Genomic DNA, 71556 nt, shown 5'->3' with positions numbered 1-71556 from the left:
CAAAAGTACGGAAGGAGGTCTGGTTCGTTCTCCACCGAGAGTGGCAGCGCCTTGGTGCAAAGAAGTTCTACGAGACGTGGCACCGTCCGGCAGTGATTTTCAGTGAGGCAGGAGGGCAGATAACCATCAACTTTTAATGATGGCTTTCTCTAAGGCTCCACGACTAGGCCTAGTGAGCCAGTCGCCCCCGAGTTTGGTCTGTATGGTCTTTCACCCGAGTTTTGCATGTGCTAAGGTGATCCTGTCACCTTGTCGGGCTTTACCCGCAAGGTCCGTGTTGGCCCCTTCTGTAGGCTCGGCTACTTTACTCGTCGAGGCGGAAGGTGGTTCCCTTCTTCGAGAAGGACTAAGCCGGCTTTCAGCCGTGCCGGTTTCCGTGGGTACGTTTGGTTTGTGTGCAGCAGCACTGGCCTCTGCACCAAATAGTAGTCCCGTAGACCCCACAGGACGGATTGTGTCTCACTGCGCCCTTGTGGTGAGGAGACGGGCCATGACCGCAAAACGCCTCGCGCTGAGCGATAGCCCATCCGCACTGTGGGGGTGTTGTCGCAGGGTCTCAGCCGCGCGACAGTGTGAGGGCACGGGCACTTTGGTTGTGGTGACTGAAGTTACCGCGACCGAAGGCAGCACCGCTGCCACTTTTTTGGGTACGTCCGCTTTGCGTGTGGTGGCGAGAGCTACCGTGCCGAAGGGTAGCCCCTATGTCAAGTCTCGCTGGGCCCTAGTGGTCAGGAGACGGGCCATGACCGCAGCGCGCCCCATGCGCCGCGATAGCCCAACCAGCCAGGGTACGTTCACTTTGCGCGTTGCGACTGAAGTTGCTCCGCCGGAGGGTAGTCCCTTTGTCGGGCCTCCCTGGCTCGTATGCCGGGAGGCAGGCCGCGTCTGTTGGGCGCCTGGCGCCGAACGGTGGCCCCCTTGCCAGGGCATGGCCGTCTGCCCGAAACAAATCTTCCCCCCACACAGCCCTGGGGGGAGGGAGAGCCGGGACAGACGTAGGATGATGATGGGTTGATGAGTTAAGTGTGACTCTGGGACAAAGCGTTTCGGCGCCGCGTCTCCTTCCTATCTGACAACGGCTCCTCCCGCGCCCACGTGCTTGTGTATTCATGGAGCCGCCGGAATTCCAATATTTGGTGTCATTTCAAGGCCGCAAGAAGATTATTTCTGCTCGTGGACCGACGGAGGCGGACATTTTGGAAGCCTTGAAGACGACAGACTTTGGCCATTCTTTGCAAGCATGCCGGATTGAGGTATGTTGTCTCTATCCTGAAGTGCATCGAATTGCATTGTGACAGTGGCCCAAACAGTACTGATTATATTCCGTTGTTAGCACGTGCTTCAACAGTTTTACCAAGCATGCGCTCGCGCTTTTCGAAGCGTGGGGCTTTTCTTGCCCTGCTCTCTCACTGGAGCTGTCGGCCCGCGAAGCGTGCACGTGGTCTCGGAGTTGCTGATGGGAGATGTAAACCAGGTTTAATCTCCGCTTCGGCGGCGCGCAACCACCCTTTGCTGGCATTCGCAGTGGTTGTGTTGCGATAATGTAATGGTGCGAATCGGCTATCGGGGTGGTTTTAAAAAAAAAGTGAAGAAATAAGTGTGGCCTCGTAACTGTGGCTCACTTCGGAGGTCAACTCAACAACACTGCACCGAGGATGGGGAAGTGGGAATGACAGATGTAGAGGATGAGAGGTGAAAATGGTAAAAAAAAATGCGCACTCGATCTGTCTCTCGGAGGCACGCACGAACTTTCATTAGCGGAAAGTGGGGCAGCGCGCTTGGTCATCCAGTTATCGAGCAGGCAATGCACCAAGACACGGCGTTGGTAAGATGAGTGGCCGTCGCTGAGTTCGTTTCCTGGTGTTCAAATTGAGCGAGATTGTTCACGAATAAAGGCATAGCTAGGATGTTAAGAGGTTAGGTATGTAAGGAGATCAGCAAAAAAAAGTAAGACTTTTGTACCGCACGTAAAACATGAAATCAATAAAATTGGACTACAAGAAAGACTTATTATCAATTTCGAAGGACATGGAATAGGCTAATTTCTGTGGTTACTGCATGTATCTTCCATAGTGAAAATAGCGTGGGTGCAGAAGCTGCTTGTTAGCATCGGCATGCGCAGGGTTCCCCTCTGAAGAGGGGGGCTGGGTGAAGGTTGCACGCCGGGCACGTTCTCTCCCCCCACCCCGAAATTTTTTTTCGCTCTGCCTACACAGAACAAAATGAACGTTTACCTGCCCGGTACCCACTATAGATCAGAAACGTGCCCTCCCCTCTGAAAAAGATATCTGCATACTACCCTGGCTGACTTTGCGCTGCCTTCTGAAACTCAGCACCCCTCTCCCTATTGTGTCAATGAGTGGGGCAAACATGGCGACCCCCTTCTACGTCTTAATTGACAATAGGGTGAGGGGCGGGGGGACCGCCAGCTGTGCTCCCAGGTATGCTCGTCAGAAACTGAAAATTCTCAAAGCTAGCGTAAAGTGTTGTGTGTGTGTGTGTGTGTGTGTGTGTGTGTGTGTGTGTGTGTGTGTGTGTGTGTGTGTGTGTGTGTGTGTGTGTGTGTGTGTGTGTGTGTGTGTGTGCGTGTGTGTGTGTGTGTGCGTGTGTGTGCGTGCGTGTGTGTGTGTGTGTGTGTGCGTGCGTGTGTGTGCGTGTGTGTGCGCGTGCGTGTGCGTGTGTGTATGTGTGCGTGCGTGCGTGCGTGCGTGCGTGCGTGCGCGCGCAGTCTTGTGTTCTGGATGCTTGTTCACCAATGCTGTACGTTTGCCCCACGGTCGGCATTTCTGTCTCGCAGGTGTCGTTAGGTGTGTTTAATGCTTTGTATTCTTTGATATATTGTGTTGCTTTGTGTAGTGAAATCATCAATAATTATTAGGTGTGTGAGTATTCAAATTACCAATGGAATAGCGACGGATCCTTTATCTCTATTTAGCTATTTCATTGCCGAAATGTGTGCACTCGAAACATTAATGGGCTATCAACACTGTATTTATTAGCGCATGATTTCGCTTCTGCAAAAAACTATGGTGTTGCCAAGCGGTGGTGTTGGATGTTGAAACACAGTTTGAATTTTAGCCATTTTTGTAAAGGTGATAGCTGCCAGGTAAAGCCAGCTACATAGGTCAGAGAAAGTGTTTCCCAGAAACAGTCTGGAAGATAGAAGTGCAGCATAGCGTTCTTGCAGAGTAATATGAGAAGCACGATCATAAGATCGACTTCGACATCGCTTCTGTTCTTGAAACAGAAAGGAATCTATGAAGGAGGCTCTTGTTCAAATGCTGTTACATTCAGAACACACCTGTAAACATGAACCGGTCGTTAGGAACAATTCCCTCTGTATACGTTCACAGCCTCCGATACGCGAGAGAAAGAGAAAGCAGGGGCCATTGTCAAACAAGACGGGGAGATGCTTCCATGACCAATATAGTCATCTCCTTAGGAAAATACCGAATTGGTTCCGAAACGTCGAGATCTCTACGAACTTGGCTAGAGCCATTTCTAATTTCTAAATTGTGATACACTGTAGAAGAAAAGTTTGACGACAGAGATAACAACAGAGCTAAAAAATTTGCTTCAGCTTAGCGCACGCAAGAAATGCAGCCTAATAATTCCTTCAACGTGCGAAAATATAAGGCTCCATGGTCTATTGAATGAAGACTTGTGCCATTAGCGTATACAGTATTTTATAGATAGCAGATACTGTGAGTGTGGTTTTTCGTTGTAGCACAGTGATTATCTTCTGCTAGTACAGCAATCATTAAATGCTTTTGTTTATTTCTAATTGATGTTATGAAACAGTGAAATTTCACAAGTTTAATTGTCACTATTTCACAAATCTGAACTTACTGATACCGAATGTCCAGACGAGTAATTTACAATGCTCTTTACAATACATACATTAAGGGTTTCTCGACAATACACACGGCATCATGATAATAATAAAAAAAAACAGGACAAGTAAAGTGATTCTAGGGTGCTATTGAATATAACATTGGTAGTCTGCTTACTTCAGGTTCTGTGCCTATTGAGGTAACTTTATGGGAATTTGAACATCACATCTGAATCTCTTTCAGGTATACAACGTCCGACATGATGAATTTGTGGACCCACCAGCTGGCCATGTCTTCTCTGAGAAAGATAAAATCAGGCTTGTGTGCAGTGAAAACTTCTTAATGAGCTGCAGGTCAGTACCTAAATTTCAGGTGCCAAGTTTAATATTGCTTTTGGAAAACTGCATCACTTACTAGCCTCTGTTTTCAGCACAACTGACAAAGTGACAGCAGTGCATGAAGGTAGCCTGCCCAAGACCCTTGAAAGTAATGAGCAGTCACCTAGTCAGCAGCTTGCCTGCTGTGAAAATGATTATAGGCTACCACCTGTGCCCTTAGATATTAAGGATGCGATTGAAAGGACACAACCAGGAAAAGTGTCCAGTCACACTAAATCCCGCATTGTAGGGTGGATTGCAAATCATCTCATGACTATAACAGTGTAAGTATAGGCATGTATTTGCATGTGTTTAATTCAGTACAGGTTTTAAAGTTGCTCTTTTTTACAGCTATCCAGGAAGCCTCTACGAAGCAGCTGCAAAATCTCTCGTGTTGGAATATCCAGTGCTAAGGGACACTATTGGCACAGGCTGGGTAAGCACTAAAGCAATGGCATTCCTATAACTTTATTGGGATGTCATACATGTTGGTGAGCTAGACTGCAGGTGCCCTTCAAGTTATTTTGTTCTTGGAGAGCATTCAAGAAGTTTCAACCCCATATTTATTACATTTGAATAATTGCCATGCATGTTCTTAGAGTCGTTTCATCGAACTCTGATAATGGCAGACATTAACTTGAGGGTTTGATAATAATCATCAACTAGGTGCCCATGGCCAATATATTCATATCATGCATTAATAAAGTTAAAAACTGGCCCTGGTTATAAGCTTTAACACCGGTTTAAGAGGATAAATACAGATGTAATGCATCGCTTCTGGGGATTGAATATTACCACTAATGGTATATGTAGTTTCTAATCACAGCTTGAATAGAGGCTCACACAAGCTCAGTTCTGCGACTGAAATGCCACGATCTTCGCCATGCCGCATGGCTCCAGCACATACATAAAATGCAGGAACCGGAGTTTGGAATGAGCAGATAAAGCTAAAATACAACAGATATGCTGATATTACTAGGAACAGCTAAATTTGCCAGGTATTGTCACCTGAATCTGCTTCTGCCCCATAGCAGGTTAAAAGCAGTGTATCAAGGTTCCCAAAGAATCATTTGCTTCAAAAGTGACCATGTTCAAAGAGGACAGTGTCCACTGTGCGGAAATTTGAAATAATAAAAAAAATTGTTGTTTCCAGGACTCATGGAAAGTCTCCTTGAAATACAAATTCGCATATATGAGGAAGTCTCTGTGCACAGTTCCAGCTGTTCAAGCAGCGAGAGCAGCTTACGGAAAACGCAAAGACTTAGAAGAAAGCACCAATACTAAGCGGCACTGCCATGTGGTAAGTGAAACGTCAAATGGACTGGTACATAGAACTCAACTATGAAGTCACTCTTATTTTATGTGTGAGCTACTGAAGTAAAACATTATTCATGTTTTTAACGATATAAGCTCTTCATATCAACACATTAAGAAGCCAGGCAAGTTTTCAGGGCCATATTGACAGTTAAAGTATAGTAAATGCAAAATAAGACAAAATAAATTTGGTAAACAAAAAAATCATCTTATCTCCTATGGAGAACAAAACAACAACTTTCACAGTTTTCATGCAAGGCTCTATTATTTGAGTCAAGATGGTAACGCTCTATCAAACTTCTATGTGTCCCTGTATGTTTAAAACTCGGCGTTTCAGCAAGTGCCGCGGGCATGTTGCTCGATTCCTCATTCTTTTCTTCATTTTGTAGCTAGGTTCCCGACTTGGCTGATTCCATGCTCCTTGGTTAGCAAGTAGTAGATTTATTGCTCGGTATCAGCTTGTTATTGACATCATGCATCATTCCAGCTTTAAATATTGTGTTCTACATTTTGCACCATACTTATCACTGAAAGTGACTGACAATCCTTTGATTCAACTATTAAACTCGCATGAGTACTGAAATAAGTGGACAGGTGAAATCAAACTACTGCAGCTCAGTGAGCATGTGATGTGAAAGCTCCAACCAGCGATAATTAATGCCCTTTCAGTGGCCACCATAAACAATGCCCATATGCTATGCTTGGCTTCAATATCTGTCTGTCCTCTACATTAGAAAAGCTCCTTATTGCTCTTTATTTGTTGACTACACCATGTAACTATACATAAACCAATGTTTTTCCAGAAGCTTTTTAGAGGTGAACATTTTTTTTTGGGGGGGAGGCAAGATACATATTAGGTTCGAAATTTCAAGTTTTCAAACTTTCTTTTTATATGAAAGAACAAGCACTACTAACTAATATCTGGTCAAAGTTTTACATATATGACATACATATAAAGGCAACAACTCTTGTATTCTAACACCGACACCGCAGTTGGCAATATTTAAAATCAGTGTTACCTCTTCAGACTCCTTCTGATATAGGTAGGAGGCGTGGTTCACTGGTTTTACACACACATTTGCGATATGCTGGTTCACAAGGTGTAAATTTGGAAGTGGTGAAGTGCCGAGGTGGTCGACATTGGAGAGAATCATTGTGAGAACTTTGATATTAACATAATTTATGACACACTCGCAGAGCAAGATGGTATCAGTACACACTGCTTCAGTTCTCTTACGTAAGTCAACCCTGTAATTGAGTTCTCTACACATGTCCAGTTCAAAAAAATGCCAACATTCTTCAACTGAGCTAGCAAAAAGTTGAGTTTTCATGTCTGCCTATTTCATGTCATTTGTCGTGATCTTTCACTGTGCAGTACCATCTTTTTTTTGCTGATTAGATTGTAGATCTCTCCCAACATGTCGCTTCTCAGCATGATGAGGCTACAATTAATAGCCATATTGACTACATGGTGAAAGAAATCAAGCGGCCTATTCCTGACATGCAAAAACTCGGTGATTCTATGGAGCAGACAAGACCATCTAGACAGAAGTGGATGAAGGAAATGAGGCCATCAACAGCAGATGTGGTGCTGAAATACCCTGCTTTGGCAAAGGCTGAAATGGTGAGCAGAAACAGCTGTGGTTTTGATCCTGCTGCAGAAATGTATGTGAGAGAACTTAACAATGAGTTTTTTTATGTTATCGATAGTTGCAAATTTGTTGGTGATTCGGTACAATTTTTTTGTCGTTCTAGCTTCATGAGGAGTTCATTGCTCTCACTGGCGTTAACTTAGAAAAAAAGGTCCTGGAATTTATAAACCGGTATGGAGACCGGTGTTTTGAGCTTGCGAAGTGTCGTCGTTGCGCGAAGGAAGCTGTGAAAGCAATTGAAGAAGAAGTCGAGGCACTGGATGGTGACGAAAAGAAATGTACGTGTAGAAGCTTGCCAGCTTTTCCAGTTTTCCCAAATTTCCAAACTTTTATAAGTCATTTTCATAGGAGTATTACTGTCAATGCCCTTATATGTGAAAGTTTGATGTGCCTAAAAATATTTCGTCAACAGATCGCTTTGCCGTTGGCATTGTCGAGTTGCTGCCCATGCTCCTAAAGGAGCAGCCGCGATTTCTGCAGGGACCGGTGAGCTTATTTGCTTTACCTTTTTTTATATCAGCTAGTATACTTTTCATCAGTGATGCTGATTTTATGTATTACTCATTTTACAGGACACCTACCCTGCCCTTTCGCTGAAGGGCAAAAATGCCTCTGAAGCTACAAACATAGTTGCGAGCTTTGAAGGGCTTAGTGTAGAGGTGCTTGATGTAATTGCAGGTATGACGGCGCTTATGGAAATATACTGGATATTCGATGTCAAGTACAGTGGCGCCAACAAAAAAACATTCACTCTACTTGAACATTTCTGTGGCTTGCCGACAAGTGCAAAGCAGATGCCGCTAGTCATACGGCAAATATCATCGCTTGAAAAGGCAACTTAAGTTATGCCTACAGACGTGTGTTATCAATAAATGTTTTCATATAAAAATGCACTGTGTGGCATATTTCATTGCTCCCTGGCTTTTGGAACAATGCATTGTTTTGTTCCTGACAATGTCAGCCGCATAAACCTGTGGTTTTATACGGCCGTTGACACTCAGCAGTGAATTTGGAGGTGTGTTCGTAGTGTCTTTCATGATAATATATTTCGCAGTGTGGAACAGAACCAGGTGTTTTCCAAGAAAAAGTGCTAAATACCATGATGCAATACATTGGCAATTATTCTGATTTTATATGTATAGTGCATATCTATATTATTGGTATATATACCCGCATTTTCGTCGCATTCATTACAGCTACAATGTTCTCGGTAAAATATGGCCATCAGAATAATCAATTCAACTAACCTGGTGTGCACACAATTGTGTATTCGAAGAGTCTGTCGTACCTCCATACCAGCCGTAGCTAGTAAGAACGTAGCATCGATTACTAACATATTAGCTTCGTAACTTTGGAAGAAGGTAGTGGAACTTGCTACTTTTGGGTAGCAACGGCTTGTCACATATGTTACAACCATATTATAGTAATGGGAGTAGTAGTAACTATTGCTACATATGCCGTTACTAACAGGAAGTAGTAATGGCAAGGCCAGTAACAGTTACTACCCTTGTTGTTGCTACCTGCTGTTAGTAACAGCAACGGTAGTAAGGATTCCTACCCTTGCTTTTACTAGCTGCTGCTAGGAACGGCAAGAGTAGTAACAGTGACTACGCTTGCCGTTACTAACTCCCGTTACTAACAGGGTTGTAACATATGTGACAAACTGTTACTACCCAAAAGTAGCAAGTAGCACTACTTTTTTTTTAAGAGTGTACGAAAGTGGTCGCATTGAAACGCTACTTATAGAGCTATATAGCGGCCGGGCAGAAACCTGGAGACTTACAAATAGGGTTCAGCTTAAATTGAGGACGACGCAGCGTGCAATGGAAAGAAAAATGGTAGGTGTAACCTTAAGAGACAAGAAAAGAGTAGACTGGATTAGGGAACAAACGAGGGTTAAGGATGTCATAGCGGAAATCAAGAAGAAGAAATGGACATGGGCCGGGCATGTAGCGCGTAGACAGGATAACCGCTGGTCGTTAAGGGCAACTAACTAGATTCCCAGAGAAGGCAAGCGGGTTAGGGGGAGACAGAAGGTTAGGTGGGCAGATGAGATTAAGAAGTTTGCGGGTATAAATCGGCAGCAGCAAGCACAGGACCGGGTTAACTGGCGGAACATGGGAGAGGCCTTTGTACGGCAGTGGGCGTAGTCAGGCTGATGATGATGATGATGATGATGATGATGATGATGATGATGATGATAGCGGTCGGGTATACGCTGAGTTAAGACAGAAAGTTGGGCCAGTTGGTTAGGATTCATCGTGAACTTATTTACAGCGCAACACCAGAAAAACACAGGACAGGGAAGGAGCGAAAGAGAAAGAAAAGAAGCGCCGTCTTTTCTTTCTCTTTTTGCTCTTTCCTTGTCCTTTGTTTTTCTGGTGTTGCGCTGTAAATAAGTTCACGTTGGATATACGCTGAGTGTTGACGTGTGGTTTCGGAGAGAACCTTGTATACTAACATATACTAACATTTCTTGGGGTTTAACGTCCCAAAACCAAGATACTATTACGAAGAACGCCAAAGTGGGGGGGTTCCGGAAATGTCGATCGACCTCCTGGGGTTCTTTAACGTGCTCCCCAATCTAGGCACAAAGACCTCAAGCACTTTCGCCTGTGTCGAAAATGCAGCCGCCATGGTCGGGATTCGATACCGCGACCTTTGGGTCAGCCTTCTACAGCACCATAACCAGCTATAGACCACTGTGGCGGGTATAAAAATCGTGGGACTATTGAGCTTCGCCTTTAGGAATTGAACATGATAGTGATGTCCTGTTCCTATAGTACGTATACTTCAAACCCTTATAGTGCATCAAATCTTTTTCGAACTTGGTATATGCCCCCACTTATGTGGCTTTGACGGAATAGGCGCATTAACGCGTGTGCATTTTGTTGTACAGACCGGCTTTGTACCGTGAGGTCATTGTGACGATCACCAGTTCTGGCGCCCGATGGCAATGCGGCGCTTGTACCACTCATTGTTACTGCAATATTTCACGCTGTATTGTGGCGCACGTACCCTGCAGGACGCGTGTGTTTGTAGATCATGAAAGTTACTCGCAATGCATTGCCAAACAGAGAGAGTTACTTTCACTGTATTCACAAGCAGATGCATGCGTGGCTGTGTGTGGTCGAACATCCGCATGCCACATGAACGACGCGGGCTCGTTCCCCACTCTGACTGACGCCGACGCGGGAATTACTGCGAAACGAGCTATTCAGCGCGGGAGCGTTGAAGCTGCATACTGCTGCGTGACTGTGTAGAGGCTTCACTGAAAAGTTACGAAGGCGAAAGCGTTATAGATGCTTCATGTAACGTCAAAAGTGACTACTGGTCTCAATGCGAGTGATGCAGAAAATTGTCATCACTTTATGACGTCATCCCATGAAACAGTCGCTTGATCTGAGAGGTGCGTCGATCACGGAGACATTGCAAAACCACGTGAGGTGCAGAAAGCTTCTGTTGCATCCGATCCCGGAGGCTATGCGACTCCGTCTTGGGTGCAGAAAACATCGGTTGGTGGGGTGGGGTCAATACGATCACCTTAGAAGACAAAAAAGAAGACGTCTTTCGCCATCAAGTCGGCTTATGCAAGTGTATCAGGGAGTGTGGTATATTTAAGAACGGATTCAATAAGTGAAAAAAAAGCAACTATAATTGAAGCCCTAATATTCGATTCCGATACTTTGCACGACTGACAGATATCGCAGTATGCTTAAGCACGGCCTGTTGTAAAAAAGAGCGATGGCATGTCTGCACTGCAGCCGACGCCCAATTGTCGCGGCTCATTCGAACCTTTTTTTTTGCAAATGTTTTGCTGACAAGTTGACACAGCTTACATAAGAGCGGTGTAGAACGCTTCATATTGGTTCTCTTCAGTAGTCTCAAGAGGCGATTTTTGCAGAGTCGCGATAGCTACTTGTGATAACTCCTGAGTTACAAATACTTTACATTGATACCCCAGTTCCTAAGATTTCGCAATGCTTTTATAAATTTGCGATATTATACTTGCGCATAATTAGGAAATTTCCCTCATAAACCGGTTTATTACAGTGCTTACTTTCGCGCACGCATATATACGAGAGGGTCATGGACCCGATTTTATGTTGCTCAAGCATCTCTGTTGTACGCGTTTTCGTTTAGCGGCGTTAATAAACTTTGGCATTGACTGAAGCTCACAAAACCGAGCAGCAACAACTAGAAGCTGCACTCCGAAAAGTTCGTAGTTTTGTCACACACATGACGAGTGGTCCCGTGGTACCACCTTGAGGAAAGACATATATAGAAAACAGCGTCCACCGTACCGAGTGCTTTGTATTTTCGCGCAGGCGACAAAAGCACGCACAGAGAGGCTCTTCTTACGCGGCCTAAGTACGGGACCTGCGAGCAGTCGATAACGGCCAGTCAGCAGCTCCTCGCCGATTCTCTTGTCAACCGCAATATACCTCGTCCTTATGCTTCTTGCTTCTTCCCTAATCTATGCAGCGCACTCAACCTTAAACACCCCGAGGGCAGAAGGACACTGTATACCGAGAGGCAAAGAAGGCCCTCATCATCTCGAAAAGGGTTGCCATCACCCCGCGCAATATTGGCTTCCGACGGCCAAAGACAGAACTCCTTCGTCACTTGACTGGCAGGCGAGAGACGTCGATAGCGAGAGATTGTTCGCGGGTTGGCCGGTAGGGGGCTGGACGCGTTCGTTCGGAAAGAAGAAGAGTTTTCTCTTCTTCGAAGTGGTGTGGTGGTGTCCGGGCACATAACGTATATAACGCCTCTCGAAAGCATTGACGCGAGTCGTCAAGCCGAAGACGACCAAGAATCCGAGCGGGCCACTGCGCAGTGTTTGCGCGCGTCGCCGGAAAAGGAATGGTGGAGGAGAAGGGGGAGTTCGAAGAGAGGTGTCACATTGGGGTACGAAGGAAAGAAGGACGGACGGACTCCTCCGCCGCAACCCTCTTGTGTGAGTTGCGTATAATCGGACCATTCTGCGCGCTCAAGCGGCACGAACGGGGTGCTGTCCGTCTGGAAACCCTGACTTTCCTTTGATTTGTTGGCTGCAGTGCGTGGCTGAGCTGCACCTGAGTCACGTGCGCGACGGGTGGAAGTTCTGACTGAGTTTACGCGAAAGTCATTAAAAAAATATTGACCACAGGCCATGTAATCAAAGTGATATGTAACGAATGTAACCTTGCGTGCCGTTTCTTTTTTCTGTGGAGTTCCTTTCCAGTGATAAACACATTTGTAATCATCCTTACTTGCGTTCACGTTTGAGAACTTTCGATGTTATTCCTCTTACTAAGGGACACTTATAGGGGACGTCAGTTGTATCAGGCTTTATAGATTGGGTGTTGGGTTTACTTATAGACTTTTAGCCTTGTTAGGTTGGGGTTAAGTAACGCCATGTCAATCAACATTGCGTCCGTATGAATAGGTTGAAAGAAGGTTTGTTTGGGCAATATCAAAAAAAAAAAAATCCATCAAAGAACGATTCATCGTAAGAAGAAGGATCGAGAACGTGAAAGTTTGGGTAACAATGAATAACTGATACACAAAATTCAATGACGCTTCCAAATTAAGGAAATCTTTTCGCATTTGATACTTCTCTCATTAATACGCAAGTTTCCGGTGCACTTTTTTCACTGCTGCTGCTGTATTGATGAGAACTACATGTTTTCAAGTACATGGTGGTGCCCACAAGTGACCTCGCATACTGGATCTATAACCATCAGACAATGATGCCAAGGCATCATTGTCTTTCTTGGACATCATTTTTTGTTGGTATCGTTGATAATGATGCCAAGGTATCATTCCTAGCATCACTGTTTGTAAGTTTTCATTATTACCGTGTCGAACAAAGAAAATGAGCCCTTAATTAGGTTTACGCTTCTTTCCTTCACACTGGCACTGAAGTTGCATGAACTCCTCGTTCAGTGCATACCAGGCAGTGCACAGAACTGCGCGCCCCCGTTTGTACGGCTAGAAACTTTTTGTGTGCCTGTTTGTTCCTCGAGACGCGAAGGCGCCTTTGGGTCTTTTGTGTGCAGGAGGGCGCGATGCACGGATTCACCGCACACGCTCGGACTAGCTTGTCTGTGCGTCGAGGACCACATACATATCGACGCCCACGGCCGTCGCACGATCTCGAAGGCCTGCAAGATAGAGCGAGGTAAAAGCTCGAATGACCGGTCACCGGCCAAGTGGACGGCCTTTGCTAAACGAAGTTGTTGGTTCTTCTTCGCATAGCCTCCGAATCGTTGCTCACAGTCATGCGAAGGGGTTCCTCAAGAAGGAAGAGAACCGCATCATCTTCTGAAATCCTTGTGAGAGCAAGGGTAAGAAGAGGGGACAGGGGGGGGGGGGGGGGGGAGTGTTTTCGAGGATGTACTCACCACCAAATCTCGCGAGATTTCGCGAGAGGCTTTCGCGAGAGGCTTTCGCTCCAATCTCCCCCTTCTTACTGGCAAGAGGATAAGATGTGGAGCCCCTGCGTTTGCCTTTCCGATTAATATTAGTATAAAAGAAAAAGAAATTAAGGTGCCTTTTCCTAAAAATGGAAGCATGGGAGCAATGCTTGGTGAGTGCTATAGACTGACGTGTGCTACTGACGATCTGACGATCTCCTCCAAAGGGAAAGATTGAGTGGCCGTGAAAATACCCTCCTACACGTTCCCGGTAAAGATTAAGTTGCAGCTTCTTGGCACTTCACGCGAGGGTTTCGAATGACGTCAAACGATCCTTTCTTCTCCCTATACGCGCGTTCGCCGCTTTCATGCATAAAAGTGAGACCCGTCATAGAAGTTAGAGCGCGGAAATAAAGGCAGAATACATTGCGCGACGACAGAAACGAATTCGTTTTGCTGAAAGTGGTCGCAGAACAAACCGTGATATGCCATAGCAACCACAAGGCGATTATCACTGTCATCGGATGGGTGGATGGATGGATGAAAGTACTCTATTAAGGTCCAATAGGTCGCGCCAGTGTCCTATAGCCCTGAAGCGGGCCGCTCCCACGTTGAGACCGAAAGACCTATAGCTTCCCGGCCGCTTCGCTTGACCGTCGCACTGCCTATAACTGTCCCTTTCATGTCGCCCTAGCAAAGGGCTGCGTCCCACTCTTCTTAAATGTTTTTTCTTGTCGCTGCGTAAAGCGTAGCAATGATAGATATGAGCGAAGTTTATGGATTCGTGGCTTTATCACATGTTGTGGGAATAGAAACTCCGTATTAACCTTGTTATATTATCACTATTGCCTTTGAATACCTCCTTCTCTAACCCTCCCCCCCCCCCCCCCCCCCTGACAGATAAGCATGTGTCCTGTTTGGTACTCCGCTGGATATTCATGTTCGTAGAGTGGCATGGTTGCTATCATTTTTTCACATATAGCTGGCTTATCTAAACAACGCAAAGCCTGCAAGTTTTGTCGTTATATAAAGAAAATTTGTTTTTTTTCTCCTTTCGTACCGCCCCGCACCAAAACATTTTCAACTAGTTCGCATGCCACACTTGCAAGTTTTCGCCAAACAGTCCCATCTGTCCTCGCAAACGCCAAGGGCAGCTGATGTGTACCCCACTAGTCGTCGACAAAGTGTTTGCGCGCTAGCGCAGATTTCGAGATGTTTTTGTTTTCTTGTCGTTTGTTTTGACGTTTCCACGGTAAGCACGAACTGCCCACTCCGCTGACCGCTTGGGAAGCGTCTTGAGAGTACGGGGATGAAATGGCCGTACCTGGCGCATGCCGGACCATCACTCTCGACCAGTGGTCAACAATCGCCGTCACTGCGGGAGACGTTTTGAAAAGCACAGGCGGTGCAGCAGCTTGACCGTTTGGAACCCGAGCAAAAAAAAATAAAAGTTAAGGGTTTAAAAAAAAAGTCCGAGGAAAGGCCGTGCCTCAGTAGGGCGTTTTTGTTGGTCCTGCTGACCTACAGAACTATCGAGAAAAAGCAATAAACGAGGGTCAAAGAAAAAAAAAAGCAAACTGAAAATAACGTGCAAACCTTTGAGTCTCGTTGTATGGACGGGAAGTCCTCAGTGTCCGAGAAAAGTGAAAGCCTGTCAGGAAGGGGTAAAAAACGGCTTCCTTCGCGGAGAAAAGGAAAAAGACAGGAGGAAGCCGCTCCCAAGGTGAAAATCCTTTCGCTTTCTTGGGAAGGCGAAAGCTTTTCCCTGTGGCGGCGCACCCCGCGGCAGGCAGGCTCGTTTTTTTTTCTTTTTTTTTTATTGACCAGTGTCCACTTCGCTCAGTTCTCTCAGTTCTCGATCACTTTTAAGGGACAAAAATAAAATGGAAGACAGAAAGACCTTCTATACAACTCAGACGTCTGCGTGTTGGATGAAAAAACAAACATAAAGCGAAAACGATGCGATTGACCCTAAAAAAAACATTAAAAGAAAGCAACCCCTGAGCGGGGGAGTATGCCGCATAGTCTTCCATACAGCCGTCACGATTGTTAGCCGTATTTTACCCAATGGGTTTCAACGCTGGGCACGGCACTGTTAACCGATCTTGTTTCCTCGCGGGAACTGGAATCCTCGAACGTAATATCTTCTCGTACCCTTACTTGAAGTGATCTTCTGTGCATCTTGCTCCATTCCAACTCTGCGGTACGATTGGGTTATCTGTGCTGAAATTTAAACGACAAAGTTGAAGTAGAAGTGCTTTTTATCCATAGGTTTTATCTCCAACTTGTCCGTAGGTCTCGACAGGTTTTATCTTGAACTTGTCCGCATCCGTGCTGCTTGTGAAATCACCGATATAGTTGAAATGACTGGCTCCAAGATATCCAGTACACTTGCAGTGCACTTCGAGCTAATAGTGTACCGATTCCATTGCGGAGTATGCCCTACGTGATTATCAATGACCTCAACCCAGCGATGGCATGTCTCGGAGGTCTTCCCAGCGGCGGTCATCAGCGGAGTGTTGCGCCTGCTCTTTATTGCACGGTGGATTTACATTAACACTACGGATTGCAGCAGCGTTAATGTGAGACAGTTGCGGGTTGAAGTGTACTCTGTAACTGTTCCCACTTTGCTAGTTTCTGGGTAATTTATCAAGCAAGAAAAAATAAACTCGGGGAAACGCGGACGAAGAGAGACAGGAACAGCACAGCATTTTTCCTGGTAATGGAACCCCAACTCGCCCGACAGTCCGTTCTTCTGAGCTTCTGGGTACGCATGCATGATGAACGCGGCTGTTTGCCTGCGTGAATTTTTCGTTATCTCTTTCCTTCTTTCTTTCTCTATTATTTTCCTAACCTTACTCTACCACCGTATAGGGTAACAAACCTGGTGTCACCTGCATTAACATCCTTGCTTTTCCTTTGCAATTCTCTCTCTCTCTCTCTCTCTCTCTTTATCTCTGTCTTTGATGTACTTATGCCGTGATTCGTTCTCCTGACGAACGCACGTCAAGCTGCTGGTAACCCGACGTCGGTGTATGGTATCATACCGAAAATTGCGGTATTTCTGAGCAGCACGCTTCTTCCAGACGGCTGCTAGATTTGTAGGCGAGCGTCGGCCGATTGTCCGTGCGAGCACAAAAGCGCCGATGGTCAGCGAGGAACACCCCCCTTTTTTTTTCCAGCTGCCGTCGACGCAGTGGTCAGCGAAGAAGCGCGGCTCCTTTTTTGTGCTCGTGCGCGCAGGAGTTCTCTAGGGCAGCCCTTCGTGAAATGGGTTAGCATTGCTCGTACGTGGAGGAATCGCGCATGAGTAAATTCGGCCACGCCTTTTGAGCCCGAAAGTAATAGTGAACGCATTGCACGAGACTTATCGTGTGAGCCGCGCTAACGCATGAGTCCCACGTAACTTCGTGTCCTCGGGGTGAAAACCGTGCCCGTGCGTTGAGTGTATCCGGGTCACTTTCCGACTCACTTTCCCGTTTCGTGAATGCTTTGAAACGTGGCTCCTTGCAAACCTTTCGTTCTGCCACGAAGGGGTGCATCGGAAGACAGTTGAACAGAAGTCGTGCTATTCGGCCTATAGCCTATACAGATTCTCAAGTTATTTCTTACTTTATTTTATAAGCGGGTTTATTTACAATACCAACAGCCCAGGTTCGAGGGCGTGCAATAGTTGTCACGCATTCTCCGGGCTTTTCTTCCCTGAGCCTATATTCGATGCCATCTCGCTTCTCAGCTGCAATTTATGTACTTACATACGCTGCAGTCCTGTGTCGTGCTGAAATAAAGTTGTTTCTCTCTCTCTTTCTCTCTCTCTCTCGGTCATGCTACAACAGTGAATGGAAACATTAATTATGCTAGTAAGACGCCCAAAAATAGAGGCAAGAAAATACTACTAACGGCAAAAGAAATGCACGCACAAGAGAACAATAATAAAAATGGCCTAGCTTACATGCCAGTAAAATTCTGTTCAATTGTAACTATATATGACATATAACTATATGTGTAACTATGTATCAGCCAATGTTAACTGGGGGAAATAGCTCCCACGTGGAAAGCGTGAGAGCTAGACGTACAACTTTCATTAGTAAATGTGGTCAGGTTACTGCGAGGCCGGCCGGAGAAGGAGTCAATAATTGCATGTAAACATTTCGAATTTTCGACTTGATGTTGATTGATGTTTGCACCTGAATCGAGTCAATAGTCATGCTTCACTGCGCAAATTTTCAATTACTAGCTCAGAACTCGAAGTATGAACGCAAAATTGAACCTTCCCAGACTAACACTGCAGTGTTAGTTTCTGAAGGTTCAATTTATACAGACAAGGCATTTATACAGACATGCCCGTATGGCTACATTTGGGTTATCATTAAAGAGTCCAGGTTGTGGAAATTAATTCAGAAGGCGTGTCGTATAAGTTCGTGCGAAACGCCATGTTTTTTTTTCTCTTCTTTTTAACATTATCTTGCACGCTTTTGTGGCATTGTTAAAAACGGATGAAAGGAGCAGACATTATTCGTCTGAAATAAAATATTTACTTTTGTTTCATCGAGTAAGCGAACCTTTATTGCATTACTGTCACGAAAATAATCAATCAAAAAAGGTTGTGTGCTCAACTGTTGCCTTTTTATATACTGGTATTGAGGTAAAAACAATCTCGATAAAGCGTTGTCAGCCACGCAGCTTTCCTGAATAAACTTATCAACTGTCCACTACATTCATTCTGTGGAGAAATGAATAAGTGAAATGCGGATGCGTATTCGCGGTTATTTTAGCTATCGCTAAATAATTTGTGCTCTTTCTCTCTCTCTCTCTCTTTTGAGGTGTACAAGACCTGCATGCATGAAGCGAATAATAGATTCAATCGCACTACAACAGTGCGTAGCACACTGGCTCAACATTTATAAACGAAAATACAATAAACGTGACATAGTGGGAAACGCCGAATGTCGCCAAGCGCGACCATTCTTTTCCAATGGCAGACTGCGTTTCTCTCACGAGTAATGGCAACGTTCTGAAAGCTCCGGGCATCCATTCGGCAATGTACAACATACATACTAATAGGGCCCTGCGACACATTTTGAACATGGTCAGAAAACGCTGCCGATCGGTAGTATAGAGGCTCCCGAGAACACGCGAGCCAAATGTTGTAGCGCAGCCCGCAATTCACAATGAATTATCAAAGTCGGCTCGAAATTAATTTCTCTCGACAAATGACGAAGGAAACTACAAAAAAAAATCACTCGTAAAAGGCTTTCTATCAGCCATTGGCTGATTTAAAATTGCGCGCTCGGTCGTTACATAGACCGCCGCGGGAGGCCGCGACTTGTCCACACGTAAACGCGTTATCACACTGAAGAAGGTGCGTATTCGAAGGAAAAGAAAAAAAAGAAAAAAGTGCTCAAGGTCACGAGGGGCGCGTGACGTAATTTCGTTGCCCATGCCATCCCCCCGCCCCCCGCTTAGCTTCAAGCGCTTTCGTCAGGACGAGAGAAGAGTGTGATTGCAACGTGCGAGAAATCTTTGTAAACCCGCTCGTATACTGGACGGATTCTTGAAAATTTTGAGGCTTTGAATTCGTGAGGCGATAAGCTTTTTTTAAGTGAATTCGTTCCATTGTTACTTGAAAAAAGTGTTTCAGGGCCCTTTCAAGGATATAGGCTGCAGTCAACGCATTTTATTCGCCCGCAATCGGCTCACACAGCTTACAAAAAATCACCGCTTCGCACAGTTGTATCCATGCCGCCGCCGGCATCCACACTATATAGCGCGGTGACGGTGGGGCCACCTGTAAGTCGATCACGAGGCTGATTGCGAACGGGAAAGGCGACGGCAGCTTCTAGAAGACCCCGAAGCGATGGAAGGTCGACGCCAAAGATGACGCGCTCGCAGATATACGAGAGGTGCGAATGCTCGGTTTCAGCGCGAGTCTCTGAAGTTGGGACAACCGTGTCGTGTCGGAGACTTCGTGTGGTTTGACTTGAATCTCTCTGCGCCGAGAATCAACGCGGAAACAGTTTAGCATCGCCTATAGCTAAAGCCTATCGGCAACCCATTGAACCTGCATCGCAGATAAAAGCGACCAATAAAAGAAACCAGATTAAACTTTAGAATCGCCGGCTTTCATTTTTTAAGCCTTGCGCGACTTTAGCACGCTTCGCCATTTTCTTTTTCCCTCGAGACACAGATCAACAAAGAGCCGAACCCAAAAATCGCACTCGTTTTAAAACACACGCACTGCATGTCGTGTAATAGACTCGGAAGGAAGGAAATGCACAACTTTATTGTGCGTTCCGCCTGTTGGTGGGGTGGGCCGAAGTACTGTTGAATTCCAATGGCGAAGTCGGGGTAAGTGTTTCGGCTCCTTCTGGAGCAAATGTGTTCCAATGACAGAGTGAAGGCGGGAGTCAAGTGTTCCAATGAGAGAGTCGAAGTAGATTCAGAGCGAGAGGGAATTCAAGGAGCAGGAAAAGTTGCTCCACCGAAATTGGTGGAGTGGACCGGATCTCTGCGTGGCACGCTCCCTTTGACACGTTCGCACGCTTGAGGGCGCCACCGCTGTCGTGTGTTCTGGCAGTAAGGGCGGACGACACGGCAGATGGCAGGCCGGGCAAATCATGCGGATTCATTCTTCTGCTTGATAACTACAGCACCTAGTCAGAAAGCTCCAGTTCCTGCACGAATAAATCATCGAATCGTGTCATGAACACTGGGATACGTCCGAGCGGCAATTCAACGGAATTTGACAGCGAAATTAGCCGAATGGAACAACCACGCGCAAAGGCATTCTGGGCAACTCAAGGACTTTGCCTTGCTGCGGCAATGCAGATTGTGTTCCAAACGGGCAATGATTCCTATAACCGTCACCTATATAAGTGGTCTGTATGTCCTGGAGGCTTGGTCGATCAGCCCGCTCGAGTTCGAACGAAAATTTCTTATTAAAAGTTATCCGTGATCTTACACATATGTATGCACAGCAGGAAGTCCCATCCTCATCGATTTTATTCAGACCTTCTGCACAAAAGTAATTAAATGGCATAGTTTACAACACCAGTCAACAGTAACGCACTGAGTGTTACTCTACGCCCGCGAGCAGTTGAATCTACGTGCTCGTGCAGCCTGTAATTGCGTCAGTGGGCGCGCATGCGTTGTGTATATTGAGTCAGTACATAGGCCATTGCCGTGGCCCAAACAACTTAGTTGAAAGTTCGCGCTGGGTTTGTCTTCGTGTCTGTGTCTATTTTATCGTGCAGTCGAACTGAAGTAAAACCGTGCATGCTCGCCATTTTCATGCAGTAAAATATGGTCTATATAGAAAAGAAAGAAAGAAAGAAAGAAAGAAAGGAAAAAAGAAACAAAGAAAGAAAGAAAGAAAGAAAGAAAGAAAGAAAGAAAGAAAGAAAGAAAGAAAGAAAGAAAGAAAGAAAGGTGCCTCGGCGAAGGTTCGGTTCTTGCTCTTTTTGGCCACTTGGCTGAAGGCAGCTGGACGTCTCCGTGCAACACCCTCTAGGTGTTGCTCCGTGCGTGTACCCTTTCCCCCCGGACCGATGGGGGCCACGCACCGCTGCTTGACCCCGTCGCTCCCCTTTTGGATGACCCTTGTCGCGCGACAGATGCACCCCCGGTGTCCCTCGCTCTATATATCGCCACTGTATAGGGCCGCTGACGTAGCTGGACACAGCCTGCTGCTTTTACGTATTAACTATTCACAGAATGGTTAACGTCCATGTCCACGCCTTGCGTTTGACGGCTTTCTCACCATAGCAGAACAGTTCGGTCGAAGTTTACGCTTCGACCGAACTGTTACGCTTCGTTTACGCTTCGACCGAAGGAGGGGGGGGGGGGGGGCTGTAGTCTGTCCAAAATTTCCGCCGCCCCCCTTTGCCCCCCGCCAACCTACAAAGAACAAGCATAGTCAAAACATACCGACAAGTCAATTGTCCATGTCACACGGCAAATCTAATGCCATTTACAACGAATGATATGAGGCGCGCCTAACGTCATTTTACCTGCGTGCTGGCACGCGACGAAAACAAATGCCATTTTGAAATGATGACCATGACCTGTAGCCCTCCCGAGTGCTGTGTTTGGGAGAAATAAAAGTCTGTTAAAACTTGCATATAACATGTGTGTATTCGCTAAATTATTTTCTAAGATACACACATATAACATGCGTGTATTTACGATACACAAGTATAGGCGTTCTTTCATTGCCATAACATGACTGTCAGTGTAACGTTCAATGCAGACTGGCAATATGGAAGGCTGTTCCACACAGACATGTGGGACCTGAATGTGCTAATCAATCTGTGTATCTTATTTATACTGCACAGAAAATTATCTCCAATTCTATAGGGGGCGAAAGGTGCAATGCGCATGTGCAATAATGCGCACCTTTTTGGATGTATGCACGTGTTTACTTATTCTGTGTGTGGGTGCGTACCTTCACCCGGTGTCTTTCTATTCGCGCTTTCTGTTTTCTGTGGCCAGTGTTGGCCTGGTGGCGAAACTCGGCAACTGACGGCCACCACCTGTCAAAGCAGCTCCGTTGTATTCGTGCATGCTCAGTCACGCGATGGAAAAGCTTGCCAAACTTTTCACACTCGTTGCTGTGATTAGCAGAATTTACTAACGATTCCAACCACGAAGTCGCATTGAAAGCATCGACTGAGAGCAAGCACAGCATGGAGTCGCGAGACTCTTCTACATTTTCGTCGAGCGCTTTTCGTTTCTCTTTCTCTCCATTTGAAGTGGAGCAACAACGAAGCAAAACCTCGTTCGATGGGACGCGGGGGCGACTGTGTACGACGGAGTCAGCAGACAAAAGACCTCTCGTGGTGTTAACGGGGAAAAGCGGCGTCGACTGGTCAGTCGTTGTTCCCAGCGATCGCGGTCCATCTGCGTCATCCCGAAAAAAAGGGGTATCGCAGGGCCACCGTGCAAGCTGCTCTACATCGGACGGCAGCGCGCTCCTAAGCACGCTCGGACAGAAAGGGTTGCGCGTCCGGTCCGCCGGCCGGTCAACAATTTTCGAGTGTCCAGTCATTGTGTCTGGACAGAAAGAGAGAGTGGCGCTTTCACAAAGCGCCCATTTGGGGAAAGCCCTTTTCTCCATGCACTCACTCACCAGGCACACGCACGCGTTAATCTGCTTCGCAGCACGAACGCGGTGCACTGCGGCGAAGCCGAAACAGTTGGCATCCGTTCGCGCGTACGAGTCAACAACCTCGGAAAAGGACAGATCGTTTTATTTATTTCGAAGTGTGCGTGAGCACGAGTCCCCAATTATGCTTTCTCACGATTGGATTTTATTGAAAAGCGCTGTGTAGCATTTATTGAATTTATTTCGAAGAATGAGTCTGTCACACGCACGCCCACGATTGCAGACACTGACAACCATAGGCTAACTGAAAACAGTGTCTTTTGCATAACGTATATAATTCAGTGAGATTATATATATGTGCATGAGAGACACAATTACCGTGACTACATTCAGGCCCATTTAAAAACACTGCATTCTATCGTTTTTGTCTCAGAGTTTATGTGTTGTGTGCGAGTGCTTAGAAGGGTATGCAACACTTTTCTAAGTAGCCTACGATGGCTTCACTAAAGGAGTTTAGCGCCCTACAAATACCCCAGCAAACTTTTTTTTCTGTCAAGTATACAGAGGCAGCCCCAGGATTTTTTCCTTTGGGGGCGGGGCAGGGGGGGGGGGGGCACCCACGATAAGTGAGTTCTTTAAGCGGGGCAGAAAGAATGGTAACTCATACGTTCTCTTTTGACTATATTTGCTTTTATTGGGAGCAGCCAAAACTTCTGAAAACTCCAGCCCCCCCCCCCCTTCCCCTTATCTCCTAGAAATACGAGCGGGCTTACATATATCTGTCGTCCGTAGAAATTGCTTTCTCTCTTCTATCGTTCCGACAAGCGTGCTGGAAGCTAAGGAGGGAAGGATGGCGTGGGAGAAATAAGCTACGTCACGTGCACGTCATGACCTTGACCACTTTTTTTTTTCTTTGAATGCACGGCTTACTTTCAGTTTGGTTGCCAGTGCGCGTGAGGCATGTGGCGGCCTCTTGCGGCGGCCGCTGCAACCATGCAGATTGCGATGCTCAAACCAGCCAGTGGCTATGAAACTGTACACGTGGCATGGTCATTTGGTATATGACGTCATTCATAGAAAGAAGAGGGAAATATTTATAGCTGACCCTGACAATTAGTTGTCCAGGCCGCATGCTGCGCTGCAATGTTTGGCTCGCGTGTTTCTGGTCACGCCGCAGAAGTGTTGCAGGGGCAATTTAATAACGGTTATAACGCTTATAATTATGGGAAAACGCAGTACGCACCAGCCAGGGCTTCTCGTGTGCCGCCATAGTGGCCCACTGTGGTCACTTCTGACGTGAGGTGAAGCTCTCCTAAACTCGCGGTTGCAGCTGAGATTTTCGGCCTTGGCGGCTGCTCCTCCAAGAGGGGTGCAACTCTGGGAGGATCCATGCGCTTAGATTGAACTACACGTTAAAGAACATCAGAGGGTCAAAATGACTCAAATTGAATGGATTGCTTGAAGATATCTAACCTAAGACCAACCGAATAATAATAATAATAATAATAATAATAATAATAATAATAATAATAATAATAATAATAATATCTGGTGATTTTTTAACGTGCACTGACATTGCGCAGCCGGAAGTGGGTTGAACCCGTGACCTTGGGGCCAGCGTATTCCAGGGACCATAGCACCGCAGCCACTGATCTACCATGGTTGTCAATAGTGCCGCCGTACATGCGTACGTTCCTGATAATCGTTACTTTGTGGTCGTGACACGTATGATGACCTCGGCAATGACATCAACATGAAATTGTCCCCTGGACTATTGTAAAAAAAAAAAATGTGATGCCGTTGGTGCTCGACATCTCGATGCGTAAAAATTTGATAAATCTAATAATGCCTGTTACCGAAAGTATTTTCATGGAGAAAAAGAAAGGATGTTAACAGCTTATATATTCACGAAATTCGGGAATTTCGAGCGGACCAGACAGCTGCATACATATGACCAGAAAAATTTGTGACGGATATTTTAAACTTTGACAGGCCTTTATACCTACTAAAGAAGAGACTAAAATTGGATATGTTTAGTAGCTTGAATATAGTTACAAACCGCATCAGACTTTATACAATTTCTGCAGTTAAATTTAAACCTGCCTTCACAAAAGGTATAACGAGAAGTGTTTTTATGAGTAAAGAATATTATGACATGATGAAAATATTCTTGAATAGCTTCTATTTTTCGCAGAGTTGACTGAAGAGCTATCTCGCCAGGCCAACTCTGTGCGACTTTGAGCTTATGGGGGGGGGGGGGGGGCATGATCTTGTATAAAAACGTCTAAATTTGCACTACTATAACAGGAGGGTGTTACTTAAGATAAATTAAGCTGAGCGTTGACAGCGTATCAGATGACGTGCGCCATGAGTGGGACATTTGTGAAATGATCGAGGCGTGACTACATTTGATCACTAGCAATCAAACTTGCTGTAATAAAAAAAATCCTCCATGCACCAAGATCCGTTATGAAATGCAGCTTTTCTGTTTCGGTTTGATTGATTGAAAAACAAAAAAGAACTTGTGGCGGTACTATGGGGATTGGCGTGAGTGGTTCAAAATCCCAGTTTTCAGCTGATTATATATCCAGCCTATAGGCTGGATATGAGGTGCCATCCAGCGGGGCTTAATTGAACCAAGCAAGCAGAATTATGGCATTCGAGATTGCACGGATGTTGTTACTACTGGGGATCCTGCAACTTTCGTTCTGCTTTCACTGCTGTCGGTGGCAAGAAGGATACATAGAATGTATCCTCCTCGGTTGGTGGCCGCGTCGTAAAGGCGGGCAACATTGGCCACGCTAACAGTGACTTCTGAGAGTCTACTTTCGGGCGGTTGACTTGAAGTGCGCTTCCGCGATGCGGGCCATTAAAACGTGATTTTATTTCAAAAATAAGCACTTTGGCACAAAAGTAGCAATACGAAGTTTCGGGATCGCTATTTCAACAATCAAGGTCGACTTGATAATTGATAACTGACACGCTTACACCCTAGGAAAAGGGTGTTTTCGCGTATCGAAATGTCCATACCATGAAGCGTTTCCAATGGTGTATACATCTTTATTATTGAAAAATTAAAAAAAAATATTACACCATCTCTTCCACTAAAGGGAACCATGTGGGGATGCGAAGCATGCAGCGCTGTGTTCACTTGTGTTTCCATTTTTTTTGTTTCCACTATGTTTTCATGTATGTTTCATGTGTGCGTGGCGTTGTGTACCGCTTCTGCTGCCCCCTTTCCCGTTTTTGTGTATTACTGTGTGCGTACCGTAAAGTGAACACCCAGCGTTGCTAGGAGAGTGCAATGGCACGAGCGAGCGCAGCATTATGTAAGAGCTCACAGCTGGGGTGGAGAGATACTCAGGTGAGAGAAAACGAAGAGGAAGCCGCGATCTGCTACCTTCTCAACTCCACATTCTCGCCCTCACGTTAGGAGAGCGGCGAGAGTTGGCGCATGCGCAGTGGGGGGGGGGGGGGGGGGGAGCGGACGGTCGCCGAGGGACGCACACAGCCCCGAGCAAAGGCTCCCTCGTCTCTAATAAAATATATCAGTCAGGGAATGTGCACATACAGATGACATCAGCATAGAATATGCACGCAAACGAAAAACCATACACACAAATGAGCGCATTGTAATATAACCCCGTGGATGGAGCACTCGCGCTACATACCTTTAAAGCGACCATCTGATCTACACATGTAGCGACAGTGTCTTAAGCCACCGTTCATCGCCAGCGGGAATATTCCTGTTCCGTATAAATGAACACTATAATAGGTTTAAATTATTGCTATCACTGTAGATAGATCTGAAAGAGACGTATCTTTTAAACTAAACTTGCCTAAGATCCAACGACTTATTAATTAGCGAGTACCATCTGTCATTTTACTCGTTGTTGTTTAGCGAGTACCATATGTTATTTTACTTGTTGTTGTTGGGTCATGGGTACTTCGATAACTCAAAAGACCCTTGACTCCTTGAGTGTGTTTTGGCTAGAACACTAAGGCTGTTTGTGAAGGTGAGACACCCTTACACGTTTTTTTTTTTTTTTTGCTAATTGTGCTTAGGCAAAAGAGAGATTTGCTTGCTTTAAACTCGCTTAAGGGTGCTAAGTGGTTGAAAGTGCACTAATGTTTCCACAAAAGTTTTTCGTTCTGATATTCAGTTCATTTCGTTTATGTTTCCGTCATATTTATAAAATAGCTAACTTTATGCATATGATCGCGTTATATATTCCACTGCTAGAAATACCAATATTATTGGACCATTTAGCGATGCTCGTGCTAGGCAATCAGCTGTTCCATTAAACTGCAACCAACAGTTACCTGCAAACCATGGTAATTTTATGAGCTTAGGCTTAATACTAATGTGGAGAATGTCATAAGGGCTTGTGAGTTCTCTAAAGCTGTAAGAGCTGTACATACCGAAGGGGAAATTGCTGTTATAATCACCCCGGTTTCATTCTATGGGAGTTTTCGAGGCGCCAGAATGATAGGCGAGAGCTAAGCTTCAAAAAAAAAAAAAAAAAAACAGGACCTAAATCTGGCATTCTCACGGAGAAGGACCAGCCAACTAAGAGGGAAGCAATTCTTAAGCCTGCCGTCAGAATTCACAGAGGCATCTGCGGCTATCACGTTATTTGTTTGCATATGCACAGGGCAATCTTGTAACTTGACTTTAAGCACTTGAGAGATTGGAAATTTAGAAAAAAATATCGTAATAATATTGTCTAGTAGTCGGATTTTAGCCATTCGTTTCAATTGCTTTACTAACATCCATATGTTTACTGTCAGGTTTCTTTCGAACAAATATTTGGTCTGTGTGAAACCGTGACTTGGTGGGCGAGAAAAAGAGCGTCTGGATTACATGACTGTTCAGATCTTGCCGGTAAGCTATAAAAATATGTTTGTGCCATTAAGATGCAGAATCGACAAAGCAATGCCGGTAGGTGCGCTTCCCGATGGATGGATGGATGGATGGATGGATGGATGGACGGATGGACGGACGGACGGACGGACGGACGGACGGACGGATGAAAAACATTTATTGGGGTCCGGAAGGATTGCACCCCCGTTTTATAGGGGTAGGATTGCGGGTCGCTTCCCGATAGGCTAAATTATTATCCACAAACTTTGAGATGCCTACCCAGTGTTGATGATTTGACCGATATGTGTGGGTGAACGTCCCAAAACCACCATGATTATGAGAGGCGCCACAGTGGAAGGCTCCGGAGATTTCGACCACCTAGGGTTCTTTAACGTGCACCAAAATCTGAGCACACGGACCTGCAGCATTTTCGCCTCCATCGAAAATGCAGCCACCGCAGCCGGGATTCGATCCCGTTACCTGCGGGTCAGCAGCCGAGTACCTTAGCCACTAGACCACCACGGCGGGGTTGCCTACCCAGTGCTTCTTGCTTCAACAAATATAAAAGAAAGGAAGGAAGTGCCTGGAAGCTGTGGCACACACCTACGCTGGGGCATCGCACCAAGAACAGGGTAGTTCTGACGAAATACTGTTAATTTGTTAGCTCACGTCTATTAAAGTAATGAGCGGGATCAAGGGAAACAATATAAGGAATTGACGATTAGAGGTAACGGACATAGAAAAATGGAGCAGATTTTTTTCATCAACAACAATAAATAAATGAATAAAGAAAGCAATTGCGAAAAAAGCAATTTAGGTGTAATAAACTGGCCTACAGTCTGAATATATTTGAAACTTTATTAAACTATTGCAAGACATCCACAACTTTGACCGTTTGTTTTATAAACAGGGTCGCCCGAAAATAAAATACGCTCGAATTTCCATATTTTTGTCCTCGGACGATGGCTCATACCCAACGCCGGGAATTGACGTTAATGAGTGGATTTTTCGATTAGGTTTTCTAGGGTGACAATAACGCTACTACGCTTCTAAAGGTAAAATTTTAATCGAACGTGATCAGGGTGCAGAATTTAGCAAGGCATTCTCTCATTTTCACTCGTAAAACCATCAATGCTGAAGGTACTTATCCCTGCGGATATATAGCGGACCAAAGGAATTAAACAAAAAAAAAACTGTTGTTTAACCGAGGCCGTAATGTGAAATAGCAGCAGGTTGTAAAGAAGCCAACTCCGGCATCAGTAAAAGAGAGAAAAAAAAAAAAATGATCGTCACGGAACGACAGGCGCGCGCTCTTCCTCCTCTTCTTGATCTCATATGTCTCACAGAACACGTGTGCCGATTGGTCCTGCGTAAGATGCAGTAACATTTATTGACGAAAAAGAGGAGAGAAAGAGAGATAACTTAAGGTAGAGAAAGAAAGAAAAAAGTATAGATGGACAACAACAAATAGAGAGAAAAAGATATAGAAAGAAACGGCTGATACAGATAAAAAGATAAAAGACAGATGAAGGGGGCATAACGAAAATTAGGAAGGAGAAAGAAAACAGTGAGGGAGGCATATATATACAGTGGGAAAGACAAAGAAAGAAAAAAAAAGCGGGAAATATAGAGTGAGAGAGAAATAAATAGAAGAAAGAGAAATTAGAAAGATCCTATGTCTTTCCGATTTCTTTTTTTCCTGCGCGGCGAGGGTTCTCTCTTCTTCATCTTTCTGCTAATATTTTTATCCGACTTCTCCCATCCCCTACAAAGCATTGTGCCGTGTCTTGTCTTGTCACCCAGATCTTGGCTCATACTCACAAGGGGAATTGGCCACACTGTGCCTTAAAATGGAAATTTTTTTTATACAACGCTTGCTAAAGAAAGAGAGAGAAATTAGATAAGAACACTAATAATGTTCCTTTGAAAAAAACGTGAAAAAGTGCAGAAGAATTTGATAAACCAGAATATATTAAACAAATTAGCAAGATAGAAGAATGGGGACAAAGAATTTGATATATCTAGCAGTACCACAAGCAGCGTATCCTTCAGGTTGTCTGAATTAATTTATGTAGCGCTGACCAAATAGCACTGTGGCCCGCACCCTGCAAGGCAGACAGAAATTATGTGTCTATTTCCTCTTCTTCAAGAACCATGCATTGAAGGAGGAAGTACACAGAGCGATATAATTAGAAGTAAACAGAGACGAAAAATAGGAAAACAGAGAGAAAGAGAAAAAAAAATTAGGCGAAACAAGCAAGACCGCCCAGTTGCGAGCTTCCTTCAGGATTAATGCTTCCTACAATATTATTGCGAGGCTGGCCGATTTTTTTTTTTCCACCTTTTCGTTATGTCCACGTATCGGTCAAACACAAGACTGTCTGAATACTTCAGGTTTGCGCGCCGTGAAAATCAAGTGCTACGCATATGCTCTCTCTGTCTAGCTAACTTCTTACCGCTCTTAACAACCTGGGTGCGCTAGGTTACCTTATTTTTGTCTCGTCCGCTGGAGACTACAAGGTGCGCGACACAACACGAAACGCCAAGCGCGTGAGCTAGATGTTTTTACACCCGTAGCGACATCTAGTTACTCGCAGCAAAACTGAACGTCGCGCTTTCAGCCTCCGAAATAGCTGTGTCGATTGAATCCCGAAGGCCGTGAGCTGCCACAAATAGTTTTAGTGACCAAAACCAGGTAGCAGCACAAGTTCTGTTCGCCTAAAATGATTGCCTCGTGAAAATTTGCTTATTTATGTCACTTTAGAAGAGAGAATAAACCAAATAAGTCTTTCATGCCTCCTCTGCTTCTTTCTAAAATGGTATAAAATCTACAACCTTTCATTATTCAGTCTTCTCATACAGCTGGTTTTACCAATTGTTGGCTTTATGCGTAAACATGTGCACTTTTGTAAACACGACCCTTCAAAACGCTTTTCGAAATTTTCTGCTCAGACATTCTTTTGTAGTTAGCAAAATCATGAAAATAAAAAAAATGACAGATCCCACGTCCAGTCGCAATCGATGATATTGGAAGCACGAATGAGGAAGGCTGGTATGTCACTTTAAATTCAGCACAACGTTTCGTAACCGACGTATGTTACGCCGTACATGATTTACTTGTCACGAATATCATGTTTGGAGGTGTCATTTACCTTCGTCGTTGATTCACGTCACGTAATACCAAATTTGGCATATGGGAAGCAAGCGAAACGGCCGCGATTGCATCATGAGTGTGGTATGTTGTCATGTTCTTACATGACGCGCCTGTCATGATTATCATGCTTGCACCACTCATATACCCTCACCTTCCATTCATGTCACGTAATACCAAGTTTGGTATATGTGAAGTTAGTGAAACGGCCGCGAGAGCATCATGAACATGGCATGTAGTCATGTTTTTGCATGAAATGCATCTCATGATTATCGTGTTTGCACCAGTCCTTCATATACCTTCATCATCCATTCATGATCCCTAATACCAAATCTGGTATATGTCGAGCTAGTGAAGCGACCGCGAGCGAACCAAGAGTGTGGTGTGTAGTCATGTCTTGCATGATGCATGCATGTCATGATTTCCACGTTAGGGTGTCACTTGTGTTCGCCATGCAGTCATCTCGCACCATACCGGTTTTGCAATATGTCATGAGAAGGAAGCCCGCGCAAGAGCTGCAGCAAGGCCATGAAATGTAAATCATGACATTCATGTCATGATTTTCATGTTATGACTAACCACTTATGCTCGTCATACAGTCATGTTATACCATACCAATTTTGGTATCGATATTATCATCGAAACGGCCAGCAGAGCTAAAAGTCGTAGGCAGATAGATAGATAGATAGATAGATAGATAGATAGATAGATAGATAGATAGATAGATAGATAGATAGATAGATAGATAGATAGATAGATAGATAGATAGATAGATAGATAGAAAAAAATGTAAGGGTTCTAGACAACCCTTTCTTCCAACCCTGGCTCTGCCAGTGCTCAGAGCGGGTACAAGGGTTTTTACCAGGGGCGAGGGGGAGGGGGGTTGGCTGCTTTGAGTTTTGAAATCGCTTGTGCAAGGCGGGGGGGGGGGGAGCAAAAGGAGGGCAGGCGGACATTTTGAAAAGCACCAGCCCCCCCCCCCCCCCCCCCCCCCCACCACCACCACCACTTCTGCTGGCGCTGCCCCTGCCAGTGCTGCAGTACTTTCTTGTTTTCTTCTCTCTCTCTCTCAGCTGTTGATTAACGCTCAAAGAACCTTTGTCATGAGAGTGGATTTTCTCACTGTGTTCTATAAGGCAGACATTCAACAGCAGCACCCATTGCGCCAATGTGATAAAATTTTCTTATTTTCGCGCAAAGTGGTGCCGAAACCGTTATATTTATTGAAGTAGCGCTACGCAGCGCCAAAATACCCGAGAAGCCTGAAAATTTTCTCACTATCGCTAGGTTTAGCAAGGAAGGGACGATGCGGTAATCACCTGCATTTTCAAATTATCCAATCTAATACAGACTTGTAGATCATAACGGTAACTATTAGTTCACTGTATGCTAACTTTGCGAAAGAACAGAAAAAAAAAGGACTGTGGTTCTAAAATTTGCTGGCCCTGCCCTACTACGTTCAGAACGGGTTTTTACGCCACCTTCACCGCAGTACATTTTTGCTGTGCGAAAAAGCGTACTGTAATTTTAGAGCGGGCTACTAGTAGTGACTGTTTGGGCAAGTTGGTATGACATGACGATAGTTATAACTATCGTCAGGACTACTAGTACTCGTCACGGCTCTCAATAATGAGCACTATTATAATAGCCGATATCTAAAAATTGATCGCAATCATTCAGATCGGCCCATGGCGTTATTTCGGCTCTTAGGAACAATAATAAAATGCTTTCAATGCGAACACACTGGACATAGATATGCCTGGCTGGCTGAAAATTCATACAATAAATTGAACCCTTCAACCACTTATAGTTCAAAGTTTCTTGGAGCAGGTGTGCGAAAAAAAGAATAAAAATGGGTCTGTTAATTTCAGCCCCAGCCCTTCCAGTGAACAAGTGGAGCTAAAAGGTGGAGCTAACATGGTTTATTTCGACGTTTCAGCCAGAGTCCGGCCTTCATCAGGATTGGGGGTACAGTTTGTTGGTGCTCAGCTTTATAAAATCTTAAAATCGGAGGAGGAGGGAGAGGAAACAAAATGAGGATATAAGATGGACTCCCCCTTCCACTCCTCCTTCCCCTTCCAGCTCCCCCTCTCTCCCTTTTCTCCTTTTCACCTTAGGATGTCTGCGGTCTGTGTATTCTTCCTTTCACTAACGAATTGTTCCCGACCAGAAGGCGCCGCATGGCTCTGGCGGTTCGGCGTGGGGGAAAAGAGCTTTTTTTAAGAAGTTTAAGCCTTTAACTACTCAGCGCCTCGTCGACATCTCGTCGTTGAAAGAGGGGCCGTGTATTGCCGCAGAGGCTGGCAAGCGGGTGTAATGTCGATGCTCGCCCGCTTCTGGATTACGCGTGCAGTAGGGGCCTCCCGATTGTGCACAGGGTTGCTGTTGGGCATGTCATGCTTTGCACAATTGATTAGATAGTAAGGTAAAAACAGAAACAGACGACAGCTGTACTTAGGAAGAGTAGTTACACTTGGGAATATTTTCAGTTGCCCAGTGCCCTTCGCAGCTGCAGTGCCGTGAACTCAGTTATTATTTTCATTATTGCCGTTATTGTTTTTTGATGCTTTAATTGCTGCAAGTGTACCCGGATTCTCATTTATTCCTCTATTGAGGGTGTTGAATCGGTGGATAAGGTATGACTCTCGCTGTTCACGTTCTCGGTTTGATTCAAATCCCGTCTCTAGGAGACGGATTTGAATCAAACCGAGAACGTTTGTTACTGATAGTCTGTTGAATGCATGGTCGGGAAGATGGAGACGTTTTGATAGAGGTAGACTAGGGCTGATTTCCTACGGGCTCTATAATTATTGAAACGAATCCTGAATGGTGTTTCTGTTTGTCCGATGTACTGCATACTGCACACGTTGTATTCGAGTAGGTATACCACATTAGAGGAATCGCATGTTAGGTTTCCTCGTATGTTAATCGAAAACTTGGATTGTGTGCTGGTTGCTTTGCGTGTTTCTCGCATTGCTTTATATACAAGACATCGTGACTTTAAACAAGGTCGGCATAAATTATTAGAAGGTGAGGTATTGATTTGAGAGTGGACAAGTGTATCTTTGAGGTTGCGCGGTCGTCGGTAAAATTCAGGAACGGATGGGGATGTGCGTTTCAGACGTTCACTTTGTTCCAGAATGTTGTAATGTCGTTTAAGGATTTTGTTTACATTGGGGAAGTTTGTGCTGTCACTTAAGCAGAGGTTTGTTCGTTGCGGCTCTTTTTGCGGTGGTCGCTTCATAACGTCATGACGCTTCATTTTTCTCGCTTTTAGGGGCGAAGCTCCTTATAGTGGTACCCGTTCGTCCCCCGTAGCCATTGTAGTATTCTGTAAAAAGTATAACATTTTGACCTCCAAGGTGGTGCCGGTGAGAGATTTCTTCTGTGCGTTGTTGAACAATAAACTATAGTGCTCAATGTACATGCCAATGGCTGCTAAGGGGGAATGAGAGACAGGAGAAATGGGCTTTTAGTTTTAACGCACAGGCTGCGAATTTTTTGTTCAACAACCCACAGAAGACAAGAAAGGGTTGCTACTTTATACTCGCCGCAGTGGGCGTAACCTCCTAGGTTTTAGAAAGGTTTAGCGAGCGTTGGGCCGCAGTGTCGTGAATACAGTGAACTAGTATATACCATGAACTCGAGGTGGTTAAAGGTAGGAAGTAGACACGAAGCGCAAGCCGTGGGAAAGTGTGCGTGTGCCTCCTCTCATTCAGTCCTTGGAATGCCCGCTGGATGGTGGTGCTTCTATATGAGGAATATATGATGAAAAGATGCGAGATGGTGGTACTTGGAGTGTTGAATAGGTGGACGAACGGACACACAGACAGATGCATGGACGGACGCATGGACGGACGCATGGATGGCTTCACGGACGGATGGACGCATGGACGGACGCAGGAGCGGATGCATGGACGAAATCAGGGACGGACGCACAGATGAACGGGCGGACGCACGAACAGACACACGCACGGACGGACGGATGGATGCACGGGAAGCAAGAACGAATGGACGGACGGATGCTTCGCCCCACTATCCATCATTATCCGTGGATATGCTGCCATTTTTTTTTTTTAGCGGCATCATCACTTACATGTGGGGGGTATTTTTGTTTAGCGAGCATAAGTTTTAGCCTCTGTGAGCTCGTGTCAAAATCAGCGTCTCTTGAGCAGATTCGCTTAAACCGGTGAGCCTGGCTGTATGGAATACTGTTTTTACAGTGGCGCGGGTGATCGCTTTGGTAATGGAGGTCTTGTTGTCGATCCGTTGTTTTGCGATATAGGGTTCTAGAAAGCTTGTCTTCTTTTATCGTTATGGTAACATCAAAAACATTTACGGTTGTTTGCGAGTAGGTGTGTGTGAAGTGTATGTTCGGATGTACAGTGTTGTAAGTGTTGATAAAGGTGAGAAGCTCATCCTCGCTGTGGGTACAAATAAGAAAGATGTCAATGTATTTTCTGTATAATAGTGGTGTCAAGGAACTTTGTCCAAGAAATTTCTATTCTAGCTTTCCCATAAATACGTTGGCATAATTGGGTGCCATTTTGGTGCCCATAGCGGTCCTGATGATTTGTCGAAAATACTCTTGGTTAAATTCAAATGAATTTAATTCGAGGACCATCCTCGTCAAAGTTGCGATGGCAGAGAAATCTGGGTTGTTAGATTGTCTAAGGTCTGTGTACATGTTTTGTAATGCAGCTATGCCGTCATCGTGAGGAATATTTGTATACAATGAAAAGACATCAAGAGTAACCAAGTACGAGTTTTCCGGCACACCCAGACCTGCAATGTCTCGAAGAAAATGTATGGTCTCTTTTATGTACGACGCGAGGGTGCATGGAATGTGGCTTGTTGTTTGTCCACGTACCCCGATATGGGTTCAGTTATTGTACCGATGCCTGATATGATTGGTCGACCTGGGTTGCCGGGTTTACGAATATTTGGGAGGATGTAGAAGCGGCCTGGACGAGGGTATGCTGCTCGCATTAGTTTGTGGTCAGTGTTGGTTATCTTTTCTGCATCCAATAGTTTCTTTAGTTCTGTTGATACGATACGTTTGTATTCGTACAATTTTGAGTCGTCTAGTTGGCGGTATGCTTCTTGCAAATGATCAAATCATGCGTTTCACACATATCCATGATCATTTTGCCTGTTCGGTCAGTATACTCATCTATATCCTCTATGTGTGCATTCGTATCTCCTAGTATAATCATCTCGCACTCTCCTCCTCATTCCTTAAGGCCCTTCGATATACACTCTACCATTGCCTGGTTTTCCTCTCTGGCCTTTGCTCCCGTCCACAAGTACACCACACCAAAGAGTGACATCTGCCCAGCTACTTTCCCTCTTGACCATTAATGTTCCATGCATCCCTGCTTGACTCTTTGCCAACCCACACTTTTATGTGTAAATGCACCAATTCCACCCCCCCCCCCCCTTTTTGCTGCCTTCTGTTCTATTGTAATATTTCCATACGTTGTCCGGATTGCAAGGTGGTTGCTCCATGTCCCGAAGATGTGCCTCCACAACCCCATATACCATCAGCTCCTCCTGCCTTGACTGCTCTTCTATCTCTTCCCAGTTTAACGTATTCCTGCCACCCTGCATGTTAATATAGCCTACGTCTGACTTAGCTCGGCCCTTGTGCTTACGTCGATTTCTCCTCTCACGGACTCCGTGTGGCTCGAATATTTGTGCCCCTTTAGAATCGTCTTGGGCCACACAGTTTGGCCTCAGGGTTCTGGGTCTCCCTAAAAAAGCTGTGGCTTGACGGCCCATCCTATTACCGATTCTCCTCCTATTAACGACCGTCCGAAGCATAGTTAATCTTAACGCTGTCTGGAGGCGAGAACGGAAGGCAGTTGAAATAATACGTTGCGCACATCATGTGGTGCAACGCCGTGGCAACCATGCAGCCAGTTCGGTGAGCAAGACATGTAAAAAACTGCGCGCGTCTCGTGGTAGCTCGTGGGACACGATTAGCGCCGGTGCCCCGTCTCGTCTCCTTCTTGTGCGCCAGAGGAGGGCTTATGTCTTTGCGTGGTTCCGTGAACCACTGAGTTCCCTCGGCGCGACAGTCAAAACGCGAAGAGCACAAAAGAACGCCGCATCGGAACGACTTTCGGGGGAGGGGGGGGGGGAGAGGCACTGCGCCGTGCTCCCGACCGGGTTGCAGAAATTAGGTGCCTTTCTCATCTTCTAACCACTACCACCACCACCACTCTCTGGGGTCCATTTGTCGTGAGATAGAAACATCTAGAAGACCCTGGTGGCGCTACAGACTCTTAACGGCGTTTTTGCTTGTAAGGTACGAAATTTCTTCGATTACTTCTCGCCGTCATAGCGAGAGAAAAAAAAAACGAGTTGCTGGTGGTAAAATCATTGAACCATTTTTCGTTGTCAACGCATCGGCTGCAAGAAGTCTCGCTGGCCTCCGAAAATTAAAAAAAAGACGAATTATCGGAATGCCGAATCTTAAAGTAGGAAAAGTTAAAAAGTAGAAAACAAAAAAAGATGACTAAAAGTCTAAAATGCCAAAAAATCGCAACACCAAAACATCAAAATGCCGAAACACCGAAACACCAAAGTGGTTGCATCGCCGAGCTATACACAAAGGTTCCAAGATTAATGTTCCGCCAGCCTTGCAAGATTTGGACATGGTTTCGTCCTCTTTTCCAACAGCCATGTTGCTTTTGCATACGGTTCAAGGTCTCAAAAAAGAATAAAAAAAAATCGGAAAAATACTTCCTCATATTTCGTCGCATAGCAGAGTCATTCCTAGTTGCCTACGATTCTTAGTAGAAAACTTAAAACGTCGACATTGTCCCGGCAACCCAAAGCAGGTGCCAAACGATTTTCGTGTAACCTTTGCTTCTTGCTCTCTGAGTGGCGGAGTCGGCCTCTAATCGCTCCTCCTACGTTGTCTTCTAATCTGTCTTTCATGGTTTCTTGTTCACCGGGTTTCATGGTTCCTTGTTCATGAGACGGAAATAGCGTGATTTGAAATTTAATTTGAGTTTCGGCGTGGTTCAAGTGATTGATTTCGGCGTTATGTTTTTCGGAATTTTATTTTTCGGCACTTCGTTTTGTCTGCGCTGCCACAAAAAGCGGTCGAAGGATTTAAGCACTGTCTGCCTTTTCAGGGGCCAATGGCAGCCGCGCCCTCGTTCTGTAGGCGCAGCTTAGTAGGGGTTACTACTAACGACCACGAGGTCGGTGCTTCTCATTATGCGCCGTCCCGATGTGTACCAACCCGTTGCAGCCAACTCGGACATTGCAGTCTCTTTCGACATTCAGGTGACGCATAATGCCCGTATTAACCAGGCGAGACGAACGATATGGGTTACTACGGCAAAGCTCAGATTTATCGGAAAGCAGCTCGCATACAATGAGTAAATAACACTATGAATTATTATAAATTTATTATCGAACATTTGTGTACACAACGTAAGAAGCGGCTCGCATTGATAAATGTAGTGAAACTGAACTAAAGACCGAAGGGTGAAAATGTGAACATTCGATGAACAGGCAGTTCTGGTGTGACCAAGATTGCCTGCGAAGCATATGTGGGCAAGATGGGCCTTGAAACTCAGCTTTCCTTCGTGAAGCAGCATTTGCCTCGTCCGTCTTGCTGCACTTTGTTTTCGTTTCTGACTTTTCATGCACGACGTTACCACAAGATATCTCGTTTTCAAACGAAAGCGCGCACGTGAACTCAGTTGGCGCGACTTTATTGAAAATAACGAGGATAAATAACTTGATTTTGAAAGAACGCAACAAGATGGCTGGTCACGGCAGTGAGGCAGTCTACGTTCACTTTTCGGTGGTCTCTGCACGCACATTCCAGCGCTGCGAGGTACAAAGCCTTAGTTTACTTCTTTCAAATGTTGCTTTCCCCCTTACTCCTTGCTACCCCCATTCCTCGGATGAGGATGTATCAAAAGAAAAACGGAGCAGTGGCAATGGCGTACAGGTCCTCTGCTCCCGGAAGCGCTGGGGAAACGAGTAGCCCTTGCCCCATATTCAAAGAACATGTCCGCTCGTCCCCCTTTTCTCTGCTCTTCTGCGACACGCTTTTGATTTTTTTTGGCACACTGGCGGCTGGCGTTCGCTTCGGTGCGACCGTCCACGTCGCAGAAGATGCTCAGTGACTTTTTCTTCTTCGCTCTCCGATGTTGCATTACGCATGAGTCATGGCGTTTGGCGTGTAGCTTCAGGATCTGTCTACAGGGAAGAAAGGAACTCCAACCTGTCTTTCCTTTGCCGTGGTGGTGGTGGTAGTAGTGGTTAGAAGATGAGAAAAGGCACCTAATTCCTGCAACCAGGTCGGGAACAGAGCGCAGTGCCCTCCTTTGGCGTGTGCGTGATCATCTCGAAATGGTGGCCTCTACTCTCCTGTACCTCCTCCCCCTTCCCCCCCCCCCCATGACGTTCACTGTATGTCGGTGGGGTAAGAGGTTAAAGGAAAGGAAAAGGGGGTATTTCTGTAATCGTTGCTGGACGCTGTGCCATGCTGCGAAACACATTTCTGCACCAGGCATAGTTTGCCAGTTCGCCGTACTGGGAGCTTACCTAGTTCGCGGTGAGTTCTAAGTACCCACGCACCTGCTCGTGGTCACCGACCCATGCCGGCCCTTCGGTTTTTGTCCATCTACACTCTCAACACGCTCTGAAGCTGGTTCCGTCCCCTCCTCTATCTCCAAGGAATACGATCGCGTCTTCTTATTGGTTGGTCCCAAGAGTAATCCTCATTCTTGACTTCAAAGCACCATGTCTCTCTTTCCCACTCGTAAGACCACTGGCTGCACTTCCTATTGGGCTGCAAAGGTTAGCGATTTTTTTTTCCTCCTTCGTCAGAGGCACTACCGACACCACCACCACCGGACGTCTATAAAGCGGAGTACAGAATCGCGCGCCCGTTTCTTGTAAGCGTCTCCAGACTCCAGCTGCGTCCGGTGAGCTTGTTTTTTTGTTGTTGTTCTTGTTTCGTTAATTTTTTAATTGTTCAAGAACTGCTTTGTGTCTCTTAATAACGTGTATGCGTGTCCGTAAAAAACAAAACAAAAGAAACGTTCGTTTGAAAGGCAGTGCTTGCGTAGTGCCTCGTATTTCCGTCTAGTGCTATTTAATAAGACTGATGCTTGGGCTAGTTCGTGACTGGGAATCAACATATCTGCACAGCGCAGGACAACGAGTAGTTACGACGTAACTACAGAAGAGTCAGCACTCTCTCTTTCCTTGTCTCTTCTTCTGTAGTTACGTCGTAACCACTCGTAGTGCATTTATATCAAGTGTGCACTGTTTGCGCACTTACGTCAACTTCGCTATGAACGTAAGGCGACTCAAACCTCGTCGATATTGTTATCCAGTTCGACCAAACATAACTACGCCCTTCTCGTAACTCAGAAGCACGCTTCCCTGCATTATAACGTATTCGCCTAACTCATTGAGGCTGTGATCATGGTTGAAATGAAGGCAAAGCTCTAAGTGCAACGTTTATATTTCTTACGTAAAAAAAAGCGCAATGGGCTTTTGTTCGCACTGTGGCCGGAAAAGGACTATGCGGACATTAGTCGTGCAGACTGAATCACCCTAAAGCTAATTTTAAGTTTAAAAATTTTCAGTTCGGAATACTTAACATTGCTGCTGTATCTTGAATACAATTTTCTCAGCCATGGATGCTTCGGCGACACCTTTTGTACTGGCGTAAGTGATCACGGACCCCTAAAAGTGAGTAAATTGAAGAAGGGTGTCATACGTTATGTTTCTCCCTGGTAAAGAATGGTCAAATGAAAATGTCACGCCAATATAATGAACTTTGAAATTAGAACACACATTCAAGCCTATTTCTGGGCATGTTTGCTCTTGAAACATGCAAACCTGCAAAAAGAGTGCTCACTCACATATTTATTATTGCAACAAAAGTTTTACAACTATTTCATGAAAAAAAAAAAGGCACTTAAGCTAGCTCCGTAGCAGCACAGATGCGTTAAACAGTGAAACTTACGTTTGAAGAGAGAGAGAGAGGGGGGCGTTGTCAATGGACTTGCGATGCCTAAAGGAAAGTTTTTTTTTCCTTTTCTTTCTTTTTCACTAGAAGGCAGGTTTAACCGACCCACATTTCACTGCCGCCGCTGTATACTATACCGAAAACGGTAGCTTGAAGTTGTATTTTAACCACAGGGAGCGCAATACCAATGTACAGTTTTCGACACGCAAAAGAGCCGCATTGCTTGCGCAGTCAACAACACGTAGCTTTTGCTAGTGAATGAACAGTCTGCGTTTGTGGAATATATATATCGGTTAATGGCTGCTTTCAGAGCGAACTTTTTGCTTCTTAATAGGTATCCTTGTCTGGCCACGCTCATTATGTGATCGCAGAAAATGGTTACTTTCTACCACCCGATTTTTAATATATCAATCCTTAGTCTTCACTGGTTGAAACAAATCGCGTACGAGAATTGGTAAGAGGTCATTTCTTTGGAGAGGCCCGGGAACCAATCCCGTTTCATTGGTTCCTTATCACCTTCACTACACTTGCTACTAGGATGCCCCGTCATGGTGGTCTAGTGGCAAGGTACTCGGCTGCTGACTCCCAGGTAGCGGGATCGAATCCCGGCTGTGGTGGCTGCATTTCCGAAGGAGGCGGTAATGCTGTAGGCACTTGTGTTCAGATTTAGGTGCACGTTAAACAACCCCAGGTGGTCAAAATTTCCGGAGCCCTTCACTACGGTGTGTCTCATATTCATATGGTGGTTTGGGGACGTTAAACCTCACATATAAATCAACCAAGATAACAGCGCAGCATTTTTCAAAGCCCCGAATTCAGGGACAGAGAAGGCAAAATAGAATTTAAGCCAGCATAAATAATCTGAAGGAGAAACCATCGTGAGGGCGCCAATAAACACAACACACCAGAAGAGACAGACGAGGACAGATTGCGCCTGTGCTCGTTTGTCTCTTCTTGTGTGTTGTGTTTATTTGCGCCCCCACGATGGTTTCTATGTGAAAGCACCTACTCTCCCAACAGACAACTCTTTTGAATCAGAAGGAGGTTATCTGATTGCTGGTTACAATCAAGCCACAAGTGAAGTTTAATACTTCTACATAGTTATAATAGTATACTGTATTGGTGGCGGTGGCTCCGTTCTTATTTATCCATTCATCCACCCACTCTTCCATGTGATGCCACAGAGAGGTTCTCTACGCCACTGCTCTGCAGGCTGGTGGGGCATCATGGCGACCGTCGGGACTTTTCAAGTCGTTCCGTAGCTACACGTTCTTTCATGCTCTCCCAATACTGTGTTCTTCTGTTCGCCAGAAGAACGCGAGGATTTGGGTATGCAAGTTGATTTGGAGGCACCGACACTAATCCGATGGTAGTGGTTAGAAGATGAGAAAAGGCACCTAATTGATGCAGCCCGGTCGGGAGCATGGCGCAGTGCCTTATAATCCGATGGACAACCCTCTCCTTCATGTGCACCGCACGTTCTAGCAAGAGTTTACGAAGTCGCTGCATCGACCATGGCGACTTCAAGGAAAAGCTATGATTAGGGCTTTGAAAAGAAGAAAAAAAAAAGGGGGAGGAAATGTTATTTTCGTTCTTCCTTTGAGGGGAGAAGGGGGGTGGGTGGGTTAGTGCCTTGGGAAGGGAGAATCGGTTGTTAAGATGTAGTGAGAAACAGAAACGAGGTGGATCCACAGCGTCGTGATTTGAACTCTGTGGACACCGGAGCAACCGGCTACATGGAAGAGTGGACCGCAGGTTCCGCGAACCCAAAGGCATGCAGAGGGCCATGCGCGACGTGGCAGCAAAAAGACAGGCAGGAACAAGTCGGTGCTTGTTCGGCCAGACTATGTTTCACCTCGCACCAGCCATTGAATTTTTCTCGGAATCAAGCTCAATTTCTGTCAGTTACTGTCAGATTTTTTAACTTTTTTTTCCTTTTTTTTCCGATACTGTCCTCGTTGTGCACCTCCTCTCGGTGCAGGCCCTCGCTAACTTTCCAGCCTCGCCTGTTTGCCTATCCTTCAGAAGATAAGCGAGGCGTGGAGGCTTAACCCTTTCAGACAGCAACTATTAAGAACTGTCTGTAAATGTGTCAAATCACTACAACGTTATTTCAAAGCACTCAATAATTATATATTGCAACAAAAATAACAAGATAATTGTTGAATTTAAGTGTGCCTTAGTGACTCGTTTTAGTTAAGTTGCAATTAAATATCTCTTCATCCTGAAGTCATCGATACTTACTTTTGGCATAAACAGAATCAAATCTCAGGCTAGAAGTATAGCGCAGATTAATTTTTGGTTATGTCAATTATGAGCAAGGAAAATTTCTGCTTCTCACATCGCTTGCAGGAAACTGCGCATCACATTACTCGTCAAACGTGGTAGTGCCTTCAGAAAAGTGATCATATCAGTACACTGCAAAATTAAGGCAAATAATCAACAGGAGGTTGAGTTCATTTAATGTACTATAAATCTTGAAAACGAGTGGCGTACACAAGTATGTACATGTATGCCTGAAAGGGTTGAGCAAGCTGTGAACCATCCTTTAATTAGAACCCGAACTTCTCTTCCTCACCTCCCAACCACCACCATTTACGCCGGCTCCGTGCGTAGATGCGTCGTAAGCCGGCCCTTTCAGTCAAACCTAAATAGCGTCTGAAATGGTTCCCAAATTGACAGGCTGCCGAGGTAAATCCGGCATTTTTTTTTTCTCCCATTGCCTCTTGCGCCGTGTAATAAGCGCTGCGGCCTTGACGATTGCGCATATTTGCATTTTAGATATAAAGTAACACACTACGTAATCACGCTGTATTGATGTTGCGCCAAAATATGCGTTGTATTAGTTTTTTTTATTGAGAATGTCAGCACGTATGGATGCAGAAACCCCACATATCAACCCTTGCAACCAGGCGCTTTGCACTCCTCGCCTCTTATTTCTTCACAAGACACGCAGAAACGGATACATGCGGCGTCTCCTCCGCTGCTTGCCTAGTTGTAGACGCACAAAAGCAAGATAGTCAATCGAAACAAGGCAGAACGGGTGTGCGGCTGTAGTGCATGCCGAATCAGGGTAAGGAGGAAATTCGCAAGCCTATATCCCTTGCGGATGGCCCAGTCGAGAGCTTACGTTCACATGACGTTACGTGACAAGACTACTTGCGCCACGAATGGTCAGTTTGCAGAAATCATCAAGGCATCTTTACTACAATGTAGCTTTACTGTATGCGGTTTGCTTTCCAACTGCCAAAACTCGTTCACATAACTACTTTTCTCGCTCACTGAGGTTTTTTTTTTTTTTTTGCTTTTCCCCTGTTCCTTACGAAAAAATTGTGCTCAGAATACTTTCATTGCTATTCCAGCGAAGGCATGCGAGTGCGACAAAACGAAGTTTTCTCCCAACAATGACTGTGCGGCTGTCCCAGCTCTAACCAACGTTTCCTCGAACCGAAGCACCTGCCGTCGTCGTTCGTAAAGAAGGGAGTGGGGGAAGGCAAAAACACAATGAGATGGGAAAAGAAGTCTGGGAACAATAACTCATGGTTCGAAGACAACTTTGCGGGAAAGTCAGCTTGGGAGATTAGCGCAGATTGTCGATTCAGAGCGGTGAAAGCACAGTGTGCGAGGAGAGAAGTCTGTGAACGAGAGTTTTTGGTTGAAAAACAAACCATGCAGCAAAGCCGCGTTGAAAATTTTTGCTAACTGTCCATGGTGCCGAACAGACTTTGAGATCAGGAGAGAAGTTTTTGAGCAAATAACAGTAATGCGGCACCCAAGCACTGTACTTGGATGAATAGTATGGCATTGTTGGGCTGAATGCCAGAGCATACCCCGAATGACTGGTTCCTCTGGTTAAGTTATGAAGATTGACAATCTCTTAGTAATTAAGACAAACATTTGTGATGTTTGCGTACATTCATTGAAATTATTTTTATTTACACAATAACGCAGGACCGAAATTGGGCCCAAACAGATCGTGAATGTACAAATAAATGCAGTTAGACAACGTCAAACGCAAAAAAAAACATTAGGAAGTGTCAAAAAAATTTCGCAGATCGCACGACCGTGTCGTAATATTGTTATTGAGCGACACGTTATGAAATAACGCTAAATATATGTAATAAATAATGCCAACAGCAACATCAGTATTAGCAACACGAGAAGCGGTAAGCTGATATATAACGCTTGTGCTCGCGAGATCGGTAACCCTGGACACTACTACATAAATTAACTTCGGTGGGTGGCACTTAACTACAGCTTGCGTTAACCCAACGAGACTGATTGATTGATTGATTTGTGGGGTTTAACGTCCCAAAACCACTATATGATTATGAGAGACGCCGTAGTGGAGGGCTCCGGAAATTTCGACCACCTGGGGTTCTTTAACGTGCGCCCAACCCGACGAGACTGCTGCGTCATAGGAGTACATATGTAATGTTTATTGGATAGCCAGCGTTGCAACTACAATTGATGTTTTACCAACACTGCACCTGAGCAGCGTATTTTTCAATATACCGAGACGTGACGTGGCTTTGTGGTAGAATGCTTGATTTGCCACGCAAAATGCTTGCGTTAAATTCCTGCTGGTACACTGTTTGTCGGGTCAAAAACGCTACCGATGTCAGTTTTAACGCGACAACGTTAAAGAGCTTGTTTCGCAGGAATCCTGGCGCCGCTGTCGTTGGTTGTGAGCGAAAAATCAAAATGATCGAAAAGTTGAAAACGATGCAAACAAAATAAATGATAAAAAATTCTAGGGCACAGTGGCTATCAAACTTGGTTCGTCTGCGTGGCAAGCGGATGGTCTACCACGTGTCTGATTGTGTCTGACACGTGTCTGATTGTGAATATAGTGAAAGTGACTTTCCTGCTTTACAAACACAGGCGTCCTGTATATGTCCTCCTCAATACATGAAATATTTGTCACTTGTCGCGTAACAAGGGGGGCAATCGCCGGGCTTGTTCCAAGGGCTGACGTGTCGGCCCCGCGAAATGCACCACGAAAGCGCGGACAATTCAGTGTTGGCACTTTCGGCGTGCTAGCGAACGCCAGCTGTGGTCCAAAGAACGAGGCAGAGCGGAGAGTTGATAAGAAAACAAAAATATATTCTCAGATAAGGCAGAAGAAACGATACACAAACGTGCACACTCGGCATAAGTTATCAAATACAATACAACACCCTTCGCAAGATACTCCAGTGAATTGAAAACAACGGGTACAAACAACACGCGCTACAATGCAATCTCGTCCATTAACTAACCAAGACACTCATAGAACAAAATGTTTGTCGAACATGTTCAGTGCAAAGTTCTTGGTACAAGACTTGAATGCTTCTCTTCAAGGAAACACTCTTAAGTCCAGCGACGGTTGTCGTCCCACTTCGTTCGAGGTTCCTCTTCCAGGAAACTCTCATTAACTGACCGCGCTTTCATAACAAAACTTCTTCGCCGGTTGCTGCAATGACCATCCGAAAAATCGCTAATGCAGAATTAAAATCCCTGTGGAACACCGAGTGCTTACGGCACACGCGACTGCGTAGACTGGACACGTCTCGTCGACTCCGGCCTCCGTCACGACTCTCTCGACTCGAGACAACGGTGCTTTGCCGACTATGGCTTGGTGTCGCCTTCACCAAAGCTTTCGCCTTCCGAATCGGCATGGAAGACAGTGCTGCTTGCGGTGATTGCGGCAGCGATGAAACTATAGAGCACGTTCTCTGTCACGGCCCTCGTTACAGCGTGCAAAGACGGCAACTAGCTGCTGCGTTAGCTAGCCTTGACGACAGACCTTTGTCTGAACAATCAGTGCTGGAAAGACGACATGATTGGTGTGCTCACAGAAAATCAGTGAAGGCCTTACTGAACTTTTTGCGTGGCAGCGGCCTATTGTATAGACTGTAGCACCCCAGCTCCCCCCCCCCCCCTTTTTTTTGCGCGCGTCTATTTCCCTTTTCGCTTTCTTTCCAATCTTTCTTCCCCATTTCCCCTTCTCCTAGTGCAGGGTAGCAAACCGGATCCTCCATTTTCTGGTTAACTTTCCTGCCTTTCCCTCATTTTATTCTCTCTCTCTTCGCCGGCAATACATCGGCCACTCAAGCGTTGCTACTCCTGGTCACGTCTTATTCCACTGGCGGAAAACACTCACTTCATCTCCTGCTTTGTTATTGTAGAACGAGCCTTCGTCTACCGGCAGAAAAAAAAAAACACTTCAACTCCTAATCGCCACCCTCCGCTACTTGCTTATATACGTTAGACCTGGGTTCTCGAAGTTTCCAGGCCAGCCGCACAGCCAAAGCTGGGGAAGGGGCCTGGTCTTTTCTCGAAATCTCCGCGGCCCATGACTCAACTATAGGGGGTGACTTCCTTCTGACATTTCTGGAGTTAGCTCGTGTTAGATCCGATGAGGTTGGTCGACGTGGCGGCGGTTGTTTCGAGGGGGGTGAGGAGGAGGCGCCCATGTCTATTGTCGTCGTTCCTGGGTCTTAAAACGAAATTGACGAGGACAGGAAGGAACACAGATGCACAGGACAGTGCGCAAACTCAGAACTCAGCTTACTTCATGAGTGTCCCAACTATATATATTTTTTATTTTGTTCAACAATGCTACTGATCTCATTCGAGATTATTGCAAGAGGAACACATGTTAAAGTGTCACATAACGCGGGTGCTTTGCTTTGTTGTTATGTTAAAGTGTCACATAACAAGACAAAGCAAAATATACACAGCCGAATGACGTACGCAGGCGCAATGCACATCACATTTAGAACACTAGTCAGGATCGGCAGAGCAACATATATTCCTATCACAACCAAGTCTCGAAGGCATTCAGAAGAAATTATGTACGCTTAGAGTGCTATTTGCAATCTACTAAAGAGATCCACAATCTGTCCCCACACAACGGTAATGCAAATAATTTTCCTTAATACGGTGACCAGTTCGTTGTTGGAACCGCCATTGAAAACGGCTTTTTCCTGACTACGCCGCATAACAGAAGTGTCACTAATACAATCACGTCCTTTCTTTTTAATGTGATAAGCCTGCATTCTCTCACCAGAGCATTTCCAGTTCTGCCCAGAATTCACTTGCTAGACAGCACTGGTTCACATACTCAGTTCTTACAATGCATAGGCAGATGAAACGTCAAATTATTTTAACAGATTGGCCGTGATAATGATGATGATGATAGGTGGCTGTTCCCTTTAAATCGGTTGGTCACAGATAGTGTTACCAAGCCAGTGAAAAAGAAAAAAAGAAAAAGAAGACGAGAGATAGAAAGTCTCGGAAAAGACAGCGGGGCACACACTTGTCACATCAAGTCTTTTTGCACCATAGAAGTGCTGTGTCTGTCCTGTCAGCCCCTATCGCACCGTAGCCTTTTACCACCCGTCTTGTACTCGTCGATTTCGCGCTCCCAAGTGTTAGGATTATGAACCAACTAGCCCCAGCAACGTTTCCCCTAAACTGTGACATGTGGCGCACACCCGCGTACCAGTGGTTCGCATCCCACCCGCAGGCATGTGGCACTGTCTGGTGGAAAGTCTTTCATGACGTACGCGACGGGAATGCAACATTATTCGTGTCACCGACCAACGGATCATAATCATCATACCATCTTACCCTTGATATTAACTAGCTTTAAACTGAGGCGCCAAACCCCAACAAACCTGACACTATATATAAGGACATCAGGTACAAGACAGTGGCGCTTACTAAAGCCCTTATATGTTCGAAGTATAGGGGCCTTAGCGTATACGGGTGATTCAACACTTCATGCACGGTTGTGAGTGCGTTTGTATGTGCGTGTATACACATATAATCACATGCAAAATTGAAGAAGTTTGGGGGCAACGGACATTCAAACTACACCCCCTACCTCAGACCACCCGGTTACGCCTGTGATGCCTGCCCCCAGCGCCTCCATCAAAGGCGCACCGGGAGAACAAACCATATAACCGAACGCTGTCGGTGACTGACTGACTGACTGGTTAGTTAGTTAGTTGGTTAGTTAGTTGGTTAGATAGATAGATAGATAGGACAGATGGATAGATAGATAGTATAAATAGATAGATAGGACAGATAGATAGATAGGACAGATGGATAGATAGATAGTATAAATAGATAGATAGGATAGATAGATAGATGGATAGATAGATAGATAGATAGATAGATGGATAGATAGATAGATAGATAGCACAGATGGATAGATAGATAGGATAAATAGATAGATAGATAGGACAGATATATAGATAGGATAGATAGATAGATAGATAGGATAGATAGATAGGAAAGATAGACAGACAGATAGATAGATATAGATAGATAGATAGATAGATAGATAGATAGATAGATAGATAGATAGATAGATAGATAGATAGATAGATAGATAGATAGATAGATAGATAGATAGATAGATAGATCAAAGTCACCGAAGTTCGCTAAGAAATGCTTCGCATTTAAAACGGGACGAAATCCCGTTTTCCTCCTTGCAGCTTTTAAGCGGTCGATATTGCTATCAATCATGCTTACTTCCCGATTGCTGCTCGCCCTGTTGCTGCTCACGACTCTGGCGACGCTGCCTTCGCCCTCTGACGGCACCTTCTTCGGCGGCGGCTCCCTGGGTGCGTACCTGCTTCCTGCTGCCCTGATTGGCCTACCCCTCCCGTTGGGTCCGCTGGCGCTGGGCATCGGCTTGGCTGGCATCAAGGTGGCCATCTTCACCCGCGTCCTCAGCTTCCTCGCTGGCGTGCTCGGGAGCCGAGGCGACGGGAAGAGAGGCATCACCGTCCGCAAGGAGTTCGTCCACGTTCCCGCCAAGAACATCCACCGGGCGATTCGACCTCTGGTTGGTCCGCCGCCGTGGCCCAGGACACTCGAGCATCCGCCGCTCCTGGGACCGCAGTCGTACGGCTTCCCCGGTGGCATTCCGCCCACGGCGTTCGCTGAGACTGTGTTTTCTCCGTTCGAGGTGAGCGAGCCACAATGTTTTTGTTAGTAGCCGAAACACTGACATCCGCGAAGTAGTCGTCAGATTATCTTTGTTTGTACGGAATTATAGCTAGCTGACGTGACGGAATGTTTCTATTCGTCCGGTGTCAAGATTCTTTTTTGCGTCGTAGCTAAACTATGAAAGTTGCTGGGTGTGAGGGTGGCTCTTTTTCGTGAATACCGAGTAGTCGCATTTATAACCACCTTTAAAGGTGGATATTGATTGATTGATTGATTGATTGATATGTGGGGTTTAAACCACCCTATGATTATGAGAGACGCCGCAGTGGGGGGCTCCGGAAATTTCGACCGCCTGGAGTTCTTTAACGTGCACCCAAATCTGAGCACACGGGCCTAGACCATTTCCGGCTTACCTTTAAAAGGAGACTAATGTTAAACATTGATTCAGTTTAGACTAATAAGTTTTTCTTTTGTGAACTTTATTGTGCTATAATGTCGCTTTTGGGCCATAATCGTTAGAATTGGGCATTAAGATCAGTTAGAAGGGTGTCATCTGGAGGTGGGGGTGGAGGGAATTTAGTTGAATCAGACAAGGAGAGCATTGCTATTGCACAAACCTAGCGCATTCCACTTCTCTACTGGTGTAAATCCTTGGATGTGTCTTACTGCCCACTGAGTTGACTTGAATGTCAACATTCGACAGAAGTCTGTCTGGTTGCGTATGAAGCTGGGAGATAATTTAGAGGAACCAAGTCGATTTAAAAACGTCGGGTTTCTTGAAAGCTTTTGGTTGGAGTCTAAATCATTTGCCGACTGAGTTGAGTTTTAAGACTTTTAAAACAAAAGTTTTTTTTGGCAAGATTGTCAGTCAAATTGAAAGACTCTGCGCTGAAATCGATAGAGACAACGTTAATTTCAGGCAGAAACTACGGGAAAGTAATGAATAGGCTATCGAAAAATGATGAAACAGTTATCGAAAAATGAACTATTACCAACTAGCCCAGATTTCCCTTGTTGCTGAATTTGATGCGTTTTTCACAAACTTCCACGTAAAGCCTCCGCGCCATAAACTAGAGAAGGTCACCATGGGTTACATCACACACACACCAAAAAATAGGCAAGTCAACAATGCCAGCCGTCGCCCGCATCTCTCGACTCGCTCAACTTCCACTTCGGTTCCCAGAACCAGTATTAACAGCAACAGCAGCGATCAATGCTTCTGACTGGGGCAAACAAGGCACCAGTGCTTTGTAGAAGGGAAAAAGTGGGTTGAAAAGAGAGGGGCCGAAAAGGAAGAGAACAAGAACACGTGCAACTTGCGTTCTATTCGGTGGGTGTGACGTCACCGCTCGCGCTCGCCAGCAGGCACCGCAATACATCCAAAATAAAATCATCTGTCCAAAAATATGGGAAATAAGCTCCGTTTATCGGAACAGTGGCATCTACGAAGTCGAATTTTGAAGTTTTATTAGTTTTCCCAATTTTTGTTCAGTACTATCCCTTCAAAGGGCCTGTCCGGGCTCTGACTTTTTTCATACGCCCCAGAGAAGCTCGGTAATTCGTTAAGCATACCGCGGCCATCACGTTTTCCGAATAGTAGACAGTTATAGTTTAGCGTTAGCGTGATAGCATAGGTTAAGGGAATGGCGTTGCCGTGCAGCAAACGTTCGTTACGGACAGCGTCTTATAGTTTAGCGAGATAGCGTTTACGAGGTTTACGTGCCCCAGCTGGAACGGTGGCGCCACCTATCAGGGGGTTAATAGGTTGAAGAACAGTGAAAAGGGAAAGAAAACGAGAAGGTTTGCCTATGCCACCATGCGAAGCATTATTAGAAGTTTATTTCAGTACTAATAAAAGTAAATAAATATGAAGCACGCATCAAATGCGAAAACATCTATGTTGCCGATTTGTTTACATCGATATTGTAGTTAGGTCTAGACACGTTCGAAATGGGAAGCTATCTCAAAACCTACGCCAACTTATCCGTAATACTCGGTCATCGAAGCTAACTCAAGAAAAGCGAGGCCACTTTGAACAGTCGTTTACTAAGAAATGGGTGAATCTTTCAACAATTACACCAAAATCACTTCGAAGCGGGCGTCCGAGAGCGCCGCCATGTTTACGTACACTACGTACACCTACGCTACCACGGTAACGTGAAATCTGAAAAAAATACCACGCGTGCGGGAAGCGGTATGGGTGCCGTACGTATCTGCGCATGCGCCCTTTGATTCCGCTATCACGGTACGCCCGGTAAGCCCGGTATACTATAACTCTATTACGACGCCGCGCAGAGTTTTCATTCTGAAAAACAATTCCTGTGCTCCTTTCGTACACCTGACCAATTCTCCTTTCACGGGCAGTGACGCAAAGTCGCCCATCGGTTGCTTCACGTTGCAGTTAACTCGTCGATTGGCCTTTTTATGCTATAAAATGTTGGATACATAAAAATATGAAGACGAGGGTCCCATAGTCGGAAGACTGCAGCGGGACCCTCGGAAGGGTTCTTGTGAAGGAGAATGGTGGCGTGCTCGCGCAAAAATTTGAAACCAGTGTTATAACCCCTGTAACTCCCTTAATATAGCCCATATTCGCAAACTTCTTGTGGCAGCATGTTCACAAAACAAAAGTGCACATATTTCTTTGTATAACAATTTTGGGAACTCGGGGTTGTTTACTGGCCCTCTAAAGGCCAGTGTCTATGATGCGCCTTATGAGCATGCACACCGGAACCACTCCGACAGCGGCGACCCGAAACATTTTGGTGATACGTGGCCTCCGAAACATTCCGGCTGTTCCATCTCGGAGGCCTTGCATGCGAAGGAACGCACCAGCTCCCATGCTGCGCGTTTACCGCAAAGCCACCAAGCACACTTTTGGCTCCGGCCGCCAGGGGCGCTGTACTATATCTCAGGGTAAAGTTAGTGTATATGCTACCGTACGGTCGCATATACAGTGACTCTATCTCAGGGACTGGCCCTTACGATCGGGGCTGCAAAAGCAGTTGCCACCACATGCAAAGCTCAAACAGTGGTGGAAATGATATACCAGAAGTGAACTCTGCTTTGTGCTTTCGTTCTCTTATTTCTTTTTTTTTCTCTATACCTAAGCTAGAACACGCAATATCTGTTCATTACAGAATTTTTCGCGTGTAACGCCGCCTACGAGAATTGTAGGAAAGAAGTTCACAGGAAAGGGGCGCATTCGCAACTAAACTTTATTTTTCGCTGATTGCACATATAAAAAAAACCCTCATGCGTTACTGACGACACTGCCACATAATAAAACAAGATACAACCAGATTAAACTGCCTACCGCTCTAATCGTCGAGATAATCTATTTCACAAAACAGGTCAAGAGACCTGGCTTACTGAGTCACTTGCTCCACAACGTGTTGATGACAGGCGCCCCAAGTGCTCTTGCTCTCTTCTCTATCTTTTTGGCACTCGTGTCTTCTCCAGATCAGGTGCACAGTAGTCTCATGAGCACTGGTTTTATCTGGTTTTATTCTGTTAGTGTCATTGATAAAACGTGTTTTTCACATTATATGTGCAATCAACGCAAAGTGAAGCTCAGTTGCAAGTGCACCTCTTCCTGGTCAATTTCTTACAATTTTCGTACGTGGCGCTATGCCCCGAAAAATCCTGTATTGAAAAACCAACACCCTTGTTGTATATGCGTTCACCCGTTACAAAGGGCAAATCATCATCATCATTATCATCATCAAAATGATCCATCGGGATGGTCGCAATTAGTATCGCAAAACGTGCATTCCGTCGCCCGATAACACTGTAATCCGTGAACCTCTCCGCGTACACCGCTGGACAAGCTAAAGACGTTGAAGAACAGTTAGGGCTTTGAGACACGGTGTTATACTTCATTCATCGCCACCTCAATCCATCTCCGTCAGTTCCATCTCTTACTTCAATTGGTAGAACCTCTAAAGTTGCGAAACGTACTTCGTGAATCGTACGACGCTCAATGAATGATCCATTCCCCCCACTTTTTCTGTTATATATTTTAGTTTTCTATGTTTAGTACTCTTGGTGTTCATAAGTCATTGGAAATACTGCTCTTCCGATTTCCCGCAAAAAAAAAAAAAAAAAAAACGACTTCACGGCAGCTCTAATCGTGTCCTTGAATGTGGCTTCGTTGCACAATGACTAGCGTTGCCGTGAAGCAACATTTCAAGGCGGTATTTCTTGCGTATTTAGCACTTCAGCACGAAAGCGATAGTTATTTCCCTTTGATTAGACTGTTAGGAAGGGGGGTGGGTGAAGGAACTGTAGATACAGCTACGGCGACAAGAGGGTCTTCAGGGATCAGAATGCTTCCCCGAAGGATGAAACCACATAGTGTAGGCGGGGGGGGGGGGGGGGGGGGTGATTTTAAAGGAAGACAAAAGTGATCCCCTTAACTGTCTCTCAGGGGGAAGACACCTCAACAGTAGCTCACGAGAGGTAGGGGTAAAGGAGGGATTAAAAGGATAGGATTAAAAGGTAGAGAAATAGAGAGAGAGGAAGGAGAGAGTGAGGCACAGAGACAGCGAACGACGGAAGTAAAGAGAAGATGGGAAGGATGGAGACGGTCGCAGGAGTCCTCGAGGACGGGGCACCACTGGCGAGAGCTGTTGTCGGTGTTAGGGGATGGCGTAGGGCGAGCCCAGTCGGCCAGAGCTACGCTGTCGTCGGATATCGGCGTCAGGAGATGGCGTAGGGCCAGCCCTCGTGGCTGCGCTGTCGTCGCAGATCGCGAGGGCACAACCGGTCCGCGCGAAATCGAGCGAGCGAATCCCATAGTGCAGGCGGTTTGGTGAGTGTCACCCCATCCCGCTCTCACCTTCTCGTCGCTGCACCGCCCTTGGTTGCATACTCCCGCGGATCCACGGACCTGGTGGCCGTTCTTTTCACTGTCTTCTATTAAACCCGTGTTCCATTGAGTCCACCTTTGTAATAGCGATAACAAACTTCCTGCGTAAAAAAAGTCATGCTGATGAAACTGCAGGACAATACGCCCTTTTGGGCAGTTGGTACCTGTCGGTCCATCTCCAGGCCACACCGCTCTGCCACAGGTGGCCTCTGGTGCGCATGAACTTCTGTGACGGACAGCGCAGTGATTGGACTGCAGGAAATATTTACACACAACACTCTTGTGTGCGAATATTTCTATGGCTGCGCCATTCAAGTGCGTCTGAACTTTACCAACACGCCCCGACTTCAAACTTAGCCTCAACTTTGCCTGTGATGCTCGTGGTGTTCTACGCGTGCTATATGTATGGTGTGCACCTCCTTTCTTAGAGCGCTCTTGGAAATACGATTCGCTACTGTCGCATTCATGTAAATGTATTTCGCACTTCCTCGAACCTCATACGGCCCCACCGCGGTGGTCTAGTGGCTAAGGTACTCGGCTGCTGACCCGCAGGTCGCGGGATCGAATCCCGGCTGCGGCGGCTGCATTTGCGATGGAGGCGGAACTGTTGTAGGCCCGTGTGCTCAGATTTGGGTGCGCGTTGAAGAGCCCCAGGTGGTCGAAATTTCCGGAGCCCTCTACCAAGGTGTCTCTCATAATCATATGGTGGTTTTGGGACGTTAACCCCCCCCCCCCCCCATATCAGTAAACTTCCTCGAAAGCAGCATACTTTCGTTACCACAGGGTATTTCATGTTTTCCTTTTCCCTCATTTTTGATCTAGCGGTCACGGTCCTTAGCTGCCGACCCGAAAGTCAAAAGTTCGATTCTTATCACGGTGGTCGCAATCTGATGGAGACCAAATGGCTGGAGGCTCGTATTATTGCGCCACGTCAGTGCACTTTAATCTACACCGAGTGTTGTCAATTTCTGTAGGCCACCACTAAGGCGCCCCTCGTAATTGTTTCAGCGTTTTGGGATGTAAAACTCCAGGCATTATTATTCCGGTTGTCCTGCTATGTCTTGCAGGTTACGTGGTCAGTTTCGCCGGCGCTGTTAGAAAATAGGGTGTTTTAGCCGTACCAACGACGGCACGCTTTAAGTTTTTCACCTGCATGGGGCACCCCCTATGCCACAATAAGAGCAAACATAGCCAAAACAGAATGCATAAGTTACTCACCTTTGCCCCCCCCCCTCCCCCTCCTTAAAAATCATGGCGTTGCTGCTGAGCTGCCTTTTACGGTCCGTAAAGTACGGAAACACCATACCGTTGTCGTTGGCACGCAGGTTCTTTAAGATCATCATGCTTCGCAAATAGATTGCTTTAGATGGTAGTGAGCTGACCAAAGTGGTTAACAGAGGCCTCGCAGACTAAAAAAGAATAGCTAGCCAACCACGACAGTACGGTCTTATCGTCACTGATAAAAACCCCTAATAGTTATCGGGAGCGAGGTGGCGTTGTCTCGTTTTGTACAGCGTAATTTATGACCACTTGAGGACAGAGGCAGCAAAACATCTTCATTAATATTACAAATGAACGAGGAGCATGGAACCCCTAGCCCGAGTTCTCCAGAATGATTCCAACGATGTGTAGAGCTTTTTGTATTATGATTCCGAGGATTTTCTTAGGGCCCTCGCGTAGAGAATCACCCCACAGCTATCTTGCTTTTTTTTTGCGTAGAAAACGTTTGCAAGAGAGGAAAGGGGTCCCCGGCAGTGAATAAGGACGACATTGTGTGGGTGTAAACTTTTCTTTCAATGGGAAAGATCCGGTTTGGAGCACTGTCAGTTTGGAAGGGAGTTCTCCTGAGGTTTTGGTGCAGGTGTTTCCTGTGCCCAAGCTCAGAGTGTTTCACTATGCTGCAAAAAGAGAGTAATAGGTCCGAGTTATCTTCCCAACTGGGATTGTCTAGCCTATCAGGGCCATCGTGAAATGTCAAACATCGCGTTTCGTCGTGAACTACTTCATTCAGGTTGGTTTTGCTGGGATGTAGTACATTGATTCCCATGTGACCACGTGAAATTTATTAGCAGTCTTTGCTTTATTATGGTCACTGCTTTTCTTGAACTTAAACCAGGTAGACAGGCCGCAGGAAAAAAAAAATTCTCGTTGCCATGTCCGTTTTCCCGAGACTTCTGACAAATTGGTGGCCGTGGCTTGCAATGACAACCAGGGCCTCCTAACGGACGTTCAAGAGGACGTATGTAGCTAGCAGGGGACTAGGTGACCTCCACTCATTGGAGGCCAGTGTATTCTGAAAATGCCATCTGCAGAGGCGGTGAAATGTCTCTTTGTTTGTTAATACAGTTCCGTTAAGTTTAAATAAATCACTTAGAATCATGAACTGACCCAGCTTGTGAAACATTTTCGCTTTATTTTTTAACGCTTGTTCTTTCTTCTCTCTATCGAATCTATTATTCATTCGTTTCGCCACCTCATGTGTAGAGTTGCCCACCGAGCCAAACTTGGCCGACCTCTCTGCCTTTCTTTTTTCCTCTCTGCCTTTCTTTTTTGCTTTTTTTCTCTCTCTGCCTTGTTAGGGTCGTTCTAGCCTCGAATCTTATGAAAGCTATTTTCTTGCCTCATTACCTATTCTGTTACACTAATAGTGGATATTAGGGTGTCGTTATGTAACTACCCGTATTTTGCATTATTCACAAGTTCCACAGCACTGCTAGATAAGGTGACACAGTTCATCGGGCTGACTGTAAAACAACATTGCTGCTTATGTTTACCTTATGTTTTACCTATATGTTTTGTACCGTTGATGCATATGATTCACCGACTCATTATCGTTCCAGAGATTATGTGCTAAAATAAAGTTAACGTTGCTGTTTCCAAGAAGCTTTAGGAAAACGCTGTTATAACCCTTTTGAAATTCCTCATCACCTGCTCCAAATTAAAGCTAAAGGTAACCTATAAGTAGACATTACCGTGCATCACCTATTGATACACTTTTGAAGGGCCAAAACCAGCATTTGCGTGTTCCTTATTCCCGGTACTGCTTGCTTACTCGAGGCGGCTGCACTCGATTTCTATTGTTTAGCATATAGGCAGGGTCATGATTTCGTTCTTTTCAATTCTGGTATCGTTATGTATACGCCCACGTCTGTATGTACAGGATGCCGTCAAAAGTTTCCAGGCCACCATCTCACGTATTCCTATATGGCAGCGTGGCCTGACAATTCTCGACGGCCCCTGTACGGGCGTGTGTACATGTTTGTGAACGTGTAAAAAATGCAAATACGTGACCAATTTGTGAACACTGTGTACTGCGGGAGCTGACGATTTCACAAACGAACTGGTCTTCTTCAAATCTGCTTCTTCAAGACTGCAAATCATTTGCAGCATTGAAAGACGACAAATGCGCTTGTCGAAACGCCAGCTTTGGCAACACGTGCGTTCGCGAATTCGTCTCTTCTTCAAGCTTCTATCTTCCCTTGAACTTCTAACCTAAAGGTGCGATCATAGTTGCACCGTTTTTATGTAAGTATAGTATCTCACCACTTCCAGTGTTCATGGATAGCCAAGAAGCCCAAGAGTCTGTTCTGCTAAAGGGCATAATGTGAATACGTGTCTGGATAAGTTCTTCTTCCTTCAACTTCGGTGTGTGCGTCAAGTGGCAAGGATGAAAAAAAAAACAAAAAAAAAACATTGCGTCCCCTTCCCCTTACGTGCGAATGTTTAAGTAGAGAAGCTGGAACGTGTAGCCCTGGCGTTAAATTGCCGGGTTTAATCTAACAGTTCGGTAAAGTTTCTCTCATTTATTCTTCTGTGCATATCCTGAAATGCTTAACTAGTGTTTCGCCACCTGTGCAGCCCGTGCGTTTCTTTCTTCACATTAAGTGAACCTGCGATTATATGCCCAATTTTAGTAGCACACACGTTCTTACCCGCCGATGGCGTCTTCATTTTCAGTGGATGAGTGTAATAGGGCTCACCAAATTACTGTGGCGTAGTTGCTCTTGGGGTTTTGGCTTGCATTCGATGGGTGAATTTCGCTTTCGCCTAGTTATACTTTATTGTGATCGAATACTTTGCAAACAACGGAGTTGGCCATGACATGAACTGCCAGCGGACAAAAGTCCAGATGGCAGGAAGCAATGTACACACGCCATCCATGTCAGTAATGAGACTATCTTGCATAATCCACAGGTACCCATCCGGCCGCCATTAGTCTTCCCTGAACCTTCCAAGTTTGCCTCGCCGCCACCACCACCGTCGTTCCAGTTCGTGTTCCCTCCTGCGCCCCCGCAACCAGAGGTCCGCCGTAGGCCATCACAATTCCTGTCGCCAGACAAGATACTGCAAGGAGCACAGCCGGCGACCGGCGGCACCTTTGACCAATTGCTGCACATAGCCCAATCGCCAGCCGTGTCGAATATCGTCAGCAACAACCCCGACCTCGTAGTGAAGTTCCTGCGAGGCATCGTCGGTGCGAAGCCGCTGCAGACTCCCATTGGGACGGCGCACAGCACGGCGGGGTTGACTGGTAGCAAAATCGGTGGTGGAGACATCGAGGCCCTCCTGAACTTCGTGCGCGAGGACCCGAACCTCGTGCGCAACATCGTCAGGGCCGACCCACAGTTCGTGCCCAGCCTCGTGAACAACATTTTGGGCATACCGGGAGAGGGCGGTCGGCAGCCCACACCCGCGCCTCCGGCCAATTTCAGCGGCTTCGACTTCAATCAGTCCAGCAACGGCACAGAAGGAGGAGACAAGTCCCCTGACAACGTCCCGGCCAACGTTCCCATTGACACAGCGCAAGACAAGCCCCTAACCCTGCCGTTTACTGCGCCCAAGAGCGCGTCCAAGCTGCCGACTAGTTTCCAGAGTCAATACTCCTTTCAGAGCTACCCGCCAAATTTCTACTCTCTTGCAAACTACGGACCGTCCCCCTACAAAACCTATGGATTTCCCGCCGGGTTCGGAGGACCACAGCGGCCCGCCGGATTATTCAGTGCCCCGTGGCGACCACCGACACCTCAGGGAATCAATGTGCCAAAGTTCACGAATTACATAAACCAGGCGACTGAGCTAACGTACGGCAACACGAACCGCCTAAAGAAGCAGCAGTCTACCAAGAGTCAGGTTCCCGTCGCCGTTGCTGAGAAGCCCCAAACAGCGCCCGTGCCGGTCGTTACTACGGAGGAGCCGGCAAAGTCCACCCTAGATGCCTACGGGTCTGTCCGAAAAGTTACACCTAAAACACCCTATGCGACGAACGTGACACCAGAGCGGCCAGTCGTACTGCAGTCTTACGGACCCGTTCAGAAAGATAAACCCAAGACGACTTCCACGACGGCCTTCACGACGCCACGTCCACCAAAGCGGCCCTCCGTCCCGGCATACACACCTGCGCCGGAGTCATCACGCCCAAAAGAACAACCCCTAGTCCAGACTCAAGGACCAACTAAGGCCAAGCCTTCGTATCAGGGCGAAGTCGTGACAAAGGTTCCCGCCACCCAAGGCTACGAGACACCAAGCAGGACTAGCAGACCTGGGCCCTCGTACACGCCCAGCAGCACTGGCCAAGCCGGAACGTTGACTAAGAGCATCGTAGTCACTGCAGAGAAGCCGGTGGTCGAGCAGGATTTGCCAATCCCGAGGGGAACCGAAGGTGACATCTACTTTTCTGGCGTCCAAGACGAACAGATCTCACCGTTTGGGAGCGATCGGCCCACCCCGAAGAAGACCGCAGGGCCACCTCCCGTAAGGCCTGTTTTTGTGCCGGCCACCGGAAAGTTCCGGCCCGGCAAAGATGAGAGGGGCAGGCCTGAGGTGAACGTGGGGAGCTTCCCTGCTTCCCTGTTCCACCCGACCTCATCGGACGGCCAGGATACAAAGAACAGGTAAAGAACACTTCGCAGCCTTGCTAATACTGCGCACCTAGTATTTCGCGGCTGAATTGTTGGTCTACATTTCACGTATTAGTATGGGTTGGTATAAGTGCGTAGCCATATCATTCCAGCAGAATAAGTCTTGCATCAGTTGATTTTTTTTGTTGACATACCTACAAGTGAAAAAGCTTTTCAAAAGGGGAAAAAAATGTCCGCTAGGCATCCTAGCCGCGACTTTGACGAGGCGATTCGCAGCTCAAACACAAACGAAAAATCTCTATCAAAAGATACAGATTTTTTTGTTCGGGAACTTCATTCATCTGCATAACCCTCTAATTAAAGGTGGCGAACTTAGTCTCGATAGACTTCAACTTTTGATTCAGAATGCATCCAACAAATTGCACTACTACGACACCGATGTATTCGCATGGAAAATTCGGGAACGCTTGGAAACCCATCGGCAAAAATAAAATGTTTCTGCCCTAAGACAGCACAAAATGTGAGAAGCAGAGAAGCAACACTGTGAGCTAATTTGCGTGGCTTTCTTGTGATTCCGACTGCGATGACGTTTTCCGTGAATCAAGCAAACGCCTCGTTGGCGCCGACCCCACAAATTCGTTTGTACTGTAACCGGCTCTTTCTGTCATTTTATTTTGCACTACAGTGCCGCCAGCAGCCATATCAGCGGTTCGGCGAAGCCCAGAGCCCGTCGCGACACTTCCTCTGCCTCGGCGATGACAGACCTGATGAAGCTGTTCGACCCACGCACCATGGACAATCGAAAGTGCGTCTTCAAGATGGTCTGCTTCATCGGAGCCAACGATCACACGCTCGGCCGCACCAAGTTTGGTGACAGCATCGCCCGCGTCCTCAGGTACATCGCCCTTTACACTCTACGTTACGTCATTCGTTACATCAAAAGTTACGCTCACGTTTGCCAAACCATGTGCGGCTTCGTTGAAGGGACACGAAAGGCAAATAACAATTTATGAGAGCGAAAGCTCAATGTATGGCAACGTCGGAAACGGCAATATTATCAATAGCAGTGCCCCACTTACCCAGAACTTGCGCTAAATGTATGACATGACGTGTGCCACGTGGCAATTTCGATACTGATTCCGATTATGAGAGAGCGTTTGCGTACAATTAATCGCTAGTAATCAAACCAGCTGCCATTAACGGAAAGAACCTCTCGTGCATAAAGAGACAGAATTAAATGCCGCTTGTTCGTTTTCACTTGATTTATAGAAAAAAAGAACCGCCGGGCGTTACTATAGTAGTAAGTCTAGTGAAAATCCACTGTGATAAGTCGGGGCGTATTCGTCGACATTCGCAAGTTAAAGATAGGTTTGGTAAGACGATGCAAAACGTGCAAGAAGTCAAAGTGAGAGCCGACGCATGGAAACACAAAGTGAAGATTGATTAAATGAACAGGACAATCTCTTCGTCTGGTGCGTTTGTGCTGTTACTTTTGCCTCAGGAATATGTACCGACTAATTGCGATATCTTATCTCGTTCACTCAATCAATGTGCAAAAGCAGAAAGCATTAAACTCTACACTTCCGCGCCAGTGTGCGGAAGTATTATTTATTTATTCACGGGAAACAGATGTCCCAGTAAGTCTGGTCATCGCACCACCATGTCATCTGTTTAGCGGCATTTCTTGGGAATTTTTTTCCCCTTCGTGCTTGCTGTTGGACGTTTTGGCTTCCGTACAGTGGTCACGTGATGTTTATTTACTTATGAAGGCCCTTTATCAAGCTGCTGAAATGTGGTACACAAATATGGTACGGTGACCGTACCACTCCTCTTCCGGTGGTCCTCCTTTGACCATTGAAGGTACCCCAACACCAGAGAAGCTTTTTCCTGTCAGGCCTCCTCGTGTTCTGTCAGCCTACGCATAGATAACGAGGTGCCTTATGTCCGGGGGGACGCACTGTCACTGGAAAGGTGGAGCGCTACAGTACTGCTTTACCGTATTCGCGTACCGTATTTCTGTAACTTGCTAAACGGCTCCATTAACGTACGGATAAGAAATCCAGTGGGAAGCCACAATCGATGTGTCCTCGATGAGTTCAGCTAACGGACTGTCCACTTAGGTCACCGCTGATAGGCTAGAGCTCGGTGGGTGCACCGCGCCCCCTAGTGTTCGCTTCTTCTTCCGCAGCGTCGTCGCGGCGTAACGGAGCTTTCACAACTGTTGACACTAAATGATGAAAGAACCGCAGCGCTTGAACGCAGTCAACGCAAGCATCCAGACATCCGCTCTGGGCAGCAAGAATCGAGGTGGCCGTGCATGAAGCCAGATTTAGGGATCGTGTTTGCCCTTTCATTAGGGTGTGACATCCCGTTGAACGCGTCTAGCTAGCTCTGGGGCTCGGTAACGTATTACCCCTGCTCCGTTCGCAAGCATGGGGGATGCAAGGAACGACTTTTTGACATTGTGTTCTTTGATTCTACATTTCACTAAAGTTGTGCTGTGCTAGTCATAGTTTCCTAAAATTAACTGCAGGTGACTCTAGTGCGCTTGAGGATGTATATATTGCCGTGTTTCAGTTTTGTCTCGAATGGAGAATCGCTGTGAACTTCATGAGCCGACTTCAAAGCTGCCATAGATACTATAGCGCCAGTGTCGTCTAGTGGGTTTATAATAAACTGGAATGCTGGTACCATGGCCTCAGAGATGGCGGGTGCGCGGCAGAAACTTGCCGTGCACCCGCCATCTCGGAAGCCATGCTCTGACGACGGCCGATTGGATGTGCGCGCGCGGATAGCGTGGCGCGCCGATCCAGGAGGCCGTGCTGCTACGGTACGTCGATTCGATGGGCTCACGAGCCTGTTGACATAATGGCTGGCCGCTTTTTAGGGCAACTTAGCGTGCTCCGCCGCAACGGAAATGTCCGTTAGTAGGACGCATTGAGAGAATACTTCCCGTGGAAAATCTTTTATGTCGTCATACATGCATACATACGTTTATTGGGGGGAAAATAAAGAAAGAAAAGTACACGAAAGTACCCAGGCCTGTACCATAAGAGACCAGAAGCCAAAAGCTAATTTTCATGATGACATAAATAAAAATGAAACAAGAAAAAGCGAAACCAAATTAAAGCAAATCTCAGAAAAAAAAGGAAGATAATTATGGTTTCTTTGAATCACTTGGTGACTTTTTGGGTGAGGTAGTGGCTTCTTAGGTGACCCGATGTCGATTTCCTGGGGTTCTTCAGGCAGGTTGCGGAATCTAGTCACGGGCGGTCGCCAGGAACTATATCCCGGTGATGTCCCGTTAAGAAAGCGACCTCGCTGACGCTATGTCTTCCAGGTACATGGACGACACGGTGCTCAACGGTGGGGACGACTTGGCCGCCGCCTACAACGCCGCCTACGAAGTGGGTCGCACCCATGGCGGCGAGGGTTGCCGCATCAAGTACAACTCTTGTCCCATGACCGTCGTGGACCTGGTGAGCCTGTCCGCCAACTTCGGCTGAAGAGGCCCTCCGCGGTGTGGCGCGACGCGAGCGCGGATGCCTCGGTGACCCGTTTCGTGCAGTCTGCAGTCTCTGGTCTGCGCGCGTCTTACTACAACGGATCAGATCGAAGATGCATGTGTCTTGCGTCGCGTCGTTGAAGAGTCGGAAGCGATAGAGTGCCTAAATTTGCAGTGATGCGATGGGGTTTAGCGGATGTGCTCCACATATCGTGTGTTTTGTGGTCAGCCTTAACTTGCAAAAGTGTGTTTGCGTCTTGCCTCCTCTCCTTTCCCTTCCTTTTACTCTCAACTTTCCTCCCACTCCAAAGAAAGAACACGATTTTTTTTAGTTGTAAAAGTTTTGTTAAACACGTTCTTGTGTTACCTTGATCTTTAGGCAGTGTTTTTGTCAAATGTCCCTATCCTTTCTCCTCTCTCTCTTTCTCCGCCATAACAAAGAAAAAAAAGAAAAAAAATCGTACATAACTACGGAAGCTTGTCTTGTAAGTGCTCGAGTTGAATATACCAAAATGTATCTGTTCTTTTGTTTTTTTTTTTTGTCTTTTAAACTTCCCGTTTTAAATTGAAAAAGCTATTTTGTTGAACATGTTCTCGTGTTACGTTAGTTTGCAGGCTGTGTATGGTCAACTGTTGCTATCCCCTCCCCATTCTCTTCCCCAAATAACAAAGCAACAAAACGAAAAAAAGTCTTAGCTATCCACGCAAGCTTTTTTTGTAGGAGCTCGTGTGGAATTGTGCAAAACGAAACTGTTTTTTTTTTGTTGAAGATGCGTGTTATGTCGTGTCTATCTAAACTTTTTTTTAATTCTAAAAGCTATTCTGTTGAACACATTCTAGTGTTATATTGATTTTAAGGATGAGTTTGCATCAAATGTTGCTACCCTCTCCCTCCCACCTTTCCCCACCATAACAACAAAAAATTTCTAGATAAAAACGGAAGTTTTTCTTGTAGGAGTTTGTGTGGAATATGACAAAAAAGTAACCGCGGGATGTAAACGCATGTTTTTTTTTAGAAGCTGGGATGCTATTTTCCATGCTTGCTTTCTTTAAATGAAAATACTGTTAAACACGTTCTAGTGTTATATTTATTTCCAGGCTGTGTTTGCGTGCAATGTTGCTATCCTCTCCCCACTATAACAAACAAAAAAAAACGAAAAAAATCGTAGATAACCACGGAAGCTTTTTTTGTAGGAGGTTGTGTGGCATATAACAAAATCAACTGTCGGGTGTAAAAGACTTTTTTTTTTGTAGACGCTTGGATGTCATTTTCATGTTTGCTTTTCTTTTAAAGTGAAAAGCTATTAAAGACGTTCTAGTGTTATAATAATTTCCAGGCTGTGTTTGCGTCGAATTTCGCTATCCTCTCCCCTCCCTCTCCCAACCATAACAAAGAAAAAAAACAAAAAAAATCGTAGATAACAACGGAACCTTTACTTGTAGGAGCTTGTGTGAAACGTAACAAAAAATAACTGCGGCATTCAAAAGATTGTTTATTTTCCTTCGTAGGATCTGGAATATCATTATCCATGCCTGCTTTTTTTAATGAAAAAGCTGTTAAAACACGTTCTAGTGCTTTACTAATTTCCAGGCTGTGTTTGCGTCAAATTTCGCTATCCTCTCCTCTCCCTCTCCGCACCATAAAAAAGATAAAAAATTGAAAAAAAATCGTAGATAACAACGGAACCTTTTCTTGTAGGAGGTTGTGTGAAATATAACAAAAAGTAACTGCCGGGTGTAAAAGACTTTCCGTGTTTTTTTTTTCGTAAGCGCTAGGATGTAATTTTCTATGCTCGTTTTTAAAGGAAGAAGCTGTTAAACACGTTCTAGTGTTGTACTAATTTCCAGGCTGTCTTTGCGTCAAATTTTCCTATCCTCTTCCCTCCCTCTCCCCACCATAACAAAGAAAAAAAACGAAAAAAATACGTAGATAACAACGGAACCTTATCTTGTAGGAGGTTGTGTGAAACGTAACAAAAGGTAACTGCGGCATGTGAAAGATTGTTTTTTTTTTTTCCTTCGTAGAAGCTAGGATATCATATCCATGCCTGCTTTTTAATGAAATTGCTGTTAAACACGTTCTAGCGTTTTACAAATTTCCAGGCTGTGTTTGCGTCAAATTTCGCTATCCTCTTCTCTCCGTCTCCCCACCATAACAAAGAAAAACACCGAAAAAAATCGTAGATAACAATTGAACCTTTACTTGTAGAAGGTTATGTGAAACGTAACAAAAAGTAACTGCGGCATGCAAAAGAACGTAGAAGCTGCGATATATTTATCCATGGCTGCTTTTTTAATCAAAAAGCTGTTAAACACGTTCTAGTGTTTTACTAATTTCCAGGCTGTGTTTGCGTCAAATTTCGCTATCCTCACCTCTCCCTTTCTCCACCATAACAAAAAAAAATCGTAGATAACAACGGAACCTTTTCTTGTAGGAGGTTGTGTGAAATATAACAAAAAGTAACTGCCGGGTGTAAAAGACTTTCCGTGTTTTTTTTTTTTTTCGTAAGCGCTAGGATGCCATTTTCCATGCTTGTTTTTTAAAGTAAGAAGCTGTTGAACACGTTCTAGTGTTGTACTTATTTCCAGGCTGTCTTTGCGTCAAATTTTCCTATTCTTTTCCCTCCCTCTGCCCACCATAACGGAGAAAAAATATCCGAAAACATTGTAGATAACAACGGAACCTTTTCTTGTAGGAGGTTGTGTGAAACGTAACAAAAAGTAACTGCGGCATGTAAAAGAATTTTTTTCCTTCGTAGAAGCTGCGATATCATTATCCATGCCTGTTTTTTTTTAAAATAAAGCTGTTAAACTTGTTCTAGTGTCGTACTAATTTCCAGGCTGTGTTTGCGTCAAATTTTGCTATCCTCTCCTCTCTCTCTCCCCACCATAACAAAGAAAAAAAAAACCGAAAAAAATCGTAGATAACCACGGAACCTTTTCTTGAAGGAGGTTGTGTGGAATATAACAAAAAGTAACAGCAAGATGTAAAACTGTTTTTTTTTTTCGTAGAAGCTGGGCATTCTCCGGGTTTGCTTTTTTTTTTCCTAAGGAAGAAGTTGTTAAACACGCTCTAGTGTATATTAATTTCCACGCTGTTTTTGCCTGCAGTGTTGCTATCCTCTCCCCCCCCCCCCCCCCGTCTCCTCATCATAACAACGAAAAAAAAATTAAAAAAATCGTACATAACCACGGAAGCTTTTTTTTTGCAGTAGATCGTTTGGAATATAGCAAAACGTAACTGCGGTGTAACTGCTGTGTAACCAATAATGCAGCGCGTAAAGTATGTGAGACGCGGGACAAGGGCAGGGACAATGACAAGTGCTGTCCTGTGTTTCACATTCTTTACGCGCTACGCTATTGGTAATGTATTACCAAGACGCCTAACTTCAGACACTAGCGGTTTTCAGGCTGTGTTTGCGGCAAATGTTGCTATCCTCTTCCCTCTTTCGCCCTCTTCTCCACTATAACAAAAAACAAGAACGATAAAAAAAACGCATGCGATCGAAATCCCTGGTTCTCAGCAGGAACTGCTCCTGTCGTCTGTTAAAAAAATGATAGGAATGGATTATTGTAGGGTGTTCAGTTTTTTATATAGTACGCTTGCTCTTTTGTGTGGCACATGCTAATTTGTATTTGTAAATGCCCCATGCATCACATCGAATTTATTCGCTCATCAAGGTTGCCTCACTGTGTTAAGTTACACACGCCAATGCTTCCACTCCTCGTGTGTATGTACATAGGGCAAATAAAGTATATTTCAACTCATACGTATCGACCATGAATCTTGTGTAAGCAGCCTGCAGTGTACACTTCACGGCTTGGTACTCAACGTTCCGAACACAGAACTTCTTCATGACGCAATACACCGGTGTCTCCAGGTACTCTAAGACAGACGCAGTACACAAGGAAAATCGTCCTGTGTTGTGTCTGTGTTCGCTTAGCGCGCCCTCTAGGATGAACGAAGTCTAACTAGCCCTTATATCTGCTCGTTGTAGCGAAAGTGGTTAAAATCATGGGCGTGCACCCTCGAAGGGGGGGGGGGCTTCTTTTTCATAATCATCCAAGAGGGCTGACGCAGCCAGCTTCACGGAATGACATAATAGGGAGGGGGATGTGCTACGAGTCGGGACGAGTTGTGTGCAAGGTCAGCCGTTGACTTAATTGGGAGGAAAGCGCTGCGACAAAGATTCGACCCCCCCCCCCCCCCCTAATGGCGAAACCACCATGCGTATACGCCTACGATTGAAATTGTATTACACGAATGAAACCACACCAGTATGCCATTACTGCCAGTATGTCAGTGCCATTACTGGCTCCTTCGGATATACCCGGGACACTGCCGAATTTCAATTGAGCCTCGCGATCGAATACGGTCATATATTTTGGATTCCGATTTCATGCGAAGTAGTTTGTACAAAATCTTATTTTATTGCATCGAGTCAAACGTCGAGAGCTGGACCGACTTTGTGTACGTTTTTAGTGGCTGTCACATAGTCGTGACGTTCAAGAAGGGCAACAGCCTTCGGTCGAAGGTTTTTTTTTTAAGGGGGGCGGGGACGGGGTGAGTTTGTGCCTGATAAACCGAATGTAAAAAGCAGCAATACACACACTATACACTGATGGCGGGGAACAGGGCATCAGCCGTCGGTAATCTGATCGGCAGTAAGGAGCATAGGCATTTACAAATGCGGCCTCAAACATTCGAGCCTCGTCGCTGGTGGCTGCGTGTGTTTTTGAATAAACTTCACTGTTCGTGTTTGGACGCTCAAGCCGGTCGGAAGATTCTAGACACATATGGAAGCTTCGCAGACATTCGGGCGTGGTTTGTGGAATACAATGCTTACGTAAGAGTACGTTTACGTAAGAGTACCACAGTACGTTTACGTAAGAGTAGACAGTGCTTACGTTTACGTAAGGAACCGTTTACGTAAGAATACCGAAAAAAAAAGAAAGCACGCGGGGCAATATAGCTTTTTTTTATGGAGGGGGGGAGGAGCACTTGCTGAAGTCATTTGCTGTTTAAGGAAGCAACAATCTAGGGTGAAGGGGCTTCTACGCATTCAGTAATAAAGAATGTACATACATTCCCAAAAGAAATGTGCGGGGGAACCGTTTGGCTATAGGTGTGGCTGTGTGGGCGGCGTAAGCACGTAAAAGGTTACAATTAGTGACGTTTGGGGTGGTGTTTGAGTGATATCCTTAGTGTTACACAACCTCTTGTGCAGCTTGTGAAATCGCGTTTCTCCTGCGAATAAATGCCGAGTCGAAGTTATGCGCGCCCCGCCACGGTGGTCTATATGCTGGCTAAGGTACTCGGCTGCTGACCCGCAGGTGGCGGGATCGAAGCCCGGCTTCATTTCCGATGGAGGCGGGAATGTTGTATAGGTCCGTGTGCTCAGATTTGGGTACACGTTAAAGAACCCAAGGTGGTCAAAATTTCCGGAGCCCTCCACTACAGCGTCTGTCATAATCTTATAGTGGTTTCAGGATGTTAAACCCCACAAATCAATCAATCGAAGTTATGCGCCCCGTCCTGTTGGTAGTCTACCTTGTCTGTTTTTTTTTTTTTTTTGCGCTAAGCAATGTCGAAAGTTCACACCCCACTTTGGTTCTGGATCGATCATGACGTCACCAAGTTCGTAGACTACACTGGTGCCCAAAGGGTATCCCAAGGTCCGACGCAATCTCGGTAATCACCGCCGAACACAGATGTCAGTTTTATCAAAATGAACTGCACGCTAAGGTGTGACGATGTGCTTTTCGCAAGAGGTGGTCCTTGTCGGGATCTTTGCGATTGCGCACTGGTTGCCCATTGCTCAGAAAGTCATGTGATATGTAATATTCCTTACGCTGACAACGAACACTGCAGACCACAGCCGACTTAACCGTGATGTCATTCCAATATAGGGTGCTTTTCGAAGGCAGCTCTAAGCATTTGCGTAAATTCGGTTAGTCAATACGCACAGGAGCTGGGATCCATTGCGGCTCTAATCGCGACTTACGATTATTTCGTCCCTCTGATTTTTCCTTCACCGTGGGAACGCTGCCGACGCCGGGACTCCATTTTCTACGACTAACTCCCGTATTCACACATGCCCCTCGACTCGACTTTCCCCCTTCGCTTGACAGAGTTGAGCACTGCGCCACCACTTGGCTGAAAATGACGCTGCGCTGCTCAAGAGTTGCAGCAGACTATCGCTGACATGCCGTGACTTGCTGTACCTAGAGATGACGCTCCCATCGGCTTTCTCAAGTGAATGCGAAGCGTTGAGTGAAGGCAGGTTCGAGAATACGGGGGTGAAACTCCTACACGCGATCGCGTTAACATTTCCAAACTCGGCTATCGCCTTTCCTCGGTTGATACAAAGTGTGAATCTCCTGTAGGTTCATGCCCGCTTTTCATGGGCTGTGGCATGGCGGGAAAGCGCCCCACCTGACTGAGGCGAACTTGAACAGTGAAAAACGACGGAGACAAAACGCTCACAACAGGACTGATGGTTTACTTGTAACTGGAGTTACCAGTAATGTGTCAGTCCCAGAGAGGGAAGGAAAGGCAGGAAAATAAACCAGACGCGTGCCCGGTTCGCTATCCTATGCGGGGGCAAGGGGAAGGATGGATAAAAAGATAAGGGAAATAGCAAAGCAGACGTATACGCTATGTAATCATTGCTATTGCTATAACGATATACACTCAAAGCGGAAAGCAACACAGGGGACAAGAGTGGCCCTTGGCGTTTATTGAAAAACAAGCAACGAAACGACACCACCCTGCGTTTCTTTCAAAAATGACACGTGGTCTTTCCGTCTTGCTTAGTCGGTTGCGCAGATGAATCGATGAGACATTTCATTCGAAGCCAATGAAGAACTCTTTTTTTTTTTAGCGTTCGGGCTTGAAAGCTCGCTACTGTCCGTAGCGGAAGCTGTAGTGTCGCTGGAAGAGCGGCCCGATCGGATGACGACACGACGAGATGCGACCTCGGCAGCCTCCGTAGCGGCGGCCGTGTCGAGCCACAGCGGCGTAGTGCGCAGCTGCAGAGTTGGTGTCCCACATTGGGTACCTGCGAGAAAGAATATATTCGACAAACATTTCGACCCACCGTGGTATTTTAGCAGGTAAAGCGTCGTGCTAATAATAAAGCTCGATCACCTATCACAGTCGGATTTTTTAATGTGAAAAAACACGACTGATGGGAAGCGAGTGAATTACCAGTGCTGCCATTTTCAATGTGCCACGCATGATATTAATAACCCAATAGTTAAGGCCCCTGATAAGTACAGGAGTCGCGCTCTCAGGCATAGAACGTTCCAGGGGGTTTGATTAACTGTAGTTAACTGTAACTGTAATCAAACTAGGATTTGATTACCGGTCTCGTCGGCTGCTCTTTAACGGGGGTGGTATGCTAGTTCACCCGTGCGCTTAGAGTCGTATGCGCGTTCAAGAAGACCACTTGGTCGAAACTTATCCGCAGCACCCCCGCCCCTCTTCTACTTCGGCGTGCCTCACAATCACATGGTTCTTTTAGCCCGTGAAACCAGCGTGTCTACCTCCTCGTTGCAGTTCGGGCCGGCATCCAAGCACGTGGTCGAACACGTGTTTTGCATCCTGGAACGCCAGCGGCCGAAAGCGGCGACCCCCACGAGATTGACGCGAGTAGGTTGCAGCTCCG

At 45.8% G+C, this 71556-nt stretch overlaps 3 protein-coding genes across 3 annotated transcripts in view; 2 read left to right on the top strand and 1 right to left on the bottom strand.

Moving 5' to 3' along the window:
* Positions 1–8067, top strand: part of LOC142765702 (sterile alpha motif domain-containing protein 3-like) — a 9765-nt gene extending 1698 nt beyond the window's left edge. The window contains exons 1-9 of the mRNA XM_075867150.1: positions 1–1253; positions 4077–4186; positions 4264–4494; positions 4562–4646; positions 5364–5510; positions 6924–7148; positions 7280–7454; positions 7589–7662; positions 7749–8067. The exon at positions 1–1253 is cut by the window's left edge and continues 1698 nt beyond it. Of these exons, the coding sequence (XP_075723265.1) occupies positions 1110–1253; positions 4077–4186; positions 4264–4494; positions 4562–4646; positions 5364–5510; positions 6924–7148; positions 7280–7454; positions 7589–7662; positions 7749–8018 (1461 nt within the window). The 5' untranslated portion in view covers positions 1–1109 and the 3' untranslated portion in view covers positions 8019–8067. The remainder of the gene's footprint in view (positions 1254–4076; positions 4187–4263; positions 4495–4561; positions 4647–5363; positions 5511–6923; positions 7149–7279; positions 7455–7588; positions 7663–7748) is intronic.
* Positions 8068–39537: 31470 nt separating this feature from the next.
* LOC142765701 (uncharacterized) lies at positions 39538–67656 on the top strand. The gene is made up of 5 exons (XM_075867149.1): positions 39538–39652; positions 49197–49672; positions 58718–60414; positions 61067–61276; positions 63722–67656. Exons 2-5 carry the CDS (start codon positions 49226–49228, stop codon positions 63885–63887), a joined length of 2520 nt encoding a protein of 839 aa, XP_075723264.1. The 5' UTR covers positions 39538–39652; positions 49197–49225; the 3' UTR covers positions 63888–67656.
* Positions 67657–70606: 2950 nt separating this feature from the next.
* LOC142765698 (uncharacterized) overlaps positions 70607–71556 on the bottom strand; it is a 4408-nt gene continuing 3458 nt past the window's right edge. The window contains exon 3 of the mRNA XM_075867148.1: positions 70607–70947. Coding sequence (XP_075723263.1) covers positions 70791–70947 — 157 coding nt within the window. The 3' untranslated portion in view covers positions 70607–70790. The remainder of the gene's footprint in view (positions 70948–71556) is intronic.

Source organism: Rhipicephalus microplus, chromosome 6 (genome assembly GCF_043290135.1).
Source record: "Rhipicephalus microplus isolate Deutch F79 chromosome 6, USDA_Rmic, whole genome shotgun sequence".
Lineage (NCBI taxonomy): Eukaryota > Metazoa > Arthropoda > Arachnida > Ixodida > Ixodidae > Rhipicephalus > Rhipicephalus microplus.
The sequence above is the reverse complement of the archived record's forward strand: the minus strand, read 5'-3'. Positions and strand labels throughout refer to the sequence as shown.

Coding starts and splice junctions, on each gene's coding strand:
- LOC142765701 (XM_075867149.1), top strand. CDS start 49,226: ATGCTTACTTCCCGATTGCTGCTCGCCCTGTTGCTGCTCACGACTCTG. Junction 49,673..58,717: donor CTGTGTTTTCTCCGTTCGAG/GTGAGCGAGCCA, acceptor CATAATCCACAG/GTACCCATCCGGCCGCCATT. Junction 61,277..63,721: donor AGCATCGCCCGCGTCCTCAG/GTACATCGCCCT, acceptor TATGTCTTCCAG/GTACATGGACGACACGGTGC.